Source organism: Hibiscus syriacus, unplaced genomic scaffold (assembly GCF_006381635.1).
Source record: "Hibiscus syriacus cultivar Baekdansim isolate YM2019G1 unplaced genomic scaffold, ASM638163v2 tig00111440_pilon, whole genome shotgun sequence".
NCBI classification, from domain to species: Eukaryota; Viridiplantae; Streptophyta; class Magnoliopsida; order Malvales; family Malvaceae; genus Hibiscus; species Hibiscus syriacus.
The window spans coordinates 519,702-583,877 of NW_024063094.1; the positions used below are offsets into that span (position 1 = coordinate 519,702).

The 64,176-nt window shown below is 33.2% G+C and overlaps 3 protein-coding genes across 3 annotated transcripts; 1 reads left to right on the forward strand and 2 right to left on the reverse strand.

Annotated features, from left to right (window-relative positions):
* The first annotated feature begins 22,160 nt into the window (after positions 1-22,160).
* LOC120163310 (UPF0603 protein At1g54780, chloroplastic-like) lies at positions 22,161-24,261 on the forward strand. The gene is made up of 3 exons (XM_039173277.1): positions 22,161-22,687; positions 22,998-23,190; positions 23,908-24,261. The coding sequence occupies exons 1-3, from the start codon at positions 22,238-22,240 to the stop codon at positions 24,153-24,155; spliced, it is 891 nt and encodes a 296-aa protein (XP_039029208.1). The 5' UTR covers positions 22,161-22,237; the 3' UTR covers positions 24,156-24,261.
* A 174-nt stretch (positions 24,262-24,435) lies between these two features.
* LOC120163274 (GDSL esterase/lipase At1g54790-like) lies at positions 24,436-26,019 on the reverse strand. The gene is made up of 4 exons (XM_039173243.1): positions 25,746-26,019; positions 25,286-25,653; positions 24,917-25,187; positions 24,436-24,817 (listed from the first exon to the last, which is right to left on the reverse strand). The coding sequence occupies exons 1-4, from the start codon at positions 25,978-25,980 to the stop codon at positions 24,549-24,551; spliced, it is 1,143 nt and encodes a 380-aa protein (XP_039029174.1). The 5' UTR covers positions 25,981-26,019; the 3' UTR covers positions 24,436-24,548.
* A 20,161-nt stretch (positions 26,020-46,180) lies between these two features.
* On the reverse strand, positions 46,181-47,320 carry LOC120163281 (transcription factor bHLH94-like). Its single transcript, XM_039173253.1, has 3 exons — positions 46,889-47,320; positions 46,403-46,807; positions 46,181-46,291 (listed from the first exon to the last, which is right to left on the reverse strand). Exons 1-3 carry the CDS (start codon positions 47,312-47,314, stop codon positions 46,196-46,198), a joined length of 927 nt encoding a protein of 308 aa, XP_039029184.1. The 5' UTR covers positions 47,315-47,320; the 3' UTR covers positions 46,181-46,195.
* Between the last annotated feature and the right edge of the window lie 16,856 nt (positions 47,321-64,176).

Sequence of the window (64,176 nt, forward strand, 5' to 3'; positions counted from 1 at the left end):
GCCTATCCTTTTGTTCTTTTACTTTGTCCAATTAAAAGTTTGTCATGTAGTTACCTAAAAATTCTATGTATTTATATAAATTAAGAGATATTTTTCTTGTTAATTTCCCGTTCACAAGCGTCTTATTTTGAAAGGTTAAAACATAAAGCTTAACTTGAAGTACATGAGATCATCTCATATTATTATGCAAAAGGATTTGGAAAATGCATGTATTCTGAAGCTGGCAATGGTTTTAACATGTAAGTTTGTATGGTTATGGGAAGTTATAACCTTAGAATTCATAGAAAATCCCAGCCATCAATAGATGACCCAAAGAGATTGTCATTTATCAAGAAGTTGATCATGGGTACTAGCGGGTTTCAAGAAAGAAAGATGTCAAAGTCCTGTTAAGCCAAAAGATATGGTATTGAGATTGTTAACTGGGGTGAACTGGTTAAATGTTTTATGCCCAAGATGAAATTGAGTTCCATCGGAATTAAAAGAGACGGTGTTCCTTCGAAGAAGAAAATGCATTGAATTGCATAGTTGCATACATTTTAGGCATGAATAGGATCATGGCATTGCATGATGACTTAAATATCTATAGGTTTCCCAATGATAGTTGAATATTGAAGATATTGAAGCATCAAGATAAAGATGACTAGTTTTGAAATCCTAAAAAGAATAATACGATAATTGAGTCAAAATAGATTCACATATCTAATGGCTTCCACACAAGTTTTTGAGATGGAGATGAATCTTCAAAAATTTTCTCGAACTCTGAGTTTTTTAGTATAATATTTTCAAGCATACATTAATGATTGATAATGCTTGATTTTTAGGTTCGACCTTCGAAGCAAATCAAGCTTAAGCTTTCACGGAAGAGTAGTGAAGCAAAAGAAGATTGTTCGAGTTCCTACTCCCTAAAGAAAGACAAAGCAAACCCGTAGGCAAAAGATTGTTCGAGTTCCTACTCCCTAAATAAAGAGAGAGCGAACCTGTAGGCAGAAGATTTTTTGAATTCCTACTCCCTAAAGAAAGAGGGAGCGAACCCGTAGGCAGAAGATTGTTTGAGTTCCTACTCCCTAAAGAAAGAGGGAGCGAACCCGTAGGCAGTAGATTGTTCGAGTTCCTACTCCCTAAAGAAAGAGGGAGTGAACCCGTAGGCAGAAGATTGTTCGAGTTCCTACTCCCTAAAGAAAGAGGGAGCAAACCCGTATGCAGAAGATTGTTCGAGTTCCTACTCCCTAAAGAAATAGGGAGCGAACCAGTTGGCAGAAGATTGTTCGAGTTCCTACTCCCTAAAGAAAAAGGTAGTGAACCTATAGGCAGAAGATTGTTCGAGTTCCTACTCCCTAAAGAAAAAGGGAGCGAACCCATTGACAGAAGATTGTTCGAGTTCTTACTGCCTAAAGAAAGAAGGAGGGAACCCGTAGGCAGAAAATTGTTCGAGTTCCTACTCCCTAAAGAAAGAGGGAACGAATCCGTAGGCAGAAGATTGTTCAAGTTCACACTCCCTAAAGAAAGAGAGAGCGAACCCGTTGGCAGAAGATTGTTCAAGTTCCTACTCCCTAAAGAAATAGGGAGCGAGCCCGTTGACAAAAGATTGTTCGAGCTCTATACTCCATAAAGAAATAGGGAGCGAACGCGTTTTTCGAAGATTTTTCAAGTCTCGCTTATCATGGAGTTATAATGGAGCAGTTTAATCTCTTGAAGTTCTCATAGACGGACAAACTCGACCATCCCTGGGTCTTTGCTCTATTCTCGTTGCAAGACAATGAACAAAAAGAGACAGCTATAGATGCTCGTTTTGTTCGGGGCTCTAATTCAAAGGTTTACTCCATTATATATATATATATATATATATATATATATATATATATATATATATTACTATTTAGTTATTGTTACCAAGTTTTGCATGTGATTATCTATTTATATTATTATGTGTGTATTTAATTATGTAGCGATTGTTTACTTAATTATCTGTGTAGTTATGCTTGTGATCACATATGTATGTATATATATGTATATATGTATGTATGTATATATATATATATGTGTATGTGTGTGTGTCAAGAGAATTTAATTTACTAAACCAAGTTTTTATGTTTACAGGCTCGGATTACAAAAGAGATTGTATTACATCAGGCTTGAAAATAAAATCAGCCCAATGATGCAGCCCAACCGTAAGAGACCTGAGACCCATAAGGGTTTTCCCTCACCAGCTCCAAGCGCGTAACCACATATTGGCTGTTGGATCTGGTTTCACAATTCAATGGCTCACAAGACTCCAAGATTCTCGAGCCATCGTGCAGATCCACCCAGAGCCCCGAGACAGTGCGCTAACCCACCGAGGAAGACCCATGCATGTCGGCTACCCACGCGAAACCACTGTCGAAGCTCATGCTCGCCCATGCTCGAGACCATACCCTGCAGACACACCAAACAAGAAACATAACACGAGGAGGAGAAAACACACATCAACTAGAAATAACCACAAAGAACTCAGTGAAGAGAGCTATCAGTGGTCATCGAGAGAACACCAAGCAGAAAAAACCACAAAAATCAAGAGTAAAAAACAACAGCCATCAGGAACAACCGAGGAAAAATCACCCACCAAATTGAAAGTATAAAACCATCTAGAGCAACCAGGATAGAGAAAACACAAAAGAAACTTACCTTCCTGAGTCAAAGAAAACCATCACCGCTGCCTGAATCTGAACCCCGTTGTCATCGAGGGTAAAATTTTCACCTTTAGGCTACTGTTGTTACTTGCGATGGGGTTTATGGAGTTTGGTTTTTGAGGAGGTTGTCTCGGGCTTTTTTTGGGTTGAGGATTTTATAGGTAGGATCCTAGTTAGGTTTTGGTTCCCCGAGTCCTTGTTGGAATCGGAGAACGGTGGTGTAAGTGAAATATAGGGTTAGTTTTATTTGGGTTAGCAGTGGGGTTTCTGGTTTGTGGTGTCTAGGTTCTAGGATTTGATAAGAGTAGGGATAGTTGAGGACGAGTAGTCATCGGAGCTGGTGGGCTTTCCATCGGGGTTATTCGGAGGAAGTAGCCAAGGCAGTTGCTACGAGGGGGATGAGGCCAGGTTTTCGTTTAGGTTTTGGGTGAGAAGAAGGTTGAGAGAGGGGAAGAGAAACGGAGAGGGTTAGCCTAGTTTATGCTGAGGAGAGAATAAGCTAGGTTAAAGTTTACCCTAATATCATATATATCAACGCGCCAAAACGGCGTAGTTTCACAGTGGCGTGAAACGACAACGTTTGGATAGCTGAGGGGGTAATTCGCGTTTTAGGAAAATGGGATAATATTTATTTAGGCCCTAGTAGCTTCGACCTGTTCTATTATGGTCCCTAATTCAAACTTTACTAGAATATTGATTTTGACTTTTAATTTTTTGTGTATTCCATTTTAGTCCAGAATCATGTTAGGGCTATTTTCGCGCTATTTTTACATTGGGTGTATGATTTGGAAAATTTTCATTTTGATCCCATGTATAACTTTGGTTGTATTATGTTTGCAATACTTGGAAATGAGGTTTTTATATAAAAGAGCCCGTTGTTTACTTTCTTTATGTTTTAGCCTTAAATATATCCTTTTTATATTTTAGCTCATTGTTTAATATTCTATGCATGTTTGTAGGGTTAATTTAGGTTTACTTTAAGTATATGCATTATTTCAAGCATGTTGTTCATACGCCCAGATTTAGGTGTAATTTATTTTTTTATGCGTGTTAGCATCATGTGCATGACTCAACCTAATCACATAATCAGATTAAGGGTAATACCCTTTTAATTTAAAATTGTCGGGATGGCTTCTCTTAACTCACAAGAAAGTTGTTTTCGACGATTTTAAATTACAAGTGTATCCCATCAATGTCACTAAAAAAATTTATTCTTCACCTTAAAATTTGGGAATGAAAGAAAAAGAAATGTTCGGCTATTTAAATTTGTTTCGTTAGAACTCACCTAAAGATATGGTCTCAATATTTTTAAATATTCGAATATTCTTTATCATTGTAATGGCTTGGTAATTTTAATCTAACCTATTTCATTGCTTTTGACTGTTATAAAATTTACATTTTTGTTGTTTTAAGGGATCATAAATCAAATTAAACTCAAACTTGTGAAATTCGTTGCAAAGACATTAATTAATCGACTAGGTACCGATTTAGGGCGCTGTGGGGGTGCTCATCCTACCCCACGCGTAACCGACTCATGAATCTGGATTTGGTAACATAGACCGTAAATTTTTCGTTTTAATTAAAATTATTATTTTTATTTAAAGTGAAAATATTTTTGGGTGCCCAATCACACCCTAATCAAATATTGGTGGTGACTCCTCGAATCGTATGTTTTTATCGTAAAGGAATTTCTAAATTTTCGAAACGAGAGGTTTTCTAAAATCACATTACCTTTTAATAAAAATCAATCAATTAATAAATTAAAAATGGTGTGGTTTTCAAAATCTCGCTTCCCCTTTAAGGAAAAAATCGTTTCGACAATGAGTGTTTCTAATGAAGTGGTTCAAATGGGCAATCGAGCAATTCAAATGCTTAAATAATCCCGAGAATTGTGAGTTTTGAGTTATGGAGTTGGGACAGGATGGGGACTACAGCTTAACGAAAAATGTTGGATAAACTATTACCATATTTCTAGGAGTTCCCTTGTACAGTAGGATCTAATCTTAGTCTCTAATTCTTAGGGAGTTACTGATTTTTGGGGAATTTTTCCTTATTTATACTTATTGTTGAGTTAATCGATCGACGAAATAACCAAGAGGGGGTGAATTGGCAATTAAAATTTTGGTGAAAGCTTTTCAGAAAATAGAAAATATTTGCACATCGATTTAGAGTGGTTCGACTTTCTCAACTAAAGTCTACGTCCATTACCTTAGCTATCCACACTAAGGATTTTCCAACAAATTCACTAATTTTTCTTTCTTTTGAGGAAAAAGAGTAACCTTACAACTCCCTCAAGAATTATACCCCAAATTCTTGAGAACACTCTCTCCCAAAGAGAAATACACAAATTTGCAAACTTACAGAAAAACCTCACAAGGCAAGATGTTTGCACAACTCTAGAACAAAGAAAGAACACTCAAAAAAATGAATACAATTGAGTACAATAAGTGTTCTTGAAAGCAAAATGAATATTAAATGAAAATTTGGCTTGAAATGCTCAAACTTGAGGTTTGATGCTTTCTCTTTGATTCTCTCTCAATTATTGTTTCTTGTTGTTGATCAATGGCTCCTAAGCTTGTTTAAATACACCTTGGATCACTTCTGAACGTTGGGGATCATTGGTGAAGTCAATAGAGTAGTTATTGTGTAATTATCATTTAATAAAATAGTTGGGAACATGTGTGCATCGATGCATACTCAAGGTGCATCGGTACACTGTGTGTAAAATTCAAATATTTCGACCATTATAAGACTTAGTGCATCGGTACACTATGGGTGCATCGGTACATTATTTACATTCGATGTTTCAAAAGAGCCAGGAGTGCATCGATGCATGGTCTGTGCATCGGTACATAAAATATATTCGATGTTTTAATAAATTCAAGAGTGCATCGATGCATGGTTGTGCATCAGTACACAAAATGCATTCAAAATAGGGTGTGCATCAATACATAAAAAAGTGCATCGGTACATCCCTTTATAAAATTGAGTTTTGGCTCGATTTTGGTTCGAAATACTTTGTAAAAATTATTTCAAAAATATTTTAATTTTAAAATACAATTTTACACTTTAGTAAGGATTGAAATTGATCTTTGAAAAACTTGGACTAATATTTTGATATTCGAAAAATTTAATCGAATATACTATTATAAAATCTTAAAATTCAATTACACTTAATTTGTTATATCGAGACATCAAAATGTTTTCAACAATCTCCCCCTTTTTGATATAACAAAACATTTGAGTAATTTTGAGATTTTCTTTTGAAAAATCGTTTTTGAAAAACAAAATTTTGATTACTCCCCCTTACTATATTCTCCCATTTTTGTTAAATCAAAAAGACTCTATAAAACTTTTTGTTCAAAACAAGACTTTGAAAATTTAGCCAATTGATTTTAAATAAATATAGCTTAAGCTGCTAAGATCATAATCAAGAGAAAGGTTAGCCATTAGTTCCATAATTCAATATTCATGAACAATGTGTAATGGTAAATTGGTCATATTCTAAATAATGTAAATTATTCAAAAATTAATAAACAATAAGTTCAAATTAAAAATTCAACCAAACAAAATATATAAATATAATCATTCAAGTTTAAGTATCCAAAAACACCCATAACAAAATCAAACATCCAAAATAAAACAATCCGAAAACATCCAAAATGTTTTAACAATGAGTCCTAATTTCGATCCAAGAAAACTAAAGCAAGACAAAGTATAGTCATCCAAAGGAGGATCGGGAGTAGGAAGATAATGTGCTCGCATCTTGAGTGTGAGCACATCTAAACATTCGCGCATCTCCCGTTGAAATTTGTTGAGCCCCCATAGCAGTTAGATGGGACTCTATGGATGAAAACCTTAGATCAAATGGCTCCACAAACGATCAAAAGTATGGAGGCATTTGTTCCTCTTGTTGTGCCAGCTCGTCCTTGGATACGTGATCTTCGATATCTTGAAATAACTCTTGAAGCTCTAGATCATCATCCGCTGCCGATGCCGGAGGAGGTGGAGCTCGTAAAGAACTAGCTCCCGGTGTTTTCTCAGTGGTTCAAACCCATTGATCACTTTTCTTTTTCCTTCCCAGTTTCTTTAAAGATGCGAGATTTAATTAGTTTTGGAGAGGGATGGGAATATCAAGTGAAACTTTAAACCCGAGTTTCATAAACAGGTTAATAAGGAGACAACCGTAAAATAAAGTTTCTACATTTTTGGATGGGACAACGTTTACGGTATCTACTAATTCACCGAAAAATAATCCGTGGCAAATTTATTTTCTTGTTATGTTGGATACAATATATCCACCATAAATATAAGACTCTAAGAGATTAGTACATACCTCCAGATAGTCTAAACCACTAAGAGATCATCAAATGAAGGAATCGCTTGTGATGAGTTCTTAAGGTACTAACATTATCCTTAGCTTTATAGGGAGTAGCCACCATTTCTCGTTCATTATATAGACCCTCTTTATCTAATCCAAAATGGGTAGCGATTGTGTCGGAGTCAATAAAAATGAATTCACCTGAGAGATAGGATCGAATTCCTATGGTTTTGGTTTGACGCTCATTTTGAACACAGATCGTATTAGAGTAGAAAATGTGAACTAATTGGTGATAAACGATGGGCTGAATTTGAAACAGTTTATCAAACTTCCAAGAACGGATGATAGGAAGATATCAGAAGTTCATATCGACCATTTCTTGAATAGAGGGAATACGTTCTTCCTAGATTTTGTATGATTGGAAAGAATTAACGAACCTATGATACAATTCTTCTCGACGACGACCAGGTTGGTTGAAGAAAGAATTAAGAATGGTCATTTCGGGTTCGTTTGGATTTGGATTTTGATGCGGATGAGGAATGGGAGGTCGGTTTTGACTCGAACGACTAGAGGATGACCTAGGGCGTTTAGGATTAGACATGGTTCAAGAAATCGAAATAGAATAGATACCTGTAATTTTAAAACATATGTATGCAATATAATCAATCCCAAAACTCAATAAGAGTCTGCAATATTCAAGGTTCCCTAACCCGAATCCTAATGGGAAATTTTGAAAAATATGTTTGAAAACGATATTTGAAAATCAATATAAAGTTTTCAAAACAACATAATTAAATCAAAGAAAACAATTTTAAAATCAAATTTTGTTTATTTCAAAAATTCCACAAATTTTGAAAAAATTTGTGTTTTTGAGGAAATTAGTTGTAAAATCTAGTTTATAAACACTATATAATCAATGCCTTATATATATTTCAAGCTAGAACTAATCAAAACTAGTCATAAGTTCAAAAATCAATAAAACAAGGGTTTTTGAAATATTATCTTGAAAATTTTGGATTTTGTGAGAATGTGATGTTGTTTGCACGGATTTAATGAATGTAGCAGGTTTAGGAGTTAAAAATTGAGTAGATTCTGACTTGAAACGATAAAAATTATCAAAGATGAAGATTTGGAGTTGAGAGCAGGCGTACGACGTGAGTGTGTTTTGGTTTAGAGGTTTTGAAAGAATGAAGAAATTAGGGATTATAAGCCTAAAACCCGACAAGTGTATCGATGCATTGCATAGTGTATCGATGCATTGCATAGTGTATCGATGCACATTCAAAGAATGCATTGGTGCACCATCATAGTGTATCGATGCACATTCAAGGGATGCATCGGTACACTTTCTAATGTATCACTGCATTTTGCACAAAAATGTCAAAATCCGTTTTAAACACTTAAAATGCTAAATTAATTAGCTCTAGTGCTATTGGCAATTCATATATCGAAAATTAACAATGTTCAATCAATCAAATCTATCCTTAAACATTATTTGAACATATAATTAATTTTCACTAAGAACCATAAACTCCCCCTAACTAATAGCAAAAAATGCAATCAAAAATGTTATTTTTATGAGCATTTTCAATTTTAATTAAAAGTGCTAAAATTATTTTAAACACTAAGTCAAGGTACGTTGGTTAAACCTAATTGTCTCCTATGTGTCTAAAATCTTTCTTTATCTAGAGGTTTGTAAAACTATCCGCTAATTGATGTAAAGTATCAACATATTCTAGAACTATATCTCCTTTTGTGACATGATCTCTAATGAAATGATGTATAATTTCAATGTGCTTAGTTCTAGAGTGTTGGATGGGATTTTTAGTGACACAAATAGCACTAGTATTGTCACACTTGATAGGTATGGTACCTACTTCAATTGCATAATCTAAAAGTTGTTGTTTCGTCCATAAAATTTGTGCACAACAACTACTGGCTGAAATGTATTCCGCTTCAGTGGTAGATAATGCAACACAATTTTGTTTCTTTGAAAACCATGAAATCAACATATTTCCTAGGAATTGACAAGTACAGGATATGCTTTTGCTATCTATTTTGCATCCTCCATAGTCCGCATCAGAGAAGGCATGCAAGCTAAAGCTAGAGTCTCTAGGATACCAAAGTCCTAAACTAGGAGTGTCCTTAAGTTATCTAAAGATTCTCTTAATAGCTAGTAAATGTGATTCCTTAGGGAATGATTGAAATCTAGCACATAAGTAAACACTAAACATAATGTCCGGTCTACTTGCGGTTAGATAAAGTAAAGAATCAATCATTGACCTATATAATTTCACATCCACACATTTACCTTCTTCATCTTTGTCAAGCTTTGTAGAAGAGCTCATTGGAGTGGCATGAGGTTTTCCATTTTTCAATCCAAACTTCTTGAGCATATCCTTGCCGTACTTAGCTTGATTGATGAAGATGTCATCTTTTGTTTGCTTGATTTGGAGTCCCAAGAAATATGAGAACTTCCCCATCATGCTCATTTTGAATTCACTCTGCATTAGCTTAGAAAATTCTTGGCAAAGAACATCATTAGTAGAACCAAATCTTATATCATCAACATAAATTTGAACTACTAATAAATCTTTACCTTTTCTCTTTAAAAACAATGTAGTGTCAACCTTCCCTTTTGAAAAACCTTTTTCTATTAAAAAGTTTGACAATCTTTCATACCAAGCTCTAGGAGCTTATTTTAAACCATAAAACACTTTTGTCAATTTAAAAATATAATCTGGAAATTCTGAATCTTCAAAACCAGGAGGTTGTTCCACATACACTTCTTCTTTTATAAAACGATTTAAAAATGCACTTTTAACATCCATTTGATATAATTTAAATTCATTGAAACATGAAAATGCTAATAATATTCTAATTGCTTCCATCCTAGCTACGGGAGCATATGTTTCATCAAAGTCTATTCCTTCTTCTTGAGTATAGCCTTGAGCAACAAGTCTAGCATTGTTCCTCACTATATTACCACTTTCATCAAGCTTATTCCTAAATACCCATCTAGTACCTACAGTAGATTTATTACTAGGCCTTTCAACTAATGTTCATACTTTACTTCTCTCAAATTGATTTAACTCTTCTTGCATAGCCATAATCCAATTTTCATCATCTAATGCTTCTTTGATATTCTTAGGCTCTATGCATGAAATAAATGCAACATGATTACATTTATTTCTAAGAGAAGATCGAGTTGTTACCCCTTTGGATGGATCACCTATTATTTCACCATCCTTGACATAGTTATATTCTCTTGGGTAAGAGACTTCTCTTTCTTCAAAGGTTGGATTCTCGAGAACATCATGAGTTTCCTCATCTTTCACTTCTTCCTTTGATGATGTTTCTCTAACGTCATTTGTGTTTACAATACCCACATCATCATTCACACAAGAATCCTTCCACTGAAGAGAATTACCATCGAAAACAACATGTATAGACTCTTCTACAACTAAAGTTCTTTTATTAAATACTCGATAAGCTTTAGAATTTAAGGAATAACCTAGAAAAATTCCTTCATCACTTTTAACATCAAATTTGCCAAGATTTTCTTTACCGATGTTTAAAACAAAACATTTACATCCAAAAGGATGAAAATAACTAATGTTAGGCTTTTATTTTTGAAAAGTTTGTATGGAGTTTTCTTTAAAATTGGCATGATCATTACTCGGTTTATAACATAACAAGCGGTATTTGTGGCTTCTGCCAAAAAATATTTTGGCAAATTATTTTCACAAAGCATGGTTCTAACCATTTCTTCTAAAGTTCAATTTTCCTCTCAACAACTCCATTTTGTTGAGGGGTTCTAGGTGCTGAAAAATTATGGCTAATACCATTAGAATTACAAAAATCAGTAAATCCAAGATTTTCAAATTCAGTACCATGATCACTCCTAATGCTAGTTATGGAGTAACTTTTTCATTTTGGATTACTTTTGAAAATGTGATGAACTTTTCTAATGCTTCATCTTTAGTACTTAAGCATAGAACCCAAGTATATCTAGAATAGTCATCTACTAATACAAAGCAATATTGTTTTCCACCCAAGCTAACAGTTCTAATTGGCCTAAAAAGATCTCTATAGATCAATTGTAATACTCTACTAGTTGATACATCATTAATGGACTTAAAGGAAGCTCTTTTATGTTTTCCTTTAGCACATGCATCACAGAATTTATCATTATCAAATTTTAGCTTTGGCAACCCTCTTACTAAATCTCCTTGAATTAATCATTGTAAAACACTCATGCTAGTATGTCCTAGTATCCTATGCCATAACCAACTATCATGCTCATCCTTAGCAACTAGGCATAAATTAGTCATATTTAAAGAATCTAAATGCACCATGTATATGTTTCTTATTCTATGACCAACAAGCATAATCTGATTAGATGCAATGTCAATTACTTTACAACCATTAGTTTCAAACATGACATTGTATCCCTTATCGTATAATTGACTAATACTCAATAGATTATGCTTTAACCCATTCACATATAACACATTTTTAATTTGTATGGAAGTGGTATTACCTATAGTACATATACCTTCAATGTGACCATTTGAATTATCACCAAAAGTCACATCTCCTCTATTTTTGTCGTTAAGCTCTATGAATCGGCTCTTGTCTCCGGTTATGTGTCTTGGGCATCCACTATCAAGGTACCATGAGTTTGAATTTGTTTCCCGTGCCTTGTAACAATGCTCCTTTTCCCACAAACATAGATTAATTTTTTATTTTTGGTACCCAATTTCTTTTGGGTCCATATTCATTAGTCTCCAAAATTCTAGTCCCCTTAGGTATCCATTTATGTAGGATATCCTTATCTTTAGTAGTAATGAGTTCTTTAGGAACCCATATACTTCTAATGATTTTTGCATTAGAGGTTCTTCGGGGACCTCTATGATTGTAGTTTTCAAAACTTTTTCTAACACAGTTGGATTTTAAACTTTCTCCATTTTCAAAACTTTTTGTTTCAACTCTATTAAAAGAAGCTTTAAGATCATCAATTTCTTTTTGATGATCATCGATGCCCTTTGAAAGTAAATTATACAAATCAGAAATTTTCTTTTCAAACTCATCTAGTTTGATTTGCAAATCTTTAATTTTACTTTCAAGATCATTGTTGGTCTTGGATATGAGATTATTTTCATTTTTCAATTTTGAAATATCATTTTTTGTATTTTAAAAATAATTTCTCATAATCCGAAGCCAGCCCAGTATATTCCTCTAACAGCTCATCAAAAGAATAATCTTCGAAATTAAATGATCTAGAGGTTACCTGAGAGCTTTCCCCAATAGTCATCAAGCACAAGTTTTCTACTTCTTGTTCCTCTTCATCGGAACCTTCATCATCGATCCATGTAGCCACGTGAGCCTTGTGCTTTTTCTTCGATTAACCATTCTTCTTCAATTGTGGGCAATCGTATTTGACATGACCCGACTTTTTGCACTCGTAGCAAATGATAGGGTCTTTCTCTTTCGGTTCATTTTTGAAGCCTTCATTTCGTTTGAATTTTCTTCCTCGGTTGGGCTTCATCAATTTTCTGAACCGTTTGGTAAATAATGACATTTCCTCGTCATCGTCATCTTCATCTGAATCACTCTCATCTCTTGTAGATTTGAGAGCAACTCCCACATTCTTCTTTTTCTCCTTCTCCTTCTTTGTCTCGTCAATCTTCTCGAGGTCTACCTAATCTTGAAGCATCATTTCATAGGTGAGGAGAGAACCAATTAACTCTTCGAGAGTTGAAGACTTTAAGTTTTTAGCCTCGATGATTACCGTATTCTTTTATTGCCAAGCTTTCGGAAGAGAGTAAACTAACTTCCTCACAAGCTTCTCGTTTGGAATGATCTCTCCATATGATTTAAGACCATTGAAAATCGTTGAAATTCTATCCGTCATAGCTTTGATATCTTCGTTCGGTTTCATCCTGAAATTTTCATAGCTATGAGTTAGAAGACTAATTTTAGATTCTTTTACCTCGTCTGTTCCTTAATGAGTGACTTGTAGTTTATCCTATATCTATTTTGTGGTTGTACAAGATGAAACTCTTTCGTATTCATCTGGTCCAAGAGCATAAAATATAATATGGATATCCTTTGAGTTGAGCTGGAACATTTTTGTCTCTGTTTCACTCCATAATCTTAAATGAGTGGAAGGTATGAAGTAACCGTCTTCTATGATATTTCATGCTCCCATATCACTTGCTTGAATAAAGTACCTCATTCTATTCTTCCAATAAGCATAATTAACTCCATTGAAGAAAGGAGGCTTGTTGACAGGCATAGAATCAAGACCAAGGTCAAAGTTTGAAGTGGAGGCCATTGATGACTTGAATATCGATATAACTCTTCCTGAATTAACTTAAAACGTGATTAAACCTTCAAATAAGTGAGGCTCTAATACCAATTATTGAGTTAATCGAACGACAAAATAGCCAAGAGAGGGGTGAATTGGCAATTAAAATTTTGGTGAAAGCTTTTGCAGAAAATAGAAAATATTTGCACAGCGATTTAGAGTGGTTCGACTTTCTCAACCAAAGTCTACATCCACTACCTTAGCTATCCACACTAAGGATTTTCCAACAAATTTATTAATTTGTTCTTTCTTTTGAGGACAAAGAGTAACTTTACAACTCCCTCAAGAATTATACCCCAAATTCTTGAGAACACTCTCTCCCAAAAAGAAATACACAAATTTGCAAACTTACAGAAAAACCTCACAAGGCAAGATGTTTGCACAATTCTAGAACAAAGAAAGAACACTCAAAAAAATGAATGCAATTGAGAACAATAAGTGTTCTTGAAAGCAAAATGAATATTGAATGAAAATTTGGATTGAAATGCTCAAACTTGAGGTTTGATGTTTTCTCTTTGATTCTCTCTCAATTCTTGTTTCTTGTTGTTGATCAATGGCTCCTAAGCTTGTTTAAATACACCTTGTATCACTTCTGAATGTTGGGGATCATTGGTGAAGTAATTAGAGTCGTTATTGTGTAATTATCATTTAATAAAATAATTGGGAGCGTGTGTGCATCGATGCATACTCAAGGTACATCGGTACACTGTGTAAAATTCAAATATTTTGATCGTTATAAGACTTAGTGCATCAGTACACTAGGGGTGCATTGGTACACTAATTGCATTCGATGTTTCAAAAGAGCCAGTAGTGCATCAATGCATAGTCTGTGCATCGGTACATAAAATTTATTCGATGTTTCAATAAATTCAAAAGTGTATCGATGCATGGATACACAAAATGCATTCAAAATAGGGTGTGCATCGATACATCAAATAGTGCATCGATACAACCTTTTATAAAATTGATTTTTAGCTCGATTTTGGTTTGAAATACTTTGTAAAAATTGTTTCAAAAATATTTTAAGTTTAAAACACAAATTTACACTTTAGTAAGGATTGAAATTGATCTTTGAAAAACTTGGAGTAATATTTTGATATTCGAATAATTTAATTGAATATACTATTATAAAATCTTAAAATTCAATTACACTTAAGTTGTTATATCGAAACATCAAAATGTTTTCAACATTTATACTACTTTATAAAGGTTGTAAATTGTTTAGTAAAATATAACAACCTTCTTTCTAAGTTTGTTCATGGCATCAGAGCTATAGGAATTATTCGATCATGCTCCTTTCGTCTTTATCTTTTTGTCCCTCTCGTTAATCTTTCCTATCTCTCCGGTTGAATCCATTTTCCATGGGTGACAATGAAAATCTATCAGAAATTGAGACCTCACAAATGACTCAGACTTTTAACCAAGGAACCTCTCAAGGCGACCTTAATTCCTCCCTAATAATCACTAATCATTGTCTAGATGGAAAACATTTCCTGCAATGGTCCAATCGATCATTATGGTAATTCATGGCCGTGGTAAATTACGTTACATCAATGGAGAAATTTCTCGACCATCCTTAACAGATCCAACTTACACGACTTGGGAACTCAATAAATCGATTGTAATGGCTTGGCTAATTAGCTCAATAGAAGACCATATAATTCGTACCTATCTCTTCTTCATAACTGTAAAAGATATATGGGATGCAATCAAAGAAAACTACTTCGATCTGGGAAACGCCTCCCAAGTATTCGAGATCAAGCTGAAGTTAAAGGATATTTGACAAGGAGAACTCGAAGTAACTCATTACTACAACAATCTGAAAATTTTATGGTAGGAGTCGGATATGTACTTCGAGGAAGACTGGGGCGAAGGCATGGAACACACCAAGTTTACGACTCATCTCAACAAAGAACGCCTTATGAGTTCCTATCAGGATTGAATTATGAGTTAGATGAGGTTCGTTGACAAACTCTGGGCAGAATCACTTTACCAAAAATCGGTGAAGCATTTGTAGAAGTTAGAAGAGAATAAAAACGACAACTTGTCATGATGGGAGACCCAAAAGAACAACGTTTTCTTGAAAATTCTACCCTTATCTCTAGAAGTCCTTAACCATAAAAATTATGTGCTAAAAATTATTATGGATCATATAGATTGTGATGCAACCACTGCAATCATGTTGTTCATACAAAGAAAAAGTGCTTCAAACTCCATGGCTATCCTGGAAAAAACCAGAAGAAAAATAAGACTACAATGATGTCAACTAATACTTCCACTACTGTAAATGATGTTCTCGACGTTCGCCTAACCAAAACCCAACTTGAGACACTCCATAAGTTACTTGGTACTTCTACGGCTAGTGGTTTTATAGCCACTCAATGTACTGCCCTCAACATTATCTTTGAACCTAACAAATCCTCCTGGATGATTTGGGTGCTTTCTATCACAAGACAGGTAACCTTACCTTATTTCACATTTATACACCTTGTCATGACCAATCTCGAATCTACATAGCTGATGAATCCTACTCACTTATGGTTGGAATTGGAAAAGTAAAGTAGAAGAAAATTTCCCCCTTGATAAAGTCCTACATATCCTAAAATTGTCCTGTAATTTACTTTCAATCACTAAAATTTACCAAGGATGAAGCTGAAATTTCTGCAATTGGTTGTGTGGTACAGAAATCGGGATGATGATTGACACTGCTAAAGTTGATGATGGACTCTATGTTTGGAATAAAGACAATACATACGAATGATTGGCTCTATCTGCTTCAAAAGAGGACACAATTATATTATGGCAACATAGACTAGGACATTCAAACTTCTTGTACTTGAAGAAACATCTTCCATTGTTATTTCATAATAAAAGTGTGAGCTCCTTGAAATGTGAAATTTGCCAATTTTCCAAACACACTCGTGTACCATACCCATTAAAGCCTTATGTCTAATCTCAACCTTTCTCGTTAATACACATGGATCTCTGGGGAGCCAGCTATGTAAATAATGTTACGGGGGCTAGATGGTTTATAACTTTCATTGATGACCACACTAGGGTTTGTTGGGTATACTCCTTAAAGGAAAATCTGAAACACCCAAAATCTTTTAAAACTTTCACTTAATAGTTTGAAGCCAATTTAATTATACTATACATACTCTCCGAACTGACAATGGTAGAGAATATTTTGACTTTGTCCCAAGCCCTTACCTTTCTGACCAAGGCATTATACATCAAAGTTCTTTCCCCGACACACCTCAACAAAACGAGATATCTGAAAGAAAAAACTGACATCTCCTTGCTGTGGCTCGAGCCCTAATGTTCACCATGGGTATCCCAAAATACTTGTGAGGAAAGATTGTCCTCACTTCTTGCTACCTCATAAATCATCTACCATCAAATGTATTAAATTTTCAAACACCTCTTCATACACTTCAAAAGGCCTTTCCCTTATTTCGTGTTCTCAACTTACCAACAAAAATATTTGGTTGCAAAGATTTTGTAAATAATTATCAACCCAATCAATCCAAACTTGATCCTCGAGCCCACACATGTGTCTTCATTGGTTATTCCCCCACACAAAAGGGTTGTAAGTGTTACTCACCAACCTTACACCGAATGTTTGTCTCTCGAGATGTCACATTTTTTGAGAATGAACCATACTTTGTAGCATCTCATCTTCAGGGAGAGACTCTCAATGAAGATGAAACCCTTAATACCCTTCTCATTATACTTCATGATCCTACCTCTGCTATCACAAACAAACCTAACAACCCAACAACCATTATAATTCCATATTTAAGGATTGTTTCTCCTGTGTAACAACAAGAAATTAGCATAATCAATCACACCACCGAAGAACAATAACAACATGATCCAAGAAGGTAGCAAGAACAAGCCTCAGAACTTTGGGTATACTCTCGACGACTTTATTCTCTTGAAACTGAAATAGTAGTGCCAATTTCATCCCCAACCAAAGACTTTTCTGAAATAGAAGTCACACCTCCATCATCATCCATCTATCTTTCAATTGCAATTCGAAAAGGAACAAGGAGCTGCACTCAACACCCTATTTCTCGGCTTGTGTCTTATGGAAACTTATCTAAGTCTTATAAAGCCTTTGTGTCTAATGTTGATACTGTAGAAGTTCCGAAAAACATGAAAGAAGCTCTTAAATCAACTGAATAGAGGCAAGCTGTGATGGAAGAATAAAGGCTCTCAAAGATAATGAAACGTGGAAAGTCTCGAATTTACCAAGTGGTAAGAAGACCATAGGATGCAAGTGGATCTTCACTACAAAATTTAAACCCGGTGGAAGTATCGACCGATACAAGGCTCAGCTTGTGGCTAAGGGCTTTACTCAAACCTATGACCTTGACTACGACGAGACATTTGCACCAGTTGCCAATATAAACACCATTCGAGTTATCATATCCCTTGCTATCAACTTGGATTGGCCATTGACCAAATTAGACGTAAAAATGCTTTCCTTAATGGAGAATTAAATGAGGAAGTGTACATGGACTTCCCACCCAGGTTTGAAGAGAGCAAGGGCCAAGTGTGTAAGTTAAAGAAGTCCTTATATGGACTAAAGCAATCTCCAAGGGCGTGGTTCAACCAATTTGCCAAAGCTATGATTAGTAGAAGATATATTCAAGGACATGTTGACCATATCATGTTTTACAAACACTCAAAAAGTGGAAAAATATTGCATTCTCATTATCTATGTGGATGATATAATATTAACAGGGGATGATTCAAGCGAAATTAAAAGGCTTAAAAAGTTTCTTAATGCTAAATTCGAACTTAAGGACTTGGGAAATCTTAGATATTTTCTTGGAATAAAGGTATCAAGGTCTAAGGCAGGTATTTCCATCTCCTAAAGAAAGTGTGTTCTCGATATGCTTTATGAAGTTATTTTTGTTGGGCTACAAACCAGCCGAAACTCCTATGGAATTCAATCTTAAATTGGGAACTGATCAAGATGGAGAAGATATCGACATGGGGAGATATCAACAGCTAATAGGGAGACTTATCTACCTATCTCACACTCGTCTATACATAGCTTTCAGTGTGAGTCTTATTAGAAAGTATATGCATGCTCCAAGGGAGAAACATCTGGAAGCTGCGTACAGGATATTATGGTATCTCAAAGGGACTCCGGGTAAAGGCCTGCACTTCAAGAAAACTACCAATCGAAATGTATAAGTATACACTGATGCAGACTGGTAGGTGTTGTTAATGACAGACATTCTACAAGTGGTTACTGTAGCTACATTTGGGGTAATCTCGTAAAATGGAGAAGTAAAAAATAGTCTGTTGTAGCGCGAAATAGTGCAGATGCATAGTATCGAGCACTATCCCATAGTATATGCGAAAAAATTTGGATACAACGATTACTGAGAGAACTAAAAGTGTCCTATACCAGACCTATAAAAATTCATTGTGACAACCAGGCAGCTGTCAGTATAGCACATAATCATTTTCACCATGATCGCACCAAACATGTAGAAATTGATCGCCACTTCATCAAAGAAAAAATTAACTCATGAGAGGTTTCTGTTACCTACCTACCTACGAGACAACAAGTTGCAGACTTGTTGACCAAAAGTTTAAGTAGAAACATGTTTGAAGAAATTATTGGCAAGCTGGGTTTGATAAATATCTACACTCTAGCTTGAGGGGGAGTGTTAGAATTCCTAAAATTAAGTATAAATTACTTACATTATTCTTAGGAGTTCCCTTGTTCAGTGGGATCTAATCTTAGTCTCTAATTCTTAGGGAGTTACTAATTTTTAGAGATTGTTTCCTTGTTTATACTCTGACTACTTTGTATAGGTTGTAAACTATTTAATAAAAAATAACAACCTTCTTTCTAAGTTTGTTCAATAAATCACACTGATGAAGAGATGCTGGAGTGGGGACTCTCACCGGATATGATAAAAGACCAGAAATGGTGAATCACTGGTAACAAGGCTGATTGGAATAATCACTGTACCTGGTATCTTAGGTCATTTTTCGACTATGAATTAGATTCAGAAGATGATGTTGAAAGTAATTTATATTCATTCCCAAAAAAATAAAAAAGTGTAGAATTGTAGATACTAATTCTTTGAATGCAAAAGTTGTATTACAATTAATGCCTTATCGTATCATCTATGCAAACCAATTTTGAAACCATTTTCTTCGGTGATCGAGCTTCAGTTCAAATTGCAGACGTTTCTGGTGCTTTATCGTCATTTTTCTCTTCATAGAGATGTTGCGGAAGAAATGCCACTTTCACTGTGATTATATATTGTTTCTGCCTGTAATTTGACTTGCTTCTTCAACCGGTGTAACTTCATCCATGGGATGCTTTGCTTCATTGGTGATGGAGCTGAGCACTGGGAGAAGGTAACTGAACTGATGGCTGGTGAGAATCCTGGCCTAAAGTTACACAATTCATGGCATATGTTGCTAGATATTTCATAGATTCAGCCAACGGGAATAGAGGGAAGTTTTTAACTCATTTCATTGATGCTTTACTTTGGAAACAAGAAAACATTACTTGGGAGTAATACTTTACTTTTCTCATTAGATTCCCTTTTCTTATGACACCTATATTTGCTATTGCTTCAGTTCAAAGCATCAGAGGCTAGCAAGACTTTCATAAGGTTATTCTATAACATCATCAAAAATTTCAATGATATTTGGATTTCGGTGTGAGTATCAAATACGACGGACTCATATCATATGAGCAATACAAAAAATTTTAGACGGAGTGGACACAAATAAAATTTTAAGGTAGACACTATCAATAAAATAAATAACTAATAGAAAAATAGATTTCAGGATAGGCGCATGTCTATGTCTTTGAAATGGATATATTTAGTTTTTATCTCGTTTTTGGATTACCTCTAAAAGGTCTTATCTTCATATCTATAAAAGGATTTTCTTCGGGCACAAGTAAGGTTGTAAACAAGTCAAATCGAACTTGAGTATTATTGACTTCTATTCGACTTGAAAGTTCACGAATTTAAAATTGTTAAATTCAACTTGAATTCAAGATAAAAAATTGAAGTTTGACTCGAGCTCGAAAACACTTGAACTCGAAAATTATCAGACTTAGCTTGATTGAAACTCAAACTCAAGTTTGATTCAACTTCAAACTCAAGTTTGATTCAACTTCAAACTCAAGCTCGAACCTGAACTTTAAATAACATATAAATGTTAATGTTATCAATAATTTAATTTAAAAATTTAATTAATCAAAAATAATAATTTAAATTTTTAATATATTATTTTTTTGAATTACTCGTAAAGATTTTGAGTAAGGTATCAAGTAGCTTGCTTCGACTCGTACGGACTGCTGCAACCGATTGATTCTCTCCCGGTTCAGCATTTTCGATGAACAGAATTCTCAAGTCTTCAAGGCTGGGACTATCAGCAGCATCTGAAACCATTTGGTTTTGCATATAGTAGCAGCACCAATGGCTTCCTGTTCCACCTGAACATTTGGTTTTGTATGTCGTAGTAGCACTGTTAATCATGAACTGACTCTTGGGATTCAGGGTTTTAATGGGAGTGCTGTTGTTTAGAGAGGGAAATTTAGGGTTTGGTAAAGGGATGATGAAGTTCATAGTTGTTAGTAGAGAAGAAGATAATGTGCGACAGTTACTTATGGTCGTTATGTCCCACCATTTAATACTTGCAGGAGGGCATTGTAGTCATTTTGTTTAAGAATAATGTAACATTTAATCCCTGAATTCAATACATTTTCTCAAATTGGTCTCTGACTTTGAAAATTTCATATATATATATATATATATATATATATATATATATAAAAGGAGGAAGAGGGGGTTGCCGTGGATCAAATTTGTGATCTAATGCTAATTAAAATTGAAATGATATCTTTGATTTGAATTTGATAATTCTTTTATCCGATTTGATCTTATAGAGTCAATTTTTTTATTAAAAAAAAATTGGGTTAACGTTGAGTTTTTTTGGTGGATAAGGTTGGGTCTATTCAAATTAGAGTTTAGGATAAAAAATATTTAATTTACTCAAAAATAATAGTATAATTGACATTTATATATTTAAGGATAATTATTATAATATCTTATATATTCAATTATATCCTTATTTTACCTAATAAAAATGAGAGTTTTATGTATAGTGTCACATCAAATGTAAATTTTTCTTTAAAAGTTGAGTCGGTTTTGTATTGGATAAAATTTTATTAAATTCAAATTAAATTAAATAATAAATATTGTACTAAATCAAGTTCGAATAGATAAAAATCAGACGCAATCCATTATTGTAGCTAAATAAACCATTAACTTGATCTACTATTTTTCTTGTTGTGTATGTAGATGGATGAGAGACATCATCTTCAAAAATAATAGTATAATTGACTTTTATATATTTAAGGATAATCACTGTATATATATTCAATTAAATCTTTATTTTATTTAATAAAAATGAAAGTTTTATATACAATGTCACAGCAAGTGCAAATTTTTCTTCTAAAATTGGGTCTGTTTTAGATCGAATAAAGCTTTCTTAAATTTAAATCAAATTAAGTAATAAACAAAAGAATATTATACTCTAATCGAGTTGGAATAAATAAAAATCAGAGGCAATCCATTACCATACCTAAATAAACCATTAACTTGATCTACTATATTTTGTTGTGTATTTAGATGGATGAGGGACACCATCTTCAAGTGAAAAAATGTGGCCAACCAAATCCAAAACAAGACAAAATCCACACCACACAAGTACTCTAAACTAAACTAAACTAAACAGAACCAGAAAAAACACTGAACCAGTAATGAAAAAACCTCTCCTTTCTTTCAATTTCTCTGTTATCCACAAGCTGGTGCACAGTTAAAAATGGAAACAATTCTTTCTTCTCACACCATTCATCCAACCTTGAATCCCAAATCATCCATTTCAAAGAATCTTTTGTTGTCTTCACATCAACCAAGATCAACCCATCTCTTCCTCTCAAAACCCATCGCTTGTACCCTCAAGAAACACGCTTCCCAATCTGTAAAACCATCATCTTTGGCAGAACCCAAGAATTGGTTTGCTCATGCACAGCAGGGAGTGGCGGCTCTTGCTATCTCTTTGGCACTCAATTTTTCTCCGGTTTTGTTCACCGGCAATGCAATGGCTTCGGAGTTTGATGTGATAAACGAGGGGCCGCCGAAGGAATCTTATGTCGTCGATGATGCTAATGTGCTTAGCCGGGTGACGAAATCGGATTTGAAGCGGCTTTTGTCTGATCTGGAGTCGAGGAAGAATTTTCACATTAATTTTGTTACTGTTAGAAAGCTCACTGTAAGATTCTTGTTTTCATGAATTTTCTTGTTTACTTGTATAATTGTGAGAGTTTGTGAATTTTATGAGATGCCCTTTGGTTGGTTCATCCTTGTTCTTTAGTCATTAATTGTCTGTTTGGTTACTTAGAAAATCAAGGAAAAGGAAAAATGTTGTATGCAGTTTTTGAAGTTTAGCTTAAACCTAATTTAATATTCGACCATTAATTCCTTTTATTTTGCTTTGAGTTTCTTAGTAAACTGTGAGATCATAAGTTACTCTTAGCCTTCGAAACAGATGCAAAATTTGAGAACTTTGATTTTGATTGCAGAGCAAAGCTGATGCTTTTGAGTATGCTGACCAAGTTCTGGAGAAATGGTATCCTACACTCGAAGAGGGTAGTAATAAAGGGATCGTTGTGCTCGTTACGAGCCAGAAAGAAGGGGCAGTCACCGGTGGACCTGCATTTGTCGAAGCCGTGGGTGAAAATATTCTCGATGCAACTGTAACTGAGAACCTTCCAGGTAATTATTTCTGAAGTTGAAACTTGAAAACCTTCATATTTTCTTTTTTCTCATGCGCTTGAAAATGTTGAAGATGTTGCTGATTGTGAAATCTGTAAATCATGTTCCGTAGCAACGATAAGGCCATCGAAAACTTGAAAAACATAAGAATTCAAAGATTACTAGGGAGAGGTTTTGTGGAAAGAATCATAAGTACTTGCTTCAAAACCCTGTAGAATTACTCTATCCTGCTGATTGAACTCGTTGGAATCACTTTTCTCGCCTTTACGATGATAGAACTAAAACAACTGCAAGATCAACATGCGCAAACCATCGGAATAAGATCTTAGTTGTCTTCTTTAGCTCTTTCGATGAGTTGTTGGTGCTAGGTGACATATATTATTCATTGTGCCATTCTAATTACCACTCTTCACCAACAAGCTGTCTCCTTCGATTGTGTTGTTTCAAACTACACTTTAGGCCTTGCTCTCTTTTCCAAGGACAGAATATTTTGAGTTCTAGTTGCCAATTCGAAAATAGCATCAGATACTTGGTTTTCATTTCAACTTAATGAACTTATTTTAATTGCTTCAAGTCTCGAACCATATCGGCCTTTTCCCATCAATAGTATAGCTTACGGTGAAAACTGGAGTTTCATATACAGAAATAATATTTCTTTTCCTTTCATTTTGTCTATTGCAACCGTACTCATCATAGCATCGTCCGTCACGGTTGCAGTTTTGGCTACGGAAGAAAAGTACAACGAAGCAATTTACAGCAGTGCCAAAAGGCTAGTTGCTGCCATTGATGGACTTCCGGATCCTGGCGGCCCCCAGTTTAAGGACAACAAGCGGGAGTCGAATTTTAAATCCAGGGAAGAGACCGAAGAGAAACGGGGACAATTCAGTCTCGTAGTTGGAGGTTTGTTGGTGATTGCTTTCGTCGTTCCCATGGCACAATATTATGCCTATGTCTCCAAGAAATAAAAGCTAATCTGTATGATGAGATTTGTCTTTCAAATCTCTTCCCTTTGATGAGGAAAACATGGATAACATGTAGTTTATACATTTACTCATGTTAAATATGGTTGATGAGAGAAACTTGGGATCCAAGCATTAGTACAGATTTGTGGTTCATGTTCCGAGAAAAAAAAGCTCGATTATAACACGAGATAGGCATCGATAATCTGCATAATCAGAATGCGTAAGGTTTCAAATCGAAAAAAGAAAGTTAAATGTAATTAAATGGCAAACTGCAATATCTGGAAAATGGACTTCCAATTAAAATTATAATTCTTTACAGTAATTTTTATCAATAACATTTGCAGTGACTACTAGAAGTCGATACAAAGAGTTAAAGCAATGAGTAACATTCAGCCTTCAGAACTTGAGATTGAGAAGGAAGGGCATTTTGTCCCAAAAGGGTGGATCGGAGTACTTTCCAGTGAGTATTTGCGATGAAACATACTGATTCGCAGCCTCTGAGTAATGGATTCCGTCCCAGTTAATATATTCGGAACTATCATTGCATGCTTTGGCTGTCACTGTGGCTCCATTAATCTCTTTCGTTTTCCCACAAGCGATTCGGCTATCATAATTCAACGGTGGACCGCCGAACCCACAACAAGCCATTATAGGCTGCTCAAATCCTGCAAAACAGTAAGCACTCAAAGGATAACAGCTTTGCTTATCCTGAAATTTGAAGCAACTAAAACTACATTTAGAGGTGAGAAAATGAGCATACTTACCGAATTTAGAATAATTCGAGATAAGGTTGTACTTTATTGTGTAGATGTCGACGTAGGTAAAATTCGAATCCATATACTGGCCCTGTAATTTTTTAGTAAGGGCATGAAGCTGCAGATTGAAGACTTTAGCAGCTTGGTTATGCTTGCTGACACACCCTTGCTCGTTGAGGATCGATGGATCGGTTCCGAATTTGGCCACATTTTGAGCCAAGCATCCAAGAGGTCCTGTGTTATGTATCCAAAAGTTTCTTGCCCCTTGATCATATAATGTCTGCAAAGAATGCCCAGAACTGCATTAGAAAACATGGGAAACCCTGAAAATGAAAAGCAAACAACAACTATTCGAATTCCGGTGTTCTTGAATAGGACCTTTATCCCAGTTTCGAATTCTATCAAGATTGTTGGAATTGTGGCAAGTACTTGATCATAAGTCTTGGAATAAAAGGCACCGGCGAGATCGTTCTGGCCGATATCGAACATGTATAGCCCCTTCTGGAAGTAATCTTGTGCTGGAAGGTACTTATAAAGTCTTTTACCTTTAGCTAGCAATTCTAGAACCCTACCTTTGAACCGTATGAACTGAGCCACTTGAACTCCGAATGAAAATGGACTCACAGCTTGTGCCGAAGCCGGTTGGATGGTTGATCCTGCAGCCGCAAAATTACACCCTTTGCGAAAACTCGGTATCCCGATCGAATCCAGATAAGCATTCAAAAATGGCAGATCCATTGCATCCACTGCAACAACAAAAAAAAAAAAAAAAAGAGATCAAAACACCATACAATTAAAGCTGCAGACACAACACATTCTAAACAGTGAGAAAGTTAACTGAGAAAATCAATGATTAACCGCCCATCACAGTATCTCCCGGAGGGTATTTGAAAGTAACTCTGGCCATGAGGTTGTTCAAGGCTCTCGATACCGGCGGAAATAAGCTCACCGGTATCGGAATTAGAATCGCCGAAGTTGAAGATAGACGGGAATTTGAAGTGAATGGAATTTGTAAAAGGCAAGAAGATGAACATCAAGACAAATATTTGGAGGATGTAACGCTTGGAAGCCATGGATTACAAGCACAGGAATCACCAGATTACACTGAAATTTAATTTCTCGTTGATTACCAAATGCCAACTATAAATAATAATTCTAGGTTGGTGGATCGTATGTGTCCCAGCCAGTAGAAGTTTGCTTTCGATGGTGGTAACACACAGGAAATCGACAATACAATCAAACATTTTAACTTTTTGTTTTTGTTTTTTAAATTACAAGGCTGGTTTTGGGACATCACATGCCCCATGCCCAACTCTTATCAAATAATCATCACACCAAGAATTATAATCCAATTATTTACGAGATTTTTTTTTGTTGCCTTCCCAGTTCCAAGGCTTCACCTTGAATAATTCGAACCGACCCACGTCATATATCTACTTTGGTGTGTGAGTCTCCTAGCAGAGATTTTCTATCTACACAAGAACTCAAACACGAGACATTACTTAAACAATATTAAGTTGATTACCACTTAAATCAACCTTACGAGATTATTTTAATATAATATCTAAACTATTCAAATCCCACCCTAATTATAAAAATCGAAAAATAATACTATATATTTAATCATGGTTAATGACACGTCATCTTGAATATTACAATAACAATTATATCAACTAAATTAAAATTAAGTTGATATTATTTTTAAAATTAAGCTGGTATAGTATAATGAGACACTGATGGTTGCACATTGTTCTAAGGTTGGGTAAGTGTTCATCTTGAAATTTAATTTTTTTTATGTTAATTATATATTTTATTGATTGTGCTCACTCACGTACAAAAATTTTATATTGTGAATATACGTGTGTCCACCATCAATTTTTTTTAATCTACCATTAGAAAGTATTATATCCCTTAAACAATGTAAAGGATTCAAATCCCAAAATTGTAAATGAACCAAATTGGTTTAGGAGGGTCACTCCCATAATGGCCTTTGTAATACTCATCATAATTAAATTATGCTGAATTAAAACATAAGGACTAAATTGCAAATGTGAGCATAATAAAGAAAACGAAACTAAATTTAACCAAAAACTACTATAAAAATTTTCCATGTTGCGGGGAGCATATTATATCTTTTAGGTAAATTACAAGTTTAGTACCTAAACTATTACAATTATTATGTTTTAGTACCCACTTTTTTTTTCAAAATCATGTCTAATGTTTAGTTTAGGTTTCATTTTGGTACTCGCTGTTAAAAAATTAACAAAATTGTTGACGTCACCTTTTTCTTTATTTTTTCAATGATGACGTGATATTATCTTATGGTGACACATCAACATCATTATTTAGTTTTTAACGGCAGAGTATCAAAATGAAACCTAAACTAAACGTTAGGTATGATTTTGAAAGAAAAAAAGTTTGAGTACCAAAACGGAACAAAAGTAATAGTTTAGATACTAAACTTGTAGTTTACCCTATCTTTTATGCATAATGAAAGCACACTTATTATTGATAATTTGAAGTGAGGATAAGAGTATTACTTAGGAAATCAACGATGAGTCGACCATCGGAAAACCTGCCGGAAGGAGCCTTGAAGTAATTTTGACCATTAGGAGGGTTCAATATGTCTCCCAATGCTGCAACAAGCTCACCCGTGTCGGAGTTTGAATCACCAAAGTTGAACACAGCCGGATAATTGAACTAAACACAGTTCGCCATGGCAGACAAGAGGCAAAGCAATGTTATCATCTACAAAACCAAAATGTTGCTGCTGTGATTAGCCATGTGGAAAAAGAAAGGGTTTGCAATGATGAAGAAGAAGAGAGTTTTGGACTTCTTTTTATGGGCTAATTGTTTATGAGTTCACTTAGAAGCCAAGTGGGGGAACTCACAAAAGCAAAATCAAAGGGGTTTATTTAAGGTATAATGTCAAAATTAATCCAAAACGTTGTTTGAATGGTCACTTTGATCCATGTCTGTTTTAGAACACTTTAGTTCTTAATATTTTAATTTTTGGTCAAAATGACCCTTGTTAGATAAAAACTATTAGTTGACTAATGTTTAACACATGTTATTGACATGACATTTCTAGATGTGTTAAATTACTAACGTGACATATATTATGCCATTCAAGGTGATGATGTGACATGTAACACGTCATTGAATGTGATGACATGGTATGAGACACATCAACAATTAAGTACGTGTGAAAATATTACATCAATGCATGCGCTGACTGATAGTCAACTAACGGTCCAACATGGACTATTTTGACAAAAAATTGAAACGTCGAGACTAAAATGTTCCAAAATAAAAGAATAAAGGTTAAAATGACTATATGGAAAAGCATTGGAGGGCTAATTTTGACATTATACCTTTATTTAAATATATTTTTCTGTTGAAGGAACCCGTGAACGATTGGAACAAAGTGTTGAGGACTATGGGAATGGAGAGGTTTGTGGCAGGGAAATGAGCACCATTGTGGAAGCAAAGTGCCTTCCACGGCTGGTATTTTAGCTTGATGCATCCCTTTGTTTTGTTCTCCTTCTTACTCCATTGGGTTACTTGTATTTCTAGCTCCAACCACGATTCTTCGTCTGGAAAACAACTTGTTTTTGCTTTAGTACAGAAATTTAAATTGGGATTGAAGTTGCATTTTCGATTACGTTGTATTTAACGTAATTCTGAACATAATAAATATTATTGTGATAATTGCAGATATCGTGATCATGAAATAACGGTTTTAGACAACACCGTTACTGTTATATAACGCCAGCTATTCTGTATTCTACTGGCTCCAAACCAAAGTTACAGCACAGTTCACTGGTTGGAATCATAAAAAGAATTTACTTTGGATACAATGAACCAAAACAAGAAAACTTTAGACAATTGTTCTCAGGACAATCACAGAATGGTTGTCAGTAGCACTTTATAGTAAATTTTAAAACCAGACACAATGTTATCCCATTTATCCCCATTCAAGGCAAGTGTAAAACAAGAGTATATGTCTCTTAAAGTAATATTCAATTTTATAAAGTTTTCCACTAGCATGATATAAAATTATTTTAGCTTTACAAGGATATAGAACTATCATATTAGTGAAAATAGATGGCTGATATTAACAATAGAAAAATGAAAACATATTCACTGGAAAAAAAATAAAGAATTAATCTCAACCTATTTATTTTCACTCATCTAACAGTTCTAAATCAATTTTCGATCACATTTGAAAATTGAAGGTTCCGCCCAAAGTGAAAATTCTTATGGATGTTGAAAATAGATAGGCTACAAACGAAGGAGTTTCTTTTAGCAAGGGGTGAAATTAGACGGATCTTCGAGCTGCTGCCCTTAGTGTAAAACAGGTGTGGAATCAGCTTTTCACCTATTTTTCCATTGTAGATTTGTAAACTGCTTCTGGAAAAATTTCTGTAAATGGTAGTTGATAGCGTGGCCTTCTCTTAGAAGCTTTGACTTGTTCTTTACCTTTTGTTTTTCGAGTTCCTTGACAGGTTCGACAAAATCAGCCTGGTTAATCTCGGTCGCTGCGGCTTTATGGAGTGTGTGGTTAGCTATAAACGAAATGGTGTTTGAAAATAAAGCTACAGCTCAAAAGGAACTCTTGTTGACTGTCAAGATGAGGGCACTTATCTGGATTAAAGCAATAAGCGATAATATACTTGTGTATGAAGCTGATTGGTGGAACAATCCCGTTGATTGTTTAATTGCCAAGAATTCACAGCTGGTGTGGTGCCCTTGAAATTTAATTTGGATGGAGCCCTTAAAGATACGACAGCAGATTGTGGAGGCGTTTTGAGATAGTGTAGAGGAGATGTTAAAGCGTTATTCTCAGGTCCTGTGGCCCTGTGAATTCTGACTTTGTGGAATTGGTGGCAATAAAACTGCTCTGATGATGTTCTTGGAAACTGGTTGGTTTAAAAAATTTAGGTTGATAATCGAATCAGACTCCCGAGTTGCGTTGAAGTGGAAAATCTGTCCTTGAGGCCATGGAGGTGGTGGGATTTATTCGAGGAGATTGATAAGTTATCAATTCAAATTTCAAGGGTGAAGTTCGTTTATGTCCCACAAGAAGGTAATGGGTTAGCGGATCAACTGGCGAAACAAAGTTTACTTCACTTGGAGCCGTTCAAAGCGTGGTGAGAATAGTAGGCATCGAGTGGCTGCCTTGAGGTTGTGGAGCAGGTTTTGTATGTGCGTATCAATGCTAATTGCTTCAGAGTGTGGTTGTTAGGAGTTGTGTTTTGCTTTGTGCTCATGTGATAGCCTTGTGATTGTTTATTAGATTCTATTAGCATTTGTGGTTGTCTTGTGGTACAGGGGTATGGCGTGTAGTATTCTGATGTTGGTCATTTGTACCTTGAATGGGGTGCAGTCTTTTCCTCCACATAAGATTAGATAGATTTGTAACGAGACCCCAATCTTGATCATTTATTGTTAATAAAATCTAACTTGCTGAGAGAAAAAAAAAAGGATTTTGAATTGTGCAAGTATGACATTTGGATAAAACTTTAAACATCAAAGGAATATTAAACAAGTATGACATCTGGATAAAACTTTGAACATCAAATATAAATAGTAATAAAATGTGGCTTATGGTTTAATTGTTAAGGCGTCCATTTGAATTTTAAAAAGGTCAATTATATTAATGGTCATTGAATTTTCAAGTCATTTGTACTTCGGTTAACAGTAGGAAATGAGAAGATATTCATTGAAGGAAAAAATAAGGAGTTAATCTCAACTATTTATTTTCATTCATATAACGATCCTAAATCTATGTAAAACTAATAGAGTTTTACATTGTATAAATGATCATAATCATAAATATATCAAAAGAATGTTATAAACAAGTATGGCAATTGGATAAAATTTTGAATATCAAATATAAATAGTAATAAAATGTGGTGTTATGGTTCAATTTTTAAGGCATGCCTTTGAATTTTAAAAGGGTCAATTATATTAATGGTCATTGAATTTTTAAGTCATTTGTACTTCAGTAATCTAAAATCTAAAATTTGTATTGTAGTCACTTAATTTTAATAATATTTTTATTGCAATTGCCATCGTTAATGATAAGCAATGTGACATGTTTATATGTTTAATGATAGCTGAGTCAGCAGGTCATGTATGATTTTTACCAAATTAAATTTTTTTTTATAAGATAATGATATGTGTTATCATTTTATCAATTAATAAAAAAATAAATTGAATAAGATACCAGAAAGATTCAAACTTATAAACCCAAAGCAGTCTCATGTTAAATCACCACACGAAACAAAATACTTATTATTTAATTAATAAAATGATATTTAGTTTAAATTTTTATTTATATTATTTATATTTATTTTATGAAAATATATTAATTATGATATAAAATATAAAATATTATATAAATATATATAGCATCACTTAAAATGCATTAATTTTATAAAAATATTTATAATTTATATTACAAAATTAAAAAAAAACTAATGAATAATATATTATTATTATTATTATTATTATTATTATTATTATTATATTATTATTATTATTATTATTATTATTATTATTACTACTACTACTACTATATGGAAAATAACTCTCTTCTCTATCATTATCATTGTTATTGATAAGTTTGAAGAAAAAAATATGCTAAAAGTGGGCATATAATATTTAGAATTTATGTTTCATTGATACAGGTACGAGGACAAATACAGAAATAGATACAAAAATAAAAAATAAAAAATTTCAAAATTATATGATACGAGTCGTTAAAAATAAAATAAAGTTTAAAATAAAAAAAATAAAAAATCATAAGAATTAATTAAAGTTACTGTAACCGTGCTACATAATTTAGAACTGTTGAAAAAACAAATGCACCGAAAGTGCATTGGATTATTAGGCACCGAAAGTGGTGCAGTTTTTGTTGATTTTTAGGTATGGGTAAAACTTCAAATTTAGTCATTGTAATTTAGGGTATTTACAAATTAGTCTTTAAGCTTCAACTATAAATACCCTAGCTCATTTAGCTTCAAAAATCATCCCAAAGCATTCTAGCTTTCTTCTAATACTAGAGAGAATTTAGAGAGTTTCTTGAGAGTTATTTTCTCATTTTTATCAAGAGAGAATTATCATTGTTTTCTCCTTGGTAAATCGAGAGAGGTTGTAATTCCTATTTTCTCATAGTGAAATTCTTCTACTGTTGCCCGTGGTTTTTACCCTAATAATTTTAGGGGTTTTCCACGTAAATTTTGTGTCTCTTTTATCTTCATTTTTTATTTTCTCAAATTATCAGTTGCGATTTTGCTCTATCCGATAGCCGTCTTTCGCAACAATTGGTATCCGAGCCAGATTTGAGTGTGTAATATCTGCTTATTGTCTTTGTGGTTGCCACCAAAAGATGGATCCTCTAACATAAGAAAATAAGAAGGTATTACCCATTCTTTGAGGTTCTAGAGAACTATTCACGATAGTGAAATAGTGGGAACTATCCGAAATAGAAGCTATGACAACGAAATTTGATATTGAAAAGTTCAATGGGAGAAAATTTCTCATTGTGGAAATTAAAGATGAAGGCTATCCTGAGGAAAGACGGGTGTCTAGCGGCTATCAGTGAAAGGCCGGTGGATTTCGCAGATGATAACAAATGGAACGAGATGGACGGGAATGCTATGGCAAACTTTCATCTAGCATTAGCAGATGAAGTATTGTCAAGCATCGAAGAGAAGAAGACAGCTAAGGAGATATGGGATCATCTCACAAAACTGTACGAGGCCACATCGTTGCACAATAAAATTTTCCTTAAGAGGAAATTGTACACTCTCCGTATGCCAGAATCTACTTTAGTGACGGAGCACTTAAATACACTGAACACCTTATTTTCTCAGCTTACATCCTTAAGTTGTAAAATAGGAGAACAAGAACGTGTTGAACTTCTACTTCAAAGTCTACCGGATTCGTATGATCAACTCATCATCAACTTGACAAACAATAATGTCACTAGTCTAGTCTTCGATGACGTTGCAGCTGTTGTTCTACAAGAAGAAAATCGACGCAAGAACAAGGAAAACAGAAAAGTAAATCTGCAACAAGCAGAAGCTTTGACAACGATGAGAGGGAGATCAACAGAATGTGGCCAAAGCAGCAGTCACAAACATGGTAGATCGAAATCAAGAAGCAAAAAGAATTTAAAGTGCTACCATTGTGGAAAGAAGAGTCACTTGAAGAAGGATTGTTGGAGTCTAAATAAAAACTCCAATCCACAAGGCAATACTGCAAACACTTCAGATGATGGAGATGCTCTATGCTGTGAAGCGTCAACCACCATGGAAGGTAGAAAACGATTTGCAGATATATGGCTCATTGATTCGGGAGCAACATATCACATGACCTCAAGAAGAGAATGGTTCCATCATTATGAACCTGTCTCAGGAGGATCTGTGTATAGTTGCAATGATCATGCCTTAGAGATCATTGGTGTGGGAACCATCAAATTGAAGATGTATGATGGAACAATTAAAGTTGTTCGAGATGTGCGGCACGTGAAAGGCCTAAAGAAAAATTTATTATCCTACGGATTGTTGGATAATAATGCAAGTAAGATTGAAACACAGAAAGGAATCATAAAGGTGTTTCGTGGAGCTCTTGTGGTGCTGAAAGGCGAAAAGATAGCAGCAAACTTGTACATGCTGAAGGGAGAGACTTTGCTATAAGCAGAAGCCTCTGTTGCCTCATGTAGTTCAGATTATGCAATGTTATGGCATCAGAAACTTGGACACATGTCAGAACAAGGAATGAAAGTCCTTGTGGAGCAAAAACTACTTCCAGGCTTAACAAAGGTAACACTTCCTTTGTGTGAGCATTGCGTAACAAGTAAGCAGCACCGGTTGAAATTCAGCACATTAAATTCTAGAGCTAAAAGTGTTCTAGAATTGGTTCACTCTGATGTATGGCAAGCACCAGTTACATCCCTAGGCGGAATAAAATACTTTGTCTCATTTATTGATGACTACTCCAGGAGATGTTGGGTGTACCCTATTAAGAAGAAGTCAGATGTATTTTCCACTTTCAAAAACTTCAAAGCGCGGGTGGAACTTGATTCTGGAAATAAGATCAAGTGTTTCAGAACAAATAATGGAGAAGAATACACAAGTGAAGAATTTGATGACTTTTGCAAGAAAGAAGGCATCAAAAGACAGTTCACAGTGGAAAAACTCATCAACAAAATGGAGTGGCAGAGCGGATGAACAGAACCTTGTTAGAATGAACAAGAGCAATGTTGAGGGATGCAGGCCTAGAAAAATCATTCTGGGCAGAAGCAGTCAATACCGCCTGTTATTTAGTGAATCGAGCTCCATCAACTGCAATAGAGCTGAAGACACCAATAGAGATGTGGACTGGTAAACCAGCTGATTATTCAAACCTCCATGTATTTGGAAGTATTGTGTACGTGATGTACAACGCCCAAGAAATTTCAAAGTTGGATCCAAAATCCAGGAAATGCAAATTCTTGGGGTATGTTGATGGAGTCAAGGGGTATCGCTTGTGGGATCCAACTGCCCGCAAAGTGATCATCAGCAGGGATGTTATCTTTGTAGAGGATAAACTACAAAGAAAAGAAGACGATGATAGCACTGAAAAGTCAGAGACTACTCAGATACATGTGGAAAAAGAGGTTGAACAAGGAGATTCTTCTGAAGCAGAACCAGCACATGATGAACAAGAACCAGATAGTTCTGAAGCTCCAACAACTCGTCAATCAGATCGTGTGAGAAGACGTCCCAATTGGCACTCAGATTATGTTATAGAAGGTAATATTGCATACTGTCTTTTAACAGAGGACGGTGAGCCATCAACATACCAGGAGGCAATAAACATCTCAGATGCTTCACTGTGGATGATGGAGATGCAAGAAGAAATCGAAGCCCTTCATAAAAATAATACATGGGACCTTGTGCCACTACCACAAGGAAGGAAGCCAATTGGTAACAAATGGGTCTTCAAAATTAAGTGAAATGGTGATGATCAAGTTGAGAGGTATCGTGCAAGACTAGTGGTCAAAGGATATGCTCAAAAGGAAGGTATTGATTTCAATGAAATATTTTCTTCTGTGGTTCGACTAACAACAGTTCAAGTAGTTTTGGCAATGTGTGCTACATTGAACTTACATCTAGAGTAACTAGATGTTAAAACAGCTTTTCTTCATGGAAATCTTGAAGAAGAGATTTATATGCTCCAGCCTGAAGGTTTTGAAGAAGACGAAAAGAAGAACTTGGTTTATAGGTTGAACAAATCTATGTACGGTCTAAAGCAGGCGCCGAGGTGTTGGTATAAGAGATTTGATTCCTTCATTATGTGCCTTGGATACAACAGACTTAATGCTGACCCTTGTGCTTATTTCAAGAGGTCTGGTGATAACGATTTTGTTATATTGCTGTTGTATGTGGATGACATGTTGGTTGCAGGACCCAACAAAGATCATATTGAAGAATTGAAGGCACAACTGGCTAGGGAATTTGAAATGAAGGACTTGGGATCAGCAAACAAGATTCTAGGGATGCAAATTCACCGAGACAGAAGTAATAGGAAGATTTGGCTTTCACAAAAGAATTACTTGAAGAAGATCTTGTCACGATTCAACATGCAAGATTGTAAGCCAATTTCTACCCCTCTTCCTATTAACTTCAAATTATCCTCCAGTATGAGTCCTAGAAGTAAAAAAGAGAGGATGGAGATGTCTCGAGTACCGTATGCATCAGCAGTGGGAAGTTTAATGTTCGCTATGATATGCACAAGACCAGACATTGCACAAGCAGTGGGAGTGGTTAGTCGGTACATGGCGAATCCAGGCAAAGAGCATTGGAATACAGTAAAGAGGATCCTGAGATACATCAAAGGGACCTCAAATGTTGCATTATGTTACGGAGGATCAAACTTACTAATCAATGGGTATGTAGATTCTGACTATGCAGGGGATTTGGATAAAAGCAAATCTACAACAGGATATGTGTTCAAAGTTGCTGATGGAGCTGTAAGCTGGGTTTCTAAGTTGCAGTCAGTTGTTGCTACATCCACAACAGAGGCAGAATATGTAGCAGCTACACAAGCCAGTAAAGAAGCAATTTGGTTGAAGATGCTATTGGAGGAACTTGGGCACAATCAAAAGTATGTCTCTCTGTTTTGTGACAGTCAAAGCGCCTTGCATCTAGCAAGGAATCCAGCATTTCATTCAAGGACAAAACACATACGAGTTCAATACCATTTCATTCGTGAAAAGGTGGAAGAATGGACGGTAGATGTGCAGAAGATCCATACCAAAGACAATATAGCAGATTTCATGACGAAGGCGATCAATGCTGATAAATTTACCTGGTGTCGATCCTCTTGTGGCCTGTCAGAAACGTAAGCAACATGAAGGTACAAGGTAGAAAGAATGGTGTGAAGATATGATTGTTCCAATCAAATCTTCAAGTGGGAGATTGTTGAAAAAACAAATGCACCGAAAGTGCATTGGATTATTAGGCACCGAAAGTGGTGCAGTTTTTGTTGATTTTTAGGTATGGGTAAAACCTCAAATTTAGTCATTGTAATTTAGGGTATTTACAAATTAGTCCTTAAGCTTCAACTATAAATACCCTAGCTCATTTAGCTTCAAAAATCATCCCAAAGCATTCTAGCTTTCTTCCAATACTAGAGAGAATTTAGAAAGTTTCTTGAGAGTTATTTTCTCATTTTTATCAAGAGATAATTATCATTGTTTTCTCCTTGGTAGATCGAGAGAGGTTGTAATTCCTATTTTCTCATAGTGAAATTCTTCTACTGTTGCCCGTGGTTTTTACCCTAATAATTTTAGGGGTTTTCCACGTAAATTTTGTGTCTCTTTTATCTTTATTTTTTATTTTCTCAAATTATCAGTTGCGATTTTGCTCTATCCAATAGTCGTCTTTCGCAACAAGAACCATATTTCACCTTATTTCTCTAGTGGAAGACAACTATGGGTGGTGGAAATCATTACAATCTGAACAGTAGTTTTGAGCTCTTTTCCACATCTTTCACCAATGAAGAAACGGTTTGTCCAAAAACATCTTGACAGGTTGATTCCAAGTCCTCTGTTGAACCAAGATAGACAAGTAGTCCTTCCTGAATGAGTAATTCCTTGAATAATTAAAGCGAAATCAACGTAAAATAATACATCTCTAATGAAAACTGTCAGCCCCGGTTTACTAAGTAAAACCGATGATTGTGAATTCTAAAACTAAAGGCATTGTGTATGCTCAATGGAAAGAAAAGGAAAACGAACCACACTATACGTCAACATCACGGATTAGATGGAAGATTTTATATTAAGGAGCGAAATTATAAAATTCTAAGGGACGAAAACAGATTTTCAATTGAAAATCGAAAATACAAAGACGTTAACATTTATAAGAACTGAAAATGTAATAAACAAAACCAAATCAAATGCTGTATATAGTCAGTCCAAATTGGTGACACAATTAGAACAAAATTTCTTGCTGCATTTCTTTAGCCAAGCTCTAATGCAACGATCATGGAACACATGAGAGCAGGGTGTACCACTAATCTCCGAACCATCCAACAACTCCACCAAACAAATCGAACACAATGAATTCTCGACAACCTCCACTTTCCTCAGCTTTTTAAACGCCTCCGCCTTCTCCCGAAAATCATCGGCCTCCACGTCGATACAATACACATCCCCTTCCACGAAATTCGGTTCTTCGTCCACCAACGCCTCGATCTCCACCGCATTCTCAACACCTTCCGGTCCTTATAACATTCCCTCCCCACCATGCGAAGCACACAGCTGACAATTTCGTCTACCTTGGAATGGTGAACGGGGATTTGCATCGAGTCCAATGCGTCCCAGATGTTGGTGTCGTTCCAGTCGTTCGTTACGACATCGTTTAATAACTGCTCAAGTGGTAGGTTGTGTGATTCCTCATGGATTACATTTGTCGCCGTGGCCGACTTCTTTCAGTCTTCGTCATCGTCTTCTCGGGAGGCGACGAACGTTGACTTAATGTTGATCTCGAGTATCATCAATGGCCAGAAATCATCGTCCGGGTGCTGCAAATCGACGTCCCAAGTTTTGCATGAAGTTAAGTGACAAATGGGAGCTGATGACATATCTTCAGCAATGGCGAATTGAAGTGTAGGGAAAATATGGGATTGAAGAATATATAGTAACGATTAACGAATTTGAACTGATTCGCTCGGGAGTCAAACTCGGTCAAACGAGTCGACACATAAAAAAAGTCAAACCTAGTATACGAGTAAATGGTCAAATGTGTTGTGCAATATGACTTTCATAAAACATATGATTTTAGACCCGGTCAAATACATATAGTTTGTCTACAGCTTCGTTAGGAAAATAATCCAAACGAAAAAAATTAAGGATATATAAGTAGTGGAAATTAATAAGGTGTACTTTGTTTCTATAATACAAAGTACTCTATTTAAAAAAAATAGTGGAAATTAATTTTGGATCTAAGTCACGTGTTATAGTGTTTTTGGAACTCATTATATCCTCGTGACGAGTTTCATAAAATATAATAAATAATTGAAACTCAGCATGCCCTTATGATAAGTTCTATACAATTTTCATATAGTTCACATAACGAGTTATATTTTTTCAATATATTTTATGAAACTCATTATAAGAGCATAATGAATTCTACATGTACGATAACAAATGACTTAGATCTCAAAATAAATAGTCAACATCCGCATTTTTCAAGTTTTTGTTTCTCGTCCACAATATTTCTAAAATTTAAACATTTTCTACTACTAAAAACGGTCAGGGTAAATTAACTATTTGGTTAACCAATTATTATCGTGTTTTTATTTTGGTTATTAATTTAACAAATTCATCAATAACGATATTTTTTTTTATTTTAGTCCATAGTCGTGGAGTTTCGTTAAAAAATTAAAAGATATAATGATGTAATTTAATATAATAATAATTTTAATTCTCATAACTATATATATATATATATATATATTACTTCTATCAACTAGGTTTTAATTCAAAATAACTCATCAAATGTAACCCTCATTTTAAATATTTGACTTCAACTTTCAATTTTCTAATTTCTCATCTTATTTCTTCTTCCTTTAAACCAAAGTAAAAAATGTTTCCTAAAACCCTAAAACTACAACCACTATTCACTATAATCGTCAAGATTTTTCTCCAACAATTAAGGAGAAAACTGGATATTAGTCAAATACGAGGTTTTCTAATAATTATGAATTTTTAATAATTTTATTTATTACTTTTAGTAAAATTCAAAATAAGACTCTTCATATGTGTTTTAGATAAGTTGAGATCAAATTTAATATTTGTTTTTATTTTATTAAATTATTTAGATAAGTTAGAATTTATTTTATTTAGGTATAATGTCAAAATACACTCTTATGTTTGTTTGAATAGTCATTTTGACTAATATTCTTTTTAAAACATTTTAATCCTCACAATTTCAATTTTCTTAAAAATGATTATTTCTTAGATGGAAACAATTAATTAACTAATAATCAATAATTATTACTGACATGACATGGCATATGTCACGTCACGAAAAGTGATGACAAGACATGAGTCACGTCAATAATTTAATACATGTAAAAATGGTACATCAGCAACAAATATTTACCATTAGTCAACTAATAGTTTCTATCCAAAAAGTGTGATTTTGAACAAAATGATTAATTATTTTTAAAAAATTATTCTTTGATATGATCATGATTATATTGCCCATGATCAAGATCATTTTGTGCATGATATTGTTTGTGGTCATACAACACTGAGTAAAATTGGTACTTATAATAACCTTACCGATATGAAGACTAAATCGCTTTGTACGTCCGTATTTAAGCATGACTTGAATTTGATTGATACTTATTATTGATTAATACCCTTTGAGGGATTTCGTGGAAGATGTAAAGAATATGTTATCAATGTGACTTTTTTTAGGCCATTGGAGGCCATAACCCTAGGGTCACGGGTTCAACCCTCCACAACTATCTTTTATTTTATTTTTGGTGTTAGGAGAGTTATGGGAAAATCATGAGACTAGTCCCTGAACTTCTTATATATTTGAAACTAGCCCAAAAGATTCTAGAAACTTACAGTTTAGTCCATAAAATAAATCAATTTATTTAATAAATTTTAATTTGAAATTTATGGGTGTGACAATTATCCTCTCCTTAAAAAAAATGTGTCCTCGAAATTCACTCAAGTCATAGAAAGGAAGAAGTGAAGCTTTAAGCAATTCTTCAATATTTTCAGGTAGCTTTTACAAAAGTGTGGGTCATCTACTAATCCTTAACCAACTAAATATACATTCTGACTCATCCTAATAAAAGAATCATAACAAAATTATCCTTGAGAAAACAATTCGACCTTGGCTATGAGGTTAGGTTCATAGAGGGGTAACATATTCCAATTTCATTTCTAAAGTCGGGTCAGAATTTCTCAGCTAAGCAACTCTCACATTACTTATGAGGCACTTTACATAATTTGGAAAAATGTTACTGGTATTCCTTTTATGCATAGGTCGAGTCCTAACGGATGTAAAACTTATGTTAGCTTATTACAGAGAGGAACTCGACCTTGGAGTTCCGGCTTAGAGAAGTATGGTTATAGTCTAGGGGCATATACTGATCAGCCATCCTATGAGAGTCGATCGGTCGGTCTACCCAGAAAAACTTGACTCAACCTAAGCTCTGATGCCACTAAATGTAATACAATCATACAGATGCGGGTGACCCGATATGATCCGATCACATTAGGCCTACCATAGCGACCCACAATAAAAATCCAGGAAAAATTAAATTTTTTGTTAAAATGTGTAAAATCATAAAAAAATTTAAAAATAAAATACAAGTTTAGAAAATCATTCATATATTACAAACAGAATTAAAATCATACAATTTACAGACTCAATATATATATAAAAAACTGAAGTTGATAGTTACACTAAATCAATTCTTTTAACTTGAAATGGTGAGTAAAGAGTGAGCTTTGGGAAACTCAATAATACAAAACTACCAGATGAATGCAATAGGTCATCGGGTATAAAGTAAAGCATAAATTCCTTAGCAGGACAGTCATTATCAGATTCTAGCAGTGAATTCAGATTCAATTAGCTAAGTCTTCAGTTACAAACATGAATTTACGGTCTGAAAGAAGTATTCAGAGAGAGACATATTCAGAAGATTAAATTGGAGAGTCTAATGTGTTCCAACAAAACTGATAAATGTGTACAAATCCTTTAAAAACATTAGTAGTTTAAAACATATTTTAAAACCACAATAATCTTTCTAACCGAACACCGATATACAATTTACCCATAACTTCATCCATAAGGACTTACCCTAAGCACATAGCAAATGAGCCACCTTAAGGGAATACCTTGGGGCTTATGAGCCTACCCAAAGGTCTCTTTAGGTCCGTAAGGATTTACCAGCTTGATCAAAGATGAATCTCCGTACTCTAGACTCCTACCCATACAATATCCAATAGAAATCAGATTGAGTAATAACTTTAATATCAAAATCATGATCCAGTAGAATATTGTAAAAATGACAATGTAGTAATTTAAATCACATGAATGCCCTCCATTCGTACACCAAAATATAGTCCTCATACTAAGGGAGTGCCTTGAGGTCTTATCGCCTACCCAAGGACTATCTTAGGTCCGTAAGGAATTACCAGCTTGATCAAAGCTGAACCTCCATACTCCATAATCCTACCCAGATAGTATCCCAATAATCTATTCATACAGTAAACAGTAGATTCCATGATCCATAAACCAGGAACAATTATATTTTCAGTGAAAACAGGTAACCAGAGAACACATGTCATGTAGTCATAGTTCATAAATAGTAAATCTGTAATTTCGAAAAAACATATTTTAAAACAGGTAAAACAATTATATGGCGTATAAGGAACACACTAGAGGATCCAATTATTTTCCAGAGGTACGTAGCAATTATCAAGCATGAAAACATGAAACTTCTGCAAACTGATTGAATTTCAGAAATGAGATCCCTATAATATGGGGTTTGATAGCTAACAGATTCATCAGTCGTTTGGGAAGTGATTTATCAAGATTATATAGTATTCAAATATTTTTCGAAGGCACTAAGTAATCAGGAAGGTATTCAGAATCTTTTACATCAGAGTTACTTGAGATTTCAGATATGATAGGGGTGATTCCATTATTCAGGAAATCAGAGGCATTTTAGACATTTTGGTTTCTTGAAGAATTCTTAGTAATTTAACCCAATGAGAGTAAAACAATAATTTATAGTATTTAGGATTAATATCAAATTATCAGGATTTCGAGTCAAATTAAACTAACAAATTCCAACAATTCGATACTTTCCAATCATTCAGACTGATGTACTTCACCATTATTCATTTTTTAATATCGATTGCTCAAGTTGAATTGATCGCCTTCAGAATCATCGTTGAATGGATCTTAGGGAGATGAGAAGGTATTTGAATAGTATTTATTTCATTTCTTTATTGCAACGGTATCAAGAAATGTTGACGTGCTTGATTTGTGGCTCGTTACCTTTATGGACAGTACAACATATAAGTTCATTTGCGTTTCAAGACTTATCCAAGTCATCCACTTAATTCTAGGACATTGAAGGTACTTAGGTCATTTAGTATACAAGTTTATCTCGGTCATTTCAGAGTTTCCAGAGTAATTCAACCGTTTCAACAATTCAGATACGTAAAATACTTCCATTCAATTCAACTTTGTCATATAATATAGTCATTTTGAGTAATTCAGACGTGTAAAGTACTTTTGGTAATTTAGCCTTCGAGTGTTCGCTCAGTAATTAAAACTTTTAGCTCATTTTCCCATTTCAAGGATATTTCAGTCATTTCATTTAATTTTGACATATACATTACTTCAGGCAAATTAGTCTTTAGGAGTTTATTCAAGAATCAGAATTCTAAGTCTTTTACCATCTCAGAGGTTATGAGCAATTAATAGGGTTATTTTCACTTTCAGGGGAAATCCTTGTCTTTTACATCACACGGGTATTTTCGTAGTTTCTTATCCAAGTATTTCTGACATTTAACCTTTAATGAGATTAATCAAAATTTACGTATCCTGAGATTATTTGATTTACTTATTAAATCACTGAACTTAGATTTATCTCTTATTGATCTTCTAGTTCCTTACACGAGTCAATTGAGTCTTATTGGGTTTACTGTCTTTATATCGTATTCAATTCAAGTCAATCAATAATTAACTCTATGTAATTGATCAATAACTCCAATCATGCATTACCAAATCACCAACATGTACCATAAAGCATGCATAGGGGTAGTAAAGTATTATCTCGATTTTTGAGCCAATTTGGTTAACCAATTAAAATCCATTTGATCACCCTCAAACTTTAATTCCACATCCCATAATATCTCGGGTAAATGGCCAAACTAGTTACATTAGAAATGGAACTTAAACGTGAAAATTCATACTGAATTTGGAGATAAAATGTCAGAAAAAAGCTTACCGAGTTCAAATTTGGCAAAACAGACTTCGGATTCAGACTCAAGAAGTCGAAAAACATAAAATATTACTTTTTGAAAAATTTAACTTTTTGGTCAAAGTCAACGTTCAAAGTCAAAGTCCATGGTCAAGTCAAAGTCAATGATTCAGATCAGTTCAGGTTGACTCAATTTGATTTGAGTTGACTCGGTCGGGTTAAACAGGCCCGGTTCAGACCAGGTTGGGCTGGTTCAATCCACCTGGACCGTATTAGAAGGCTTTTCTAGGTGAGGACAAGCCCCACACGCACGTGGCGGTGGCGACGAGGTCGAAGGCGACTGCTGAGCACTCCAGGAGCATCCAAACACCATTATCAAGCCAAACCAACTCAAAAATAAGCCAAAACCACAACAATTAACAAGATAAATGAGATCAGGAGCTTACCTTCGGTGGACGATGAGAACGCCGACGACGATGCTACCCACCAGTTGGGTTTTGATCGCACGTAGATGAAGAGTCCAATGGTGGCGGCGATGAGGTGAATCGATAAGCGAGGTGGCCACAATTGAAGAAACATCGAGCAGCGATAGGGTTTCAACAAAAATTTATCAAATTCTCCATGACGAACGGCGGCAGCTGGAGAAGAGTGGCTTGCAGGGTTGATTCGCGGTGGCCTGACGCTTCGATTGGAGGTGGCGGTGTCTCCAACCGATGAGTTGCGACGATGACCCGAGGCGAGGAGGATCGAACGATTTCTTTCCAAACAACGACAAACGGTGATCGAATCGGTAAACTGGGGGTTGGGGTTGGATCGTCGATTGACGTCGAGCTCGCTGGACAAGAAGGTGCACTACATCGTCGGTCGGAGGAAGCTAAACGGAGAGGCAGCGTGGACGATTGGGTTTGGTGAGAGAATGAGTTTTGGTTTAAAATTGGGGGTATCTTCTTTGGTTTTAGGTTATAACGGAAACCAATTTATTACAACATATATTTTTATTATTTAAAATCATAATTATAAGCCTAGCTTAGTGGTTAGGGCATTTTAGGCCATAACCCTAGGGTCCATGTTTAAGCCTCCCCAACTATCCTTTATTTTATTTTGGGTGTAAGGTGAGTTATGGGAAAATTATGGGGTTAGTCTCTAAATTTCATATATATTCAAAACTAGCTCAAAAAGTTCCAAAAACTTACATTTTAGTCCGTAAAATAAATGAATTTATTTAATAAATTTTAATTTGAAAATTAGGGGTGTGACATTTTAGTATCTCATTTTTTTTCTTTTTTACTTTGCGTTCGTTTATATTGTCATTATCTTTGTGTACCATAACATTAATGAACATTCAATTCATTTTTTATTGATTCATATATTATGAATTCAAATATTTATGTATATCCGATTCTTTCTTTTATTCATATATTACATATCCAAATATTTATGTATATTTGATCCAATTTTTTATTGATACAATTTAAAATTTTATGAATATTTATGAATTTAAATATTTATGAATATTTGATACAATTTTGTGGATTCAAAATTGCATATTCAAGTAATATTTGAATTTGGATGTTGAAATTTAAATTTTTATTAAATACAATGGGTTCTACCACTATATTCAATATATGAAATTAGAATTTTTTAGAAAATAAAAAAAAAATCTTTTTCAATAGAAAAAAAAAATAAATCTTAGATGATTTTATAGTTCACCTACATGGGGACTTTAGACTCTTCTACAATGCATGTGAAAAGCGACACATTAAAAATAAAAAACAAAGTCTACGTATTATAAAATTGTCCCTAACCAAAATTTGATTATTTTACCACTTTATTTTTGTTAATTATAATTTGATTTAGTGGTCCATCTGTAAAGCTATATAGTAATCAAGCATCTTCCTTGGTTCATTTTACATTATTTCAATTATATATACCTTGACGAAATTAAATAGATCTCGAGAATAAATTTCTAAATTATACACTAACGATAAAAGAATATGTTATTATTCCTAAAGATTTTAGGTTCAAGTAGTTATATTTGCAGGATGTGTGTACTTTACCAATGACTAAAAAAGATTCTAAATAAATATTATCTTTTAATCACTTGTAAAGAAAATTTGCACTAACGATTGTATGACGGACTAGATAGGACAGTTTGCGATCCTGGCCTAGCAGTTAAAACGACATTGCAAGTGTTTAAAGAGACAGATTGTTCTGAATTGGATTGCTTTCCCATTACTAAGACCGTGAAAATGGTGGAATTTCTTTGATGAAATTGATGGAATGGTTCGAGATAGTTCGGGGTGCAGTTTATTTACGTGCCAAGAACTCAAAAATCCAATGGCAGATTTCTTAGCGAAGGCAGGACCGATGAGGACTGAGCTTTTTAAAGCATGGTGGTAGTCTGTTTTTTTCTTATTGATGGGTTTTCCCTTCGTTTTTCTTGCCTGCTGTTTAGTGAGTTAGTTTTGTCTGTCATAGCTGTTTAGGTGTGTTAATAGTCTGCTGCTCTGTGTATTGTGGCTGATTCGGTGTTTTTGAGTTTTAGTTTTGTTTTGGACTTGGGGTGCACTCTTTTCCTCTATTTAGGTTAGAGAGATTTTTAAGAGGCACACAATTAAGTTTTAATGATCATCGATAAAATATTCCTTGCTGAGAAAAAAATTAGGAGAATAGAAAATAAAATTTAATTTATTTGAAAATTACATGATTCTGGTGAAACCAGCAGTAGTTTTTCTAAAACAGTTGATGGTAAATTAGCCTAAATCAGTTCAACATAGCATCTTCTTGAATCCTACCTAGCAACTGGTTTAATGCTGTAGCGATGTCATCCACTGAAGTCACCTTACAGTCATCTTCTACCTGCATTCACATCCAATTACAGTAAATTATACTACAAATCTAAAGATTATATATATATATATATATATATATATATATATATATATATACTATTTTCTGTGACTTGCTAACCTGGACACTGAGAGAATAGAGTACAGTGTGATCAACTGTGGTGACATTGAGATGGAGGATATTGAGACGCATACTGTTCAAACCCGAAACCAATTTCAAGAGTTGTGCCGGACTATTCTTTGATCTTATCTTGAGGTTTGCATGGTTCTCCACCATGGTAACTTCTATGTCTGCAGTGGCAGGTTGAGTCTCCGCCGCCATCGATTCGTTCACCGGGATCGAGTTATTATCACCCCGAGTCGAGTACTGTGGGAACATGAAGAACTCTGCAAAAGGTGATGAACAACCGCTAGTACTTCCATCTGACCTTTCCTTCACCTCTTTCTTAGCAGTTAACAATTGGACACAGTGCTCAAGCTCCTTCACGAAATTGATAGCTCCTCCGATGATCGACGCTTGATCACCCTGACCAAACAAAAAACTTATGATTATCATATATATGTTATTGTTTAGCTAGTTAAGTTGAAAGAGAAAAATGAAAAATACCCTTTGAACATAAGATTCAGGCATGAGAGAACGAAGAACAGAAAGATATTCATTCATTTGCCGCCTCCTATTGCGCTCAACTGCAATGTGAGTCATCCTTTGATTCTCAATCTCTTCCTTGTTTTTACGAGTCCTGAGCCGACGTCTCTTGGGACGAGTCGAAGTCGTCTCGACCGCCACGGCCAAGCCGTCGACGACGCAGGAGGACGATCCATTACCATTGTTAGTAGCTTCAACTGAAGTTGGTGAAGAGGAAGAAACCCAATAACCTCCATTGACGAAATCATTATTAGCTTCATCAGATGTTTGATTGTGATGAGAAAAATGCTTGTCTTCATAGCTTGAATTCCCTCCTAACAAGCTGTAGAGATATCTGTTGCTGTAATTAAACAAATCTTGCTGGAAAACTACAGCTTCTAGTCCCATTTTCACTTTTCTCTGCTGTTTTTTCTTTCAGGAAAAAAAGCTAAAAAGAAAGGTTTTATTTTTATTTGTTTAAATAAGATACCCAAAACAAGAACAAAAGAACAAAAAGAGTTTGGTATTATGTCTAAACAAAAACAAAGAAAGGTGTTCGCCTTGAGGGTTCCAACTTTGGGTCGGAGAAATGAGCTTTTTAAAGGCATTTGATCAACCCCAAGATAATAAAATAAACAGTAAAGTATTTAGTCATCCATTTGTTATTGTGGTTCCGTTTTAGTCACTTAACTACTTTTTTTCTTTTTGAAATCGTACTTAATGTTGTGTTCCATTAAAAAATTAACAACTAGTTGGTCTAATGGGATGAGACACTAGATCTCTTAGGCAAGTATGTGTTTGAATCATAGCGTTTGTGAATGGAGCAAACTGGGTTGGGATGATCACCCTTGCCTCTGCATGCCCAATCCGGATTAGTCGATTAATAAATCTAAAACCGATGGCTATACTAAAAAATAATTGTGATGCTGACATGTCATCATAAGGTAATATCATGTTATCATTGGAAAAAAAAATTATCACGTAGCATTTCTATTTATTTTTTAACGACGGTGACCAAAAGATAACCAAAACGTAATGTTAGATATGATTTTGAAAAGAAAAATATTGGGTGATCAAAACGGAACCACAAGAATATATGAATGATTAAATACATAATTTACCCTAAAATAAAAATATTATTCTCTAAACTTTAGCACTTAAACATGTCGATTTTTTAAATTGAATCCCTGAACTTTCTTCTTTTCAACATTATTCTCTAAATTTGATAAAAAAAATAGTCTTTTTTATCATCCAATGCTTTGATATTATGTAAGATGGAATAATCATAAAATTACACGATATCAAAATGGCTAAAAATTTAAGTTCAAGATTAACGTGGGCAGAAAAAGTGTTAGGGACCAAATTGAAACCAAATATCAAATTCATAGACTAAAGATTATTTTATCGGTTTATCGAAAGAGGAAAAAAACAATGGAAAAGGGCATAACAATGAGATTTTCATTTTTGAACTTTTTCATCGGTCTATTCATTGTGTTATGTAATGAAATTTATTTTTGCAAAAAAGAAAATTTAAGAATATGAAAATGACGTTTTGAAATTAATATTGAAAATGATGCAGGATATTTATTTACCAACTTCAATTAATTTTGGATCAAATCCCCTTTTAGAAATTATAAATATAACATCAAACTTGTCAAACTAAAACATTATTAATTTTTCAGTTGACTTGATTTTTTTTTAAATTAAGTTTAAATAACCATTATATTTATAATTTATTTCAAAAATAATAATATTAGAGTATATATAGTTTGGGAATTAATGGTGAAATTCCTGATATTTCAAAATAATTTATATTAAGGAATTAATATAATTATCAAATACATTTTAGAAATTAAATATTGAAAATTTTCATTTTCATTAAAATGAAATTTTTTTAACGGATTAAAAAAAGGAAAATCAGATAAACAAAAAATTAGACTCAACTGGCTCTAGTAGTCTAGTTTGAGTGTTTTAAAAAATAGGATAAACTATGAGTTTAGTACTTAAACTATCAGTTTTTATCTATTTTACTACCTAAACTTTCAATTTTTTTAAAACCATACCTAATATTTAGATTTTGTTTCATTTTAGTACCAAAAACTTAAATTTTAAAAAAATTGAAAGTTTAGGTACTAAACGGTTAAATTTTTAATGAAGAGTATTAAAATGAAATAAAAACTAAACATTAGGTATGGTTTTGAAAAATTGAAAGTTTGAGTACTAAAACAGATCAAAACTGATAGTTTATATACTAAACGCGTAATTTATTCAAAAAATATTGTTATTTAAAAGATACGTTGACAATTTCAATCTTTAAAAAGATTACATCTCCCCAATTTGGATGAACCCTAATTTTTTTATAATTGAAGATTTAAACCAGTTTTGTCGTGAATACTAATTAATAGTACTTAAAGCAATTAATTACTGATAAGATGCTAACAAAAAATCAAATTTGTCTTAATCAACGATATCTTGTGCCTTCGTGTATTCACTCCAATGGTCAATAAAATATATAATTAAATTAACAAAGCTAGATTCCCCTCTTTGTTTTTCTTTAATTTCAATGTCTAAATAATGATTATCTCACACATACTTACAATTCAAGTAACCGCGTAATCTATTTATAAAAAATGAGCTACTATACTATTTATGAATTTATAGTTTATATTTACTTTGATTTAAATCTTAGTTATCTAAGAATTTATTAAGTGACACCGACAGTAAAAAAAATTATCATTCTTCTTAAAAGATTTGAATTCAGTAAACATTGATAATAGATTAAGAAAATCTTTGATTGATTTTGTATGTTTCGAATTTGTATGATAGTAATAATAATGATGATGCTTTTGTATGTATTGATTGTAGTATTTTTTTTTTGTTGCCCTTCCGGTTCTAATGTTTTGTCTTTACTAATACGAACCGACTTTTGTTAATTGATTGTAGTAATATTTTGATAATGGTTGATTTTTTTTGTATTAATTGTAGTAATATTTTGATTTGTGCACGGTATTAATTTAATTATATGATAAATAAATATGTTAATTGTGATTATAAATTTAAAATATATTTATTAATATTAATTTAAAGTTCATAATGTTGTTATTTATTTATAATATCTTTAGTAAAATAACGTAATTTATTGAATTGATGTCACGAATTAATATGAAATTAAATCAGTCGAAAAAAAACTAAAAAACATTACTAACACTATTGTTTTAATCACGAATAAGAATGGTTTTTTTATTATAAATCATACTATTGTTACAATTATTATAGTTGTAATTTTTTATAAATATTATAATTATTATTTTGTTACAAAGATTAAAAATATAAAATAAATTATGATATTTTTAAACCTTATTTTCCAACTCACGAAATTCTCCAATAAAGAACAAATCGGATGGAACTTAATATAATTAATTGTGTTTGTTATTAATTTATTGATCATTTTCGTGTCCTTATTACCAGGCAATGCATGGGACAAGTTTCCAAAGAAAACAACAATGCATGATAGAAACAATACAAGTAACATTACTTATGTATACTACGCATAATCTCATAGCGTATATAATATTAGTCCATGCTGCCAAAACATGCCAAATATATGCATTCTTTAAGTTTATAAAAGGTATAAATTAATCTTAACCTGTTAAGATCAAACTCCAAATTCAAGTACTTTTTGTATGGTCCACAAGTGGGATAATAGTTCACGGTAGTTTCAACGTCGGGAAATTGAGAAGTTTAATCTACGATTTGTAGTTGATCGATTCATCTCTTCTGATTTTGACAGAAAATCATTAGTCGACATGGTATAAATGAGTGAGAAAAGACGATTATGAGAGAGAATAAAAAGAGAGAGAGAAGGAGATAAGAGGAGAGAAGAGTGTCTGATCTTGTCCTGAGAAAGTTGTATTATATATTCAGAATGTCCAATAGTCACGTGGCCACTCTTACATGAGAGAAGATATAGTATTCAGTAGGCTAGGCTCGAATTATCATAGGCTTATTACATGAAAGGTGTTAATTATTAAGTTGTGAGGAAGTGACTCCGTATAAGCCGCGGGACGTAATCTTGAAGCTACTCGTTGTTGGGAGGCCCTAGAGCAAAACTCATCCAAATTGGTAGAGAGTATAATACTTTTGTTGTTTGTACTAAATTTGGGTCAATCCTTCCAGTCTAGGTTGTTCTGATTACAATGTCAAGATTCAAAATTTGAGGGACAAATTTGTTACATGTGGAGAGGATCCAAGGATGGTAGCGAAGTACCTTATATGCATTAGTCTTTTCCATAGGACTCGGTCAACAATGGAACAATATTAAGGCCCCCGAGCATATCCTAAAACTTATTATCTTCAAAGTCAAAACTAAATATCTGCACGTAGCAACTAAACGAATTAAAACATCACACGACCATTCAAAAACTTTTCTTTTTGATTTGTACATTCATTTATGGAGTTAAAAGTTTCCCTTTGAATTATAGTTTCGTGAGAGAGAGAGAGAGAGAGAGAGAGAGAGAGAGAGAGAGAGAGCTCATCAGATGCATGCATACCATGCCCCGTTCCGCAGGGAGTCGGTAAGATGCATTAAAATCACTGGGGGACATTGTCGAAACACTTAGCCCTTTGGTCATATCTTAGGGTTGAACAATATGCCAGTCCATTGATTTGGTTCCTTGAATATATATATATATATATATAAGGTAAAGATTTTTCAAAGGTTATTGATTTTGTTGTTACCAACGGGCTGGAAACACTGAAGTCATCCCCTCCAACTCCTCAGCTCTGGTTTTAGGGTTTGTCCCCTAATGAACTTATTTCTCTTAGGGCTCCTTATGTATAACAGCTCATATCCTGCTTATGTATACACGGTTTTACTCAACTATATATATATATATATATATATCCAATTACATATTATAATTTTTTTTAGTTTTACATAGATTTAGGACAAATAGACGAGTGAAAATAGACGACTGAGATTAACAGTAGAAAAATGGGAAGATATTCACTAAAAAAAATAATGAGTTAATTTCAATTGTCTATTTTCATTCATCTAACAGTCTTAAATCTATGTAAAACTAAAAAATATATATTACATAAATAATGAATCATAGCCATATATATATATATATATATATATATATATGATTATGTAAAAAGTCTATACAATATTTAATTCCACTATCCTTAGGGTTAGCTACATGCGTACAAGTTTTTCATTATAAAAAAATTAATTTAAAATAGTTGTGATAAATTGATTTTTCATCACCATTCATTCATTTGCTCTTAATATATAGCTTTTTTTATTAGGTGAATGAAGGAGCTTCAAGTGCTAGAATATATATAATATTTGAGTAGAAGATAAGCCTAGAAGCTATGATCTGTTCCAAAATTTTAGCATGTAATGCTTTATTTTGAAAAGTGATACAAACCTTAGGTGGCTGGAATTGTCATTTATTCCAAATTATTGACCTTGTACACGCTCTTATTTTATTAACTTACTTGAAGAAAATTTACACATTTTTTTATCTTTCATCTCTATTTTAGAGCATTTATTTTTAGGGTTTGTAATTGTCGATGAAATTGATCAAATAATGTTTTGGAAAAAAGATTTTTTTCATATAAAGTATTAGTAAAATAATTTTTCTCATTTAATGTGAATGTTATAGTACCCCATGAAAGACACTTGAAATATTTGATTACATTCGGAAGGCGCCCAAAAGATGCGACGATTTCTCCAAGCTACATGCATGCCCGATGTCGCAAATGGATCTTTTGGACGCCTTCCAAAAATTGTTGAGTCTTCTTAATGTTTTCCATGAAGTAACGTAGCATCCACACTATATGAGAAAATAATTTTACTAATACTCTATATGAGAATCTTTTTTCCAAATCATTATTTAATTAATTTTATTGTGACTGTCATTTTTAATAATGTCATCTTTATTATTCGAAGACAATTTTTCTTACTAAAATATAATATATTTACTAAAATACCCAATACTTATTAATAAAAACAAGCATTTAAATTACCTCTAGTTTATAAATTTTAAGAATTTGTCAGGTAAGATGCATGCCGTATGAATTAGTACTATTTGTATGAAAGGTAGTTGAAATTTAAAAAACCTAGTATAGATAAGGGGAGAACCTTTTAATGATATGATCCCTACAATGTTGATCACTTTTTGCATTATTAGCAGTGACCAACACCATTGCACTTTATTTCAAAAAAAACATTTGGATTAAGGTGCGTCTGCTTGCCCCCTTGAGATGATTTCATATGGAAAAAATGACATCAGCTAAGTGATTTCAGTAGTTAAAGAAATAGTTGTTATCCCAAGAAGTCTTGGGTTCGGGCACGACATCTATAGGGGTGTTTAAACGTTCGTTGTCAAATAATTTAGAATATTTTAAATAGATATTACATTATAATCACCGCAGACTAATAAGAAAAAACAGCTTATAAATGGCTAATTTATGATTTTAGTCCCTATGTTATATTGTGAGTTGTGATTTACTATTTATAATGACATTAATTATTTCAAATAATTAACATTGTTTGTTACTTATCATGCAAAAATATTTTTTTCCTAAATTACAATAGCTTCTATTGATATAATTGAAGTCTTCAAAGCATGAAGGTTAAACGAAATATCTAGTTTGATCATCTTAATTATAATTTCTTTTTAATTATTAGAGTTGTGTGACCCAATTTTTTATTATTTTATTTTTGATAGGGTACGAGATGATTAGGAAGAAACTCACGTAAAATAGAGGTTAAAATGGAAGTTCAATCCATGTAAAACACTTATTTTCCCTTTGCACGTTAGTTTGAGTATGTTTCTTTCTATGCAAGTTTCCTTTGTAAATAAGAAGTGTATCCTTACAAATAGATAATAGATATTAGGATTTAGAAGTAAATTGATTAAACCCTAAATCACATTTAGACAAAAATCTTCTTGTACTCTTTTTTTACATAGTGAATTTCCTCTTCTTTTATCTGAGATATTTTTTTCAAAAAGATTTTTTTCATGTGAAATCTTGGTTTTCTATATTTTGTAATTGTTCTACGTTCGTTATTATCGTACTTATATTATTACATTGATACTTAATTTGTTTTTCTCTTTGGTTCAGTGATAGAGTAAAAAAATTTAAATTGCAGTGTCAAATATTTTTAAATTATTATCAATATTCTTTTAAAGTTGTATTAATATTCTTTGTAATATTTTATGTAAAAGGGTGCCATACAACCCAATCACCTTAGTGACTCATACCATCATGATGGTGACTTTTCCAATACAATGTTTCTTCCCTAAATTATATAGGTTTTTTTCTCTCTCAAGAGCTTGTGCGAGGACACCAAGCAAAAGAATTGGTTATTGAATCAATTAAATGACAAAACTTTGAAACAATTTCAAACATGAAAAACTGTCTAATTAAATTCCAAAAGCAAACACATGTGAAGTTTTCTTTGCATTGGCTGCCCAATGTCCCCTCACACTCTCTCTTCCTTTATGGAACAACATTCTTACACTTAAAATCCTGTGGGAAAAAGCAAGTTTCCAACAAAAGTTAAATGATGACACTATGGATTCTCCTAGCTGTCTTGTAATAAAGGGTATATTATTATCTTTTGTGTGCGGAGCAACATACGATTTGAATTTTAATAGGATAAATTTATAAATTTTAAGGATAAAAATATATTATCAATAGAATATATAAAAGAAAATAGTCTAATACATGCCTCGAGAAATTGTTCTCAACACATTTTAGGTAAACTACAAGAATTATCACTTTTATTTTAGTTTTATTCACTTTTATTTTAGTTTTATTCACTTTTATTTTAGTTTTATTCACTTTTATTTTAGTTTTATTCACTTTTGCTTTAGTTTTGTTCAATTTTACTCATTGATTTTTAAAAATTATATTTTGATTACTTACATTATCGATTTGTTATATTTTGACTCATACATCGTTAATTCATATTAGTTTGATGACATGACACAATAATAAAAGGGATTAATTTTTAATTTGATTATTAAACTTTAGACAAAATATCAATTTAACCACTAAACTTCAGATGAAGTATCAATTAGAACCTTAAACTTTAGATAAAATACTAATTTGATCTCTTAATTTAGATAAAATATAAATTTATCTCCTCGATTTTAGATAAAATATCAACTTGACCATTCAATTCATCCAAAGTTCGCTATTGTAGGCCATCGCTCACCACCGTTGATCACGGTCGGCCACCAACACCGACAACCATTAGATCCTAAAATTTTCAATTAACTTATTTTAACTTCTTGAATATAAATTCAATGTTCGTTCCATTGTAACATACCTCAAACTAATATATATATATATATATATATATATATATATATATATGGCTAGGATCCAATTACATAGTGTAAAACTAAAAAGTTTTACACCTTTTTACGATCGTTGGATGAGAGGAAATCAAAGGTTGAGATTAAAAGTAGGAAATGAGAATATATTCACTCGAAAGAAAAAAACAAGGAGTTAATCTCAGCCTTTGATTTCTCCTCAAAGGTTGAGATTAAAAGTAGGAAATGAGAAGATATTCACTCAGAAGTGTTGATTTAGAGTCGTTGGATAAGTGAAAATAGATGGCTGAGATTGACTCCTTGTTTTTTTTCCAGTAAACATATTCTCATTTCCTACTGTTAATCTCATACATCTATTTTCACTCATCAAACAGTCTTAAATCTATTTAAAACTAAAAGAATTTTACATTGTGTAACAGGATCATATCCCTATATATATATATATATGGTTAAGATCTACTTACACAATATAAAACGCCAATTTTGCAAAAATTTAATTCAGTTAGATGATTGAAAATAGAGTATTGATATATATATATATATAGTAACAAAAGGGCAAAAGACATTGTAGACTAAAAGCAAAATCAAATCCATATAGGCATTGCCTACAAGCCTCACCTACCTACCAACCTACCCTACACAAAATATACCATTGCATTGCATTGATCCATTATTATTATGAATTATCTAACACCCAAAAAGTTATCATTCACTTCCCATCAAATGCTTCTCAAGGTTCTTTGGGTATTTTATATCTCAATTACATGCAGACCAAAGACTTTTTTTTTCTATGACATAATAATTAATCTCTATAGTTCCTCCATGTCTCTGAACCTTCAATTGCATGTAGTATTTGTGCTATTGCACTGTGTATACATGAGCCCACCACCAAAGAAATAACATTAAAGTAATTAAGTATAGAGATTCATATCATTAAAGTGATCAAAACCACTTTCCACCACTCCATGATTACAACATATTATTTTTAACATTTTTTTATTTTAATATGATAATTATTTTTAGGAAATAAATGTTTAAGCTAAAAGTGAGAAATTTTAGTTTTAGATAGGCGTAATGATAAAATTAACCCCAATGTTTGTTAAATAATTACTTTGATTCTTTTTTTTTGAGCATTTTAGTTATCAATGTTTCAATTTTTGATCAAAATAGTTATTGTTGGATTAAAAGTGTTAGTTGACTAACAATTAACGTATGTTGCTAATATAATATTCCTACATGCATGTACTTACTTGGTGATTTGGTACATATCATGCCATTAATTTGGGTGATGTAGTATGTGACATGTTAGCAATTAAGTACATATAGAAATGCTATGTCAGTAACATACGTTAGCCATTAGTCAATTAATAATTAATTTTTATCTAATATAAATTATTTTGATAAAAAATTGTAAACATTTAAACTAAAATACTCCCAAAAAATAAAATAAAAGACCAAATAATAATTTAAATAAACATATTTAAATAAACGTCGAAAGTTAATTTTATTATTATGGCTTTTAGGGATATCACAATGAGATTCCAACTCATTATGGTTAAAAGCAATTGAAAAGAAAACCCTAGATTGGGTTTAACAAGTAAAATGGTACTTGCATGCAAACAAAGAATATACACATTGGCATTTGCATGCATGCAAAAATGATAGTATCAGTCACACAACTCTTCAGAGCATAGTATATTCGACACTCCGTATAGCAACGAAAGAATTTCTTTCTATATTAAAAAAAAAATACACAATCTTTGGCCTGATTACATAACTCATTTCTCACCTGTTGGATTCAGATGACATAAAGAAAACTTAGTTTGTCATGATGCATTTGGAAGGGCACCTTGAAGGACCATCCATAGCCATACACATGGCATCCAAAGGTACCCCACCCTTCATTTTGAGAAACAACGGCGCAGTACCTCAAAACCACAGCGGTTTCCATGTCCAAAAATTGCCCTTTGTGTTTGGGGTTATCTTACCTATCACTCTATCAGGGAATTGTTTTTGGCATTTATACGTTAACATACTTTGGAGCAGTAGTGTTGTTAGAGGTTAACATTCGATCGAGTTGAGTCAATTTTTTTTTGTTGAGTTGTTCGAGTTTCTATTTAACTTTAATTATAAATATTTATAATATTATAGTACTATTTGATTACAATTTAAATTGTTTTCTATAATCATATACAATACATATATATTTCTTCATATTTTTTGTATATGTGATGTGTGTGTGTATATATATATATATCATACAGAATTGAGGGACTCAACTCAAAACTTTAAAATAAATATTGCAATTACCAAAAATTTCAAGTTATTGTTTGAGTTCTATTTTATAACTCGACTTGAATTTAAAGTTTTTTCGAGTCGAGTTTTTTTAATCGAGTTGAAAAAAAATTAATTTTTCGAGTCGAGTCAAGTTTAGTTCACTCGTAAGTGTAGTAGCCTAAGCGAGCAAGGATTGGATCATTGTAATGTAATACAACATTTCATCTAATTAAAATATTAGTCAATATATAATTAAGCAAACTCACCTTGTAACCTTCCAAAAATATTTGTATAACGAAACTTATAACATGAAGATGATAATTGATTGATAGTCAACACAAATTACACTTGATGCTTCAAAAGCATCGATAAAACATGAAAGATGATATCTCTAAGTGTACAATAAAAAACGGATTTCATAAAAAGATTCGATAAGTTTCCTACATGATATATCACGTAGAACAATGAATTCAATGACCCGTTGGTAAAATTCAACATTATATAAGATATTGATAGAATTCAACCTCATCTAAGCATCATCAAAGTAGTATAATATTCTTGGGAAAAGAACAAGTAATTTAAAAGAAAAATTAAGATTAAATCAGTTAACACTGATATTATAATAATTTAAAAATATTAATTTCGAATGTATTTAATTGTTTATTTTTTTAGATTAGACTAAAATCAATTTAATGTCTAATTATAATAATAATAATAATAATAATAATAATTATTATTATTATTATTATTATTATTATTATTATTATTTCCATTAAAATAGCGTATTTATGCATGGACGATGAAGATTGTGGTAACAAGTTCCCTTTGGTTATTAAATTTTCTCCTCTCTTTTCCCAATAGATTTGGAGGTAATATGTTACAGTTTTAAATGATATCCCTAAAATATTTTATAATAAAATGAAATTATAAAATATCAAAATTTGCTATATTACGATTATTTCTTATAAAATAATAAAATTCCAAACATATGGAACTAAGATAATGTCACAAAACAATTCTATAATCGTGATATTTTATTTAAAAAATATTGTCATTCGAACGCTCTTAAAAAAGGAAAATCAAGATATTTTCTAAAGTGTGAGGCCTTTAGATTTTAGGGTCATGTGACATATCACATGTTATTGACGGACGTGATGAAAATAAAATGTGGATTTATAAGGAGACAATTCATATATTTAGCCACACAGCTAGCTAATCCCTCTAAAGAACAAAATCAAATGAAATACAGACAAGATCGATCAAGATATTTTCTAAAGTGTGAGGCCTTTAGATTTTAGGGTCATGTGACATATCACATGTTATTGACGGACGTGATGAAAATAAAATGTGGATTTATAAGGAGACAATTCATATATTTAGCCACGACAGCTAGCTAATCCCTCTAAAGAACAAAATCAAATGAAATACAGACAAGATCGAAGGCACACTGATTGGTTTATACAAAATTATCACTATTATTATTGATATAGAAAAATTCGTCATCAAAATTTGAATCTCTTATAGTATTAACAATATGTTCAAAAGCTAAAACATAAACCACCAACCACCTTAATAAAGCAACTCAATTATGAATTTGATTTTTATACATATGGGAAAATTCTTTACTATCATTGTATGATTTCAAGAGAAAATTCTGTTGGTGAATATTGTTATTTGGGTAAAATGATTAACAATATAGGGTGGGGAGACCATGGATATATATGGACGAACATATTAATTATGTTATGGGATAAATTTATAAAAGGATAAATTACGTGTTTAGCACTTAAACTATCAATTTTGGTCTTTTTAGTATTTAAATTTTCATTTTTTTCAAAATCACATATAACGCTTAGTTTTTATTTCATTATAGAACCCACCATTAAAATCTTAACGGACAAGCTGACGTGGCATAGATCTGGTGGACGGACAACCAATCCGAACAGTAGACCACGAAAGAATGACGAGTCGACCAACGTAGTCTAGTTTCAAGCCCATCAGACAGTGGACCATGAAGAATGGAGAATGAAGAAATCGAAGAGTTCATCATCGATTTAGGGAGATTGAGGCTTTTCTCAATCAAACGGAGGTCATAATCGCGTTCAGGAGGTCGAAAAGGTGCAAGCTTGAAAGTTTGGGCTTCATCGGCAAGCGATTGTAGACATAGCAGTCGGCGAGCTCATCCGTTAAGTTTTTAACGACGGAGTATTAAAATAAAACAAAAACAAAACGTTAGGTATGATTTTGAAAAAAATAAAAGTTTAAGTACTAAAACAAATCAAAACTGATAGTTTAGATGCTAAATACATAATTTACCCTTTATAAAATTTTAGAAAAAGAAAACAAATTATCAATAAAAATATAAAAATTATTTAAATTATTTGAGAATTTAAAAATTTCAATTACAACTGTTAGGATTTTCGGAAGCTCGAATCGACAACCGGAACGGTTTGTAACGAGGGGTCGGAACGGTTTTGTGTTTAGGGAGTAAGGAGATTGAAAAATAGAGAATTGCACAGCGATTTATAGTGGTTCGACTTTCTCAATCAAAGTCTACGTCCACTACCTTAGCTCCTCACCAAGGATTTTCCAACAAATTCACTAATATTTTCTTTCTTTTGAGGATAAAGAGTAACCTTACAAACTCCCTAGTTTTTCAGGGCTAAACTAGAAACTTTCCCTAGCTTTTACACCGGCTAAGCTAGAACCTTTCCCCTTTACAAAAGGATAAGAAATGTAAACAAGAAAACCTCTCTAAGGTAGGTGTTTACAAGATTTAGCTCACAAGAACAAAATATATACAATAGAAAGATGAAATAAGAATGAAAAATTCTTCTTTTGTGTTTGATTGCTTGGATAGTTGTTTTATTACTTCTTCAAGTGTCCTTAGCTTGTATTTATAGCTTGGAATGTGTTTGAAGTCATATCTAGCCGTTGGGGATGTTTTGGAGCCGTTTGGGAATGATTTTTCTGTAAAAATAGGCTACCCAGAATGGGGGAATCGGTACCCCTTCATAGGGAATCGATACCCCTTCATAATATTCAAATATTATGACCGTTGGGCTGATGAACAGTGAGGGAATCGGTACCCTCAAGGGGGGAATCGGTTCCCTCCAAGTAATGTGTTATTTCTCAGAGCCAAACCATGCAGGGGGAATCTGTACCCGGAGAATCGATACTTGGGGGGGAATATGTTCCCGGGGAATCGATACCCCTGGGGGGAATCTGTTCCCCTGGGGGGGAATCTGTACCCCCTGGACAATCTAATTTTTCTTGAAACCCTTTAAAAAGAAATATTTTTGGCTCGATTAAGGCTCGAAATACTTTAAAATTGTTTTAAAATATTTTAAGTATAAAACACAATTTTACACTTTAGTAAGGATTAAAATGAACTTTGAAAGACTTGGAGTAATATTTGATATTCGAATAATTACATCGAATATACTTAGAAAATCTTTTGTAAAATCTTAAAATTCATTAACTTAATTTGTTATATCGAAACATCAAAATGTTTTCAACAATCTCCCCTTTTTGATATAACAAAACATTTGAGTAATTTTAAGATTTTGAAATCAAGTTTGAAATTGCTCCCCTTACTTTAACACTTCTCCACTTTAACACCTTCGCACTTCTCCCCTTTTTGTTAAATCAAAAAGACTCTAATCTTTGAAGTTCAAATAACTTTGGAGAGTAAGTAGTAAATTTGACATTTTAAAAATCATTTAAAAAAAATCAATCTCCCCCTCAATAAATGCATTCCAAATAAAATTTTTCTTTTAGGATCTTGACACTTAAACAAAATTGAATTTCAACAAAGAATAACAAACATGTTAGTAGCATATGAAATTCAATATATCCAAGACTAAAATACTTTATGCATACCAATTGTTGAATTAAGATCATATGCATAAAGTTTTCTAAAAATGTATGCATTTTAAAATTTTTGATATCAATTATTAGAGGGATATCATTTTTATTTAAACCACATGCATTAAACATTAAATTTAGGTCAATTTTTTTTCATGCATAAACATTAAATTTAGGTCAATTTTTTTTTAAAGATTTATAAAATCAAATATAAAATCAAAGAATTTGAAAAGTTGATATCAATTGTTAGAGAGATATCATTTGCATTAAAACAAATTTTGACCAAAATTTTATTATGATGAACTAAAATTCTGAAAAATCATTACAATTTTAAAATGTTCATCATAATCATCTTTTCAACATACATGAGATTAAAACAATGATGCATAATCATTTAAAACCAAAACTCATGCATGCTTAAAATCAAATGAGCAACCAAATAATCCAAAATTAAAAGTATTAAGCTTAGAGGTTACCCATCCTTTTTCATGTGTGGCTAGAGCATCTTGAATATCATCATTTTCATCACAATTGCTTCCACACAACTACAAGAGACATTTAAGTAGATTTTGGTATCCAAATTGCTTTGGATCCTTGAACGTTAGTTACAATGCCCCTTGTTCCTTTTGGAACCCATACTTGCCTAATTTTAAAATGTTTTCCTTTCTTCAAAGGACAAGTATGTTCCATATGACCATGATAATGGCAATGTGAGCATTTTGCCATTTTTAAACATAATAGATTGTTTTTAGAAATTAATCTTTTTCTTTTGTTAAGCTTTCAAGCTTAACTTCTAACTCAAAATTTTCTTTCTAAATCATTTATTTTGATTTTTGAAAGTTCTAAATCATTTTTCAAGATTTCATTTTGATTTTCAAAATCAACTCTAGCTTTCAAAATCGATTTATTTTCAATTTTGAGTTTTGAAATTAATTTTGTATATTTGGAATTCATGGTCTTAAATCCCAAATACAACCTATTATAAGCATCTTGTAACTCATCAAAAGCAAATGAATTAAATTCATTTGAGTTAGAAGATACCTCGAATTCTTCTTGAGTGGTCATGAGGCATAAGTTGACTACTTCATCTTCATCATTGGAATCATCTTCATCACTCCAAGATGCAACAAATGCCTTCTTCCCCTTTTTCTTTAGAAGAAGACATTCATACATGACATGTCCCTTTCTTTGACAATCGAAACATACCAGGGGACTCTTCTTCTTGGTTGATTCATGTTTCACTTCCTTGGAAATCATGAATCTCTTGAGTTCGTTCAAGAGCTTGACCATCTCTTCTTTTTGTTTATCATCGTCTTCACCCACCTCATCACTTGAATCTTGATAGCTTTCATTGATGCCTACGTCCTCATTCTTCTTCTTCTTCTTCTTGTTTTTCTTCTCTTCCCTTTCTTCATCTTCCTTCACCATCATCTCATGAGTGAGAAGGGAACCAATTAGCTCGTCGAGAGTGAGAGACTTTAGGTTTCTTGCTTCGATAATGGTCGTCTTCTTTGATTGCCACTCCTTTGGAAGAGAGTAAATCATCTTCCTCACAAGCTTCTCATTTGGGATTACTTCTCCATATCCATTGAGAGCGTTGATAATCATAGAGAATCTATCCGTCATAGCTTTGATGTCTTCATCGGGTTTCATCTTGAAGTTCTCGTAGCTATGGTTGAGTAGACTTTTCTTTGATACCCTCACTTCGTCGGTTCCTTAATGAGTGACTTGGAGCTTATCCCAAATCTCTTTGGCACTGGAACAAGATGAGACTCTTACATATTCATTTGGGCCTAAAACACAAAATAGAATATGTATAGCCTTATAATTAAGCTTAAATTTTTCTGCTCTTCTCTACTCCAATCGTTGTACTTGCTTGGTGGAAAGGAGTAACCGTCCATGATTGAGTACCAAGCTCCTATATTGTATGATTGAATGAGTACATCATCTTATTCTTCCAATGTGCATAATTTGCTCCATTGAAGAATGGTGGCTTGTTAACCGGTTGTGAATCCATAATAGAATATTCTTCAAGATAATAAGCACCGGAGGAAAAAGTCATTTCTTTGTCGGTTGCGTCGGGAATTGGTAGAGCTTCTTCTATGATCGTCTCAAGGTGGTTAAACCTTCTTAATGAGTTAGGCTCTGATACCAATTGTTAGAATTTTCGGAAGCTCGAATCGACAACCAGAACGGTTTACAAAGAGGGGTCGGAACGGTTTTGTGTTTAGGGAGTAAGGAGATTGAAAAATAGAGAATTGCACAGCGACTTATAGTGGTTCGACTTTCTCAATCAAAGTCTACGTCCACTACCTTAGCTCCTCACCAAGGATTTTCCAACAAATTTACTAATTTGTTCTTTCTTTTGAGGATAAAGAGTAACCTTACAAACTCCCTAGTTTTTCTGGGCTAAACTAGAACCTTTCCCTAGCTTTTACACGGGCTAAGCTACAACCTTCCCCTTTACAAAGGATAAGAAATGTAAACAAGAAAACATCTCTAAGGTAGGTGTTTACAAGACTGAGCTCACAAGAACAAAATATATACAAGAGAAAGATGAAATAAGAATGAAAAATTCTTCTCTTGTGTTTGATTGCTTGGATAGTTGTTCTATTACTTCTTCAAGTGTCCTTAGCTTGTATTTATAGCTTGGAATGTGTTTGAAGTCATATCTAGCCGTTGGGGATGTTTTGGAGCCATTTGGGAATGCGTTTTCTGCAAAAATAGGCTGCCCAGAATGGGGGGAATCGGTACCCCTTCATAGGGAATCGA

Coding starts and splice junctions, on each gene's coding strand:
- LOC120163310 (XM_039173277.1), top strand. CDS start 22,238: ATGGAAACAATTCTTTCTTCTCACACCATTCATCCAACCTTGAATCCC. Junction 22,688..22,997: donor TTACTGTTAGAAAGCTCACT/GTAAGATTCTTG, acceptor TTTTGATTGCAG/AGCAAAGCTGATGCTTTTGA. Junction 23,191..23,907: donor TGTAACTGAGAACCTTCCAG/GTAATTATTTCT, acceptor TCACGGTTGCAG/TTTTGGCTACGGAAGAAAAG.
- LOC120163274 (XM_039173243.1), bottom strand. CDS start 25,980: ATGGCTTCCAAGCGTTACATCCTCCAAATATTTGTCTTGATGTTCATC. Junction 25,654..25,745: donor GTTAATCATTGATTTTCTCA/GTTAACTTTCTC, acceptor TTGTTGTTGCAG/TGGATGCAATGGATCTGCCA. Junction 24,818..24,916: donor CTCGAATTATTCTAAATTCG/GTAAGTATGCTC, acceptor ACTGTTTTGCAG/GATTTGAGCAGCCTATAATG.
- LOC120163281 (XM_039173253.1), bottom strand. CDS start 47,314: ATGGGACTAGAAGCTGTAGTTTTCCAGCAAGATTTGTTTAATTACAGC. Junction 46,808..46,888: donor CTGAATCTTATGTTCAAAGG/GTATTTTTCATT, acceptor TTGTTTGGTCAG/GGTGATCAAGCGTCGATCAT. Junction 46,292..46,402: donor TCTATTCTCTCAGTGTCCAG/GTTAGCAAGTCA, acceptor ATGTGAATGCAG/GTAGAAGATGACTGTAAGGT.